At 44.6% G+C, this 71,898-nt stretch overlaps 3 protein-coding genes across 3 annotated transcripts; all 3 read left to right on the plus strand.

Annotated features, from left to right (window-relative positions):
• Positions 1-3,503: 3,503 nt before the first annotated feature.
• LOC311181606 (transmembrane epididymal protein 1-like) lies at positions 3,504-4,403 on the plus strand (the record flags this gene model as incomplete). Its single annotated transcript, XM_084250052.1, has 1 exon — positions 3,504-4,403. The coding sequence occupies one exon, from the start codon at positions 3,504-3,506 to the stop codon at positions 4,401-4,403; it is 900 nt and encodes a 299-aa protein (XP_084106178.1).
• Positions 4,404-16,316: 11,913 nt separating this feature from the next.
• Positions 16,317-17,222, plus strand: TEDDM1 (transmembrane epididymal protein 1; the record flags this gene model as incomplete). Its single annotated transcript, XM_084250053.1, has 1 exon — positions 16,317-17,222. The coding sequence occupies one exon, from the start codon at positions 16,317-16,319 to the stop codon at positions 17,220-17,222; it is 906 nt and encodes a 301-aa protein (XP_084106179.1).
• Positions 17,223-25,382: 8,160 nt separating this feature from the next.
• On the plus strand, positions 25,383-32,762 carry GLUL (glutamate-ammonia ligase; the record flags this gene model as incomplete). The annotated part of the gene is made up of 8 exons (XM_084250054.1): positions 25,383-25,430; positions 25,628-26,028; positions 27,421-27,599; positions 28,701-28,862; positions 30,357-30,503; positions 30,891-31,018; positions 31,242-31,441; positions 32,444-32,762. 8 exons carry the CDS (start codon positions 25,383-25,385, stop codon positions 32,760-32,762), a joined length of 1,584 nt encoding a protein of 527 aa, XP_084106180.1.
• Between the last annotated feature and the right edge of the window lie 39,136 nt (positions 32,763-71,898).

The following is a 71,898-nucleotide window of genomic DNA, read 5'->3' on the forward strand; positions in this document are numbered from 1 at the left end:
GAGGACCACTCCTTCCTCCAGCAGCCTGTCTTAGCATTAGCAACCGCCCGAGACACACATTCAATCGGCCCTGCCACTCTACAACCCACACAAAACAGCACTAGCCATCCAGATCTGTCCCACAACTCTAACAAATAAAGGATTCTTTAAAGTTGGTAGAAAAACTTTTGAAAGGCTCTGACCCTAAAACCTTCTCTGACTTCTTGGCAGAGTTTTAGAGCATGTACTAAGGATGATTCTCACTAACATTTCCCATGAATGACTCCTGTCATTGAAATCTTCTAAATGGCATTTTCCAATTTTAAATAATTCTGTAATTAATGGATAGTGTGTGTGTGTGTGTGTATATACTGCACTTTTAACTATATTGCAAGCTTTGCAAGGACATGGTTATCTCACCATAATCAGTAAACTCATGCTGACAGATTCTTGAAGACTTTCTTGAAAATTCACTTTGGCATTTTCTCCAGACAAGTGGCAGAAGCTGAGTCAGGGGCTCCCTAAGAATGTAGGGGTCTAGGGGTCTTCGTGGCAGCCATGCCATGAAGGGGTTCCATGGGCTCCCTTGGTCAAGCTCAGTTGCCTTCATGAAACATCTTTCCAGGTAATCAGGGTCCACAGACTCTGGTGCTGTCTGCCAGGTCAGCTAATCATTCACCACCTTTGGCTTCCTCCACAGCTACCTGTGGGCAGTGTCTGGTTTCTGATGGACATTTCCTCACAAATTCCTCTCAGATTTCAAAGTCCTGAGACAGGATGTTCATGTTTTAATGAACAACCTGTAGCCTTGGTGCCTGGCCAAGGTGGAGGTGTGAACATCCCAGGTGGGACTTAAGAGGGATTCCTTGTCCTCAGATAGCCCACTTCCAACCTCACAATTGCTGTTGGGTCAGAGCTGCTGTTTTTTCACTTCCTCTGACCACTGGCTCACAGCTGCAAAGAATGACCAAGAGGTGGAGATAAATGTGGAGTCAGGAGGTGAATGGTACTTGTTTGTCCATCAATGCCCACTATCTCCTTTAGACCCACAGCTCTGAGTGCTGGAAATAACCTTATTAATGAGTAAAAAGAAACTTTTCTGACACCTGCATTCCATCCTAGGTAGAAATGGGCTACTCAGAAACATGCACTGGCTCTTTGTTGATTAAACACTTACTGGAACAACAGACTCTGCTTCATCACAGGCTGCTTCCCTTTCGGGGCAGCTCAATGATTTCCAGAGCAAAGACAAGAACAAGGAGTGTCCCAGAAGTTTCTCCTGTCTGGTTCACTCTTACAGTGGCACATTCTCCACTTCACTTTGTACCTTTACCCCCTGAACATTCAGTTCTTTGAAGTTTTCTGGGTGCTTTAACTTGTAGCTAAAAAGGAAAAAATGTGAGGTAATAAAATCTCTTCCTTCTATGCAACAGCCCTCATGTTTTCCTCCTTGCCTTTTCCCTCCTTTCTCTCTACCCTCCCTTCCCTTCCCCTCTCTACTGTACCTCCTCTTCCCTCCTCACCTTTGTCCTTCTCTGACAGGAAATGTAAAGTCCTGCTAATCTAGGGGAAATTAAGATGAATCCTGGTCTTTCAATTTTCAGTTTTTTTTTTTTTCCATTTCACAAACGTACTAAAGCTGGGGTTTGCTAAAGCTGGAGTTTGCTAAAGCTGGGGTTCCACAGGGGCATGCTAGCAGCAATTATCACAGGTTTGTAATTGCAGGTGCTTATTTTTCTCTCACTTTTTGCTTATGGATTTTTTTCCAAGGTTTTCTATATACCTCAGTTTTAAATTAGCTTGTGTAAATTAGCTGCTATAAAAAACAAATGTGAACATTTCTATTGCTTATAAAAAGTTTATTCTTGCCCACAATAATGTGAAATGAGTGTTCTTGAACAGTGTGTAGGCTTCCTAGAAAGAGTAATCCACGAAATCTTTACCTTCCGTCATGGGGTTCCTCCATCTCAACAGCATGATTTTAATAACTTGTGATAGTGTGCACAAAACAAAAGGAAATAAAAAGTAATTTGGAAGCATATGTAAGGGAGGATATTGTGGGTGAGATTAGAAGGTAACATGTATCAATTCTATTCATATTCCATAGGCTACAACTCTGTTACGAAGACACATCTAACTGCAAGGCAAGATGGGAAATGTAGTTTATCAGCATACACGGGAAGAAACAAAAACACATATGGAGAATTTCTAGCCAGTCTATAACCCGCCTCCATCAAAAAATAAAGTTGAAGTTAAAAATGGTATAAGGAAGCTTAGTTGCCCTGTACAGCAACCTTAAGCGATCCCTCCTACATTTCCCACTCAGATCTCCGTCCTCCCACTGACAAGATATGGCCACCATCCTCAAGAGCATGAACAGTGTAGATTTTTCTGATGTTAACTAGGCATAGGAAACAGAGATACTTGAATAGAGTGAAGACTCAGAAGCAGTGCTGTGACACGGGTGTAAATTCTCCTCCTCTCCTCTGGGGGCACTAGCAGAAAACAGCTATTGTCTCTTTGCCCCCAAAAGATTACTTGTAACTGGAGGACGAATGATTATGCAGAAGACTGTGATGCAGAAGACAGCATAGTTTGTGTTGAGTGATAAGCTTCCACTCCCCTCAGGAACTCTGACACCCTCCACCCCCACCCTGAGAAATTGCTCTTCCATGGAGGATCTTCTGCAATGAGCCCAGGACTATCTGTGTGCTTGGGGCATGCCTCATATTCCCTATACCTTGCTTGCCACAATCCCCTCTAAACAAAGAATTTTGCCTGGATATTGTCCCTCATGAGCAGCTGACTCTCACCTACATGTGTTGGACTACATACTTAGGACTACATGTATTGGATATGTAGTCAGTGATAATTAAGGAGAGAACAAGTTAATTCACATTAAATATTATGGGCTCACTGAGCTTCTGTCTCAACATATCTTCATTTCAATAACAAATTACACCTCACATTCCAAAATTGATCTCAAAGGGTGATTTTCAAGGTTCATCAACCACCCAGTAGAGAGAATGTTTATATTCTTCCTGAACATAAAGTTGTATGTTCAGGAAAAATGTACTTGTCTTTGATACCTGACCAAAGATATGAGGAAGGAGTCTTAAAGGATGCACAGGTGTATGCGAGGAACCCCTGCCTTTTTTGGATAAACGCCATGCTCTAGCCCCTCTCTACTGCTCCCCTGAGTAATGGCCGGAAGCAGGAGAAAGTTCACGAGGGCACACATTCTCACAGGTGCGTGGTTGAAAATATGCATCCTCTTTCTTTGGCAGTCATCTGCTAGTTCCCCATGTACTAGAAAGGAATGGAACAATGAGACTTGCCATACCCAAAGCGTAGGCTCCTGTCTAGAACTTTCCATTCTGTCAGAATGCAGTGGGCAGAGGTGGGTGATAAAAGTAGGTAGAAGATACCCCTCTTGGTGTACCCAAGAACTGAGAAGCCCTCAAGGGAGAAGAGAGCAGACTGAGCTTTGTTCTTCACTTCTTGGTCAGACAGAACTGCATTTCATGAAAAAATTCAATGGTCACTTCTACCCGGGGCTCTATCTTTTCTGCTATGGACTCTGTCAGGCAATGGTGGTCTTTCATGGCATGATGGTCAGGGACTCTCTCCTGTATCCTTCATGCCCTCCCAAGAATAAGGGAAGATGGGCCTGGCTGTGGAAAATATCCCATAGAGGTTTATTGAAGGTGGTGACTGGCTCCGTCTTAGCGGTGTATGTGGTCTTCTGCATTGATGATGGGATGGTGCTACTGAGCAAGGAGACACCACCAAGATTTATGTACCCCCAAGAGTGGCAGCACCTCACCATGTTCCTCCTCCTCACTCTCAATGGCTGTGCAGACATCGTAAGCAAGAACCTACTGCGTCAGAGGTGTGTGGTCCTAGAAAAAGCGAGTCAGGTCCTGAACTTCTACATGCTCCTGCTCCTGCTGGTGTCCCATAGCCAAGGCTCTGCGGAGGTGGAGCTGCAGGTGCACACGCTGCTCATCCTGGTGGTGTTCCTACTGATGCTCGTGCTGACTGCAGGGCTGTGGGCTCCCGAGACCTTTCACCTCTCACTCATCGAGAACTTTCTATTCCTGATGATGGGCTCCTGGCTGATGCAAGCCGGCTTCATTCTGTTTCGGCCGGTCTCTGGCTACCCGTGGCAGGATGATGACATCAGGGATGTCATGTTTGTCACCACCTTCTTCTGCTGGCATGTGGTGATCAACGCCCTGTGCCTGCTGGGCATCTATGGTGCCTCTTCCTTTTGGCATCATTGCTATAGACCCAGCTCGAAGCTGACAAGATCCCGAGATGCCCCATGTTCCATGAGTGCTGGAGGATCCCTCTATACGTTGCTGCAGCAGGTGGAGCTGCCAGAGAAGGATGAGCATGTGCCCATTCTTTCAAAGAGCTAGTGCTGAGACAGGGCCTAGGGTTCTTGGGGCATGGTCCACCCCGCCTTCCTCCCTGGGGGTTCTCTCCCACTAGGGCTTTGCACCCTCTTTGGTCCCGAGTGAAATTTATGGACAGGACGGTGCCTGTAGTTGCTGAGGAGAAAGGGAGTGAAGGACCTGGAAACCAGGCACTGACAGGTCTCTGTGGATAAGCAAGTGGGACAGTGACATGAATAATGGAAGAAAGAACCATGTTGGGAAGAGAAGCACAGAGGGAGACCATCGCAGGAATGAAGGCCATGCTGTCACCAGCTGCTTCTCTGGGCTTTTATGGAGAAATAAAGACTCCTCACAAATCAAAACTGCAGTGGTGGGTATTTCTGGGTGCCCAGAAAAATGACACTACCATGTTGAAAATAGCATAAGCAGATGTGGCACAATTCACTTATCCAATAACCAAGTTGAAATGCTAAGAATCTCATCTATTTTTTAATTAGGGTAGATTAGCACTGTTTCAAATTTTTCACAAAGAGCGAAAATTAGTGCTTTCATATCACAGATTTTTTTCAAGTCTCCTTAAATCAAATTTTCATTAACGTCACCATATTTCTCATTCCTGACCTCTAATTCAGACAAAACAAAGTACTTAGCTGCTTCTTTATTTACCACCAGCCCCACCACCAATTTACTAGCTCCTCTTGTGCCGCTGCCAAATAATACTCTGTAACTTAGAAAAAGTCTTCACCTGCACATTTTTACTCCAGAGAGTCAATTTATACCCAGTTTTAAATCTTCTGCATGACAGCATCCCCCAAGAACTTTTCCAGAAAATTCTCATTGTTTTCCTTTTATTTGAGACTCTTCAGTGACTGATGTGAATCTGCTGTTATGTTGCCAGTGCTGCTGCTTCATCAACCTCTGTCCTGTTCCCATGTTGTTTCCTGTGAGAGATTTTGCTCCACCAGCTAAAAGCAGGTTCCTTAAGAGTGGGAATTTTCCATATCCTAGATCCCTAGTTACCTAATTGGTTCTGCATATTCCAGAAGAATATAACATTGTTGTCTGCACAGCTGATGTTTAAGAAAGTCTTGGTTTGCTTCCAGAGTTTGCCTTTCCTCTCTCTTCTAAATGCAAAGTCCAGCTGCTCAGTGGACTCTCCTGGAGGCAGCGCTGTCCAAAATCTGAGCCATGTAAGCAGCAGGTCCACTCTCTTCCTGCTTCACCTGCAACATAAACTCCACTGTCCTATTTAAAATGGTCTCTCTGTGCATCATTTTTACTCTACCTATAAGGTATGCCCTGATGGCTTTCCAGAAGTTGCCATAATTAAGACCCCAGTGGGTTCATTTGCCCAAAGACTCAGGGCTGGTCAGCATGGGACAGGGACTTCAGTTGGTCCCTGTCTGAAGTCAGGCCTCTGCTTCTGTCATGTGGGCTCACTGGCTTTTCCGCAGAAATCCAGACAAGGAAATGAATAGACGGCAGGCACAAGGAGACCCTGTTGGTATAAGTATAACCGTGCTATTGTCCTCAGTCTTCCCAAGGGGTGTGGGCATGTATTACCGCTGTCTCTACCCCAGGCTTCCCTGGGTGGGGAGAGGCCGATGGGTCTGCACACCCCTGGCTGGGGCTTACCTGTCAGGGTGCAGGCCAGAGTGGAACTTAAGAAAAATTTCCCAAGCATGCCTAAGTGTTTCTAATCCTTCTTGTGCCTCTCATTTCTGGACTCTTTCCTATTATTTTTCTTCTACCTTTCTATTTTTTACTATCACCGTTTTTGAATATAATTGTGGTAAATGATGAAGAAATCCAGAAAACTCTGTCTCACTGCTCCTTCAAGTCCTATTTGCCCCATTCTGAACTGTTTCGTAAATCTCTGATAATAAATGAAATTCTCCCAGTATAATAACTCCTTCAACATATCTTCTGGATAACTTATCTGCCTTTACAGAATCCTATTTAAATTGAAGACACTCTGGATCAAAAAATTCTTAACATGATTTTAATGGAATTCAGCAAACCCATTTTAAATCATATCTGGAAAAAAATATAGAGAGAAGAACCTAAGTCAATTTTTCTAGAAGAAAAAAATGAGAACTATATTGCTCTACCAGTTTTTCATACACATTATAAATACTCAATAATTAGAATTGTGATGTAAGAAAAAGTCAGGACCAGAGGTCCCTAAATCCATAGTGTAATGTAATAAAGACTCTAGAAACAGGAATATGTAGTGTGAGTGTCAAATACAGCAGGTCCTTGAACAATGTTTGGTTAATCTTTGCCTATCATGTTGCTGAAAGAAAATCCCAACCAAAACGGAGCTAAACAATGTTGTTCAAAGACTGCTCTCCTTATGTCATTTCGTGTGAAATATTATTACTAATGTTATGTGAGGACTTACTGCCCATGTAAAGTTCGGCTCTTCAGTTAATATGAGAAATAAGTGGATCTCCATTTCTGCGGGGGGGGGGGGGGGGTGCGGGGAGAGGGCTGGGAAGAAACCCACACAACACAGAAACAAAGAATTATAGCCGGATTGAAAAATTAGACATGAATAATAAGACCATAAAAGTTGCTTGACGGGAATAAAGGGAGATATTTTATAACAGGAGACACAAAAAGCTTTCTTGAGGAAGGAAAACAACACTGAAAAATTAGACTTTCGATTTAGACTTCCTATAACTAAAAGACACAAGGAAAAAAGAAAGGGACACTATGAAGAATATTTTAAACATATGTAACAGACCAAAAAAATGCTGCTGAGAATCTATAGACATGTTTAAATATGAACAGACAACCAAATAAAAAGGAAGTCAACGACAAAAAATTGGCAGAGAATAAAAATGGCTGTCTCAGAGATGAACAAATTATGCTAAAAAGCATAAGAAAAATGTGCTAATCTAACCAAATTCAAGAAAAAACTAATTTAAATAAATAAATTTAAATAAAGTAGGACTTTTTTAAAATCACCATCAGGTTGTCAAAAATTGTCAAATATATAAAGAAATTATATTATCCATTGCCAGTAAAGATTTAGGGAATTATAAGCTGTAGGCAGCTCTGCAAACTGGTCTATGTTGAAGTGAGTTTGGTAGTGTGTGAAAATATAAAGGTATATATATATTTTAAAAGATTTATTTATGCTATGCATACAAGAGCTGGGGTACAGGCCAGAGGTGTGGGGGGTTAAAGGATTCACCGGAGACAGTGGGGAACAGAATAGGCAGACTGAATGAAATGCACTGCTGGGGGGAGCAGAGGGCGAGTCAGGAGAGGTCTGCTGTGCCATGCGGGTAGCTCCCTGGCCGGGGATCGAACTTGTGCTGCAGTGGCTGTGGATAGCTTCAAAGGTTGTGTCTTAACCCTTTTTGCCATCAGGGAAGCCCATTAGTACATATATTCTTCAAGCAAACAGTCCCCACTGCTTGCAGTGGACTTTTGTTATGTGAACTTAACCACATCTGTACCCCTTTCCAATATGTTGATCAGTTTCCATATTGTTTGGCCTGCCTTCTCTGGTCTGCCTTGGAGCTAGGTAGAATATAGGCATGTAACCAATTAGACTTCAATTCAGGCGTGAGCAATGTCAGGAAACTGACTGTGCATGCAGTTTCTATTCTGTGGCACAATCTGTGGCAAAGATGACAACCTCACCTCTGTTCTTCACTGTCCAGCCACTTTGCCCTCATGGTCTGGGCCCGCAGAGGTCTCAACCTTATAAGCCCATTTCAGCTGTGAAGTTCTGGGAATTGTTTTTTCATACTTAACCTGGAACCCCTTTCCCTAGCCTGCCTTCTGATTCTGTGAGCTGACAGACAAGACTCCATTGTGACTAGAAAGGGAATTTATTAAAATACTCTTTATAAAATAAATAGTATTAGTGGGCCTCCCCTGGTGGTGCAGCGGTTGAGCGCTGGGCTGCGAAGCTGCCTGCAGCCTCTGCAGTGACGGTTTGATCCCCGGCCGCCAGCGAGGGTTCCATGGCATGCAGACCTCTCCTGCGGCACCCGCTGCTCCCCTCAGCAGTGTATTTCGTCAGTCTGCCTGTTCTGTTCCCCTCTCTGGCTCTGGTGAATCCTCTCACCCTCCCATGCTTCTGACTGTACCCAGTGCTTGTATAAATAAATAAAATAAATCTTAAAAATAAATAAATAAATAAATAAATAAATAAATAGTATTAGTAACAAGATGCTATTAAACAAGATGCTAGAATTACTCACACATCCACACAAAGAGCATGTACAAAAATAGTTACAGACACATTGTTTCCATAGGAAACTAAAAAATCAATATTCACCTGATAGAGGAGTAATTATTGAATTATAGAATACTATGCAGGAGTTAAAACAAGCAAACGAAAATTATCTGTATGTCTTGACAAGAATGATCTCCAGGATGAACTGAAAAAAGCTAAATGTAAAACATACAGGATGAATGACCTAGGTTTTGGAGACAGGTGTGTTCTTGTTAACTTCAGGAGCTCCTATGTTTCCTCCTCACACCTGTTAAGACTGGTCAGGCCTACAGAGCAATTAGAAGAGAGTGTGATGAATCACCTCACTCAACACACCCTAAAGCAAATTCTATTTCCGTGTAAATAATGATTCATTTGAATTTTAACCTATAACTAATGCGGCCATATAATTTATCATTCAAACATGGGCACCTGAGAGTGAAAATGGCAAAATTAATTCTTGCACTTGGACAACAGGTGAAAATCAAACTCCTCCAGGGGCCTCCCTGGTGGCACAGCGGTTGAGCGCCGCGCTGCGAAGCTGTCTGCAGCAGCCTCTGCAGCGCCGGTTCAATTCCCCACCGGCCAGGGAGAACCCCACATGGTGCAGCAGACCTCTCCTGCCTCGCCTGCTGCTCCCCCCAGCAGTGTCCTTGGTCTGTCTGCCTGTTCTGCTCCCAGCTCTGGCTCTGGTGAATTCTCTCACCCTCCCGCACTTGTGACCTGTACCCCAGTTCTTATATAAAATAAATAAAATATTTAAAAAAAAAATCAAACTCCTCCAGACAATCAGGATTTAGGGGTACCCTACAAAGAGGTGTGCCGTCTATATTCAGTTTGCCCCTCCAAATCCGTCATTTGCCTCCTCCCTATTCTCTCCCCCAGGAGACAGAGGTGGTCTGCTGAACACCACTGAATTCTCTTATCCTCTGGCTTGTAGAGGGCTTGGTCAATGAGGAGCCCCAGCAGAAGAATGAACAAAATGCGCTTAGCACTTTTGCTCTCTTACCTCTGGGCTTAGCTCAAGCTGATAGTACCGTGGCACCACCCATATTGTTTTCCCAGGCTGCCATATAAATGACCACAACTTTGTTGTCTTGAACACAATGGAAATTTACTCTCACAGTTCTGGGTGCCAAAAGTCAAAAATCAACATGTGGGCAATACTGCTGCATCCTTCTTGAGGTTCTCCAGGACAATCTATCCCATGCTCTCCTGGTTTCTGATGACTACTGGCCATCTTTGGCTTTCTTGGCTTATAGATACATCATTATAAGTGAAAAAAGATCCAGAGCCTGAGATGAGAATCACAGCCTGGGCCAGTATCTCTAGAAGACTAAAACAGGTGGCTTTTTGGAGAAGGTTTACCCAGTCGTGGTCAGTGACCAGAAACAATGTACTCATTAAGATGTGGCCCTGTTTCTGGAAGCCTGCTTCCAAAAAGAAGAGAATCTGAGGATAACAGGAAGCTTCAGGACTTTCAAGTCCTTGTGCTCTCTGTGTGTCATCATCAGTCGCCTTTGTGAACTAAGTTTCTTGGGCCCCAGAAACAGTGACCTTGGACTTTGTTTCTGACTGTTCTAGACTTTGAGATGCTGAAGGCAGAGGAGGGGTTGGATAGAAGTTATAAACTTCATCCTTCAGGTAACTTGTAACAGCAAAGTTGACAGATGGGTTGAATTTACTTGAGTTCCCACTGGCTTTTTGGGGGGCTTGGTAGACTGTATATTATTCAATGTGTATTAATTAATTAAAACAGATAAATGCTAGGGACTCCCTGGTGGTGCAGCGGTTGAGTACTGGGTTGCGAAGCTGCCCGCAGCCTCTGCAGCGCTGGTTCCATCCCCGGCCGCCAGGCGAGGGTCCCACATGGCGCGCAGACCTCTCCTGCCGCCTGCTGCTCCCCTCAGCAGTGTACTTCGTCAGTCTGCCTGTTCTGTTCCCCGCTCTGGCTCTGGTGAGTTCTCTCACCCTCCCGCACTTCTGACTGTACCCAGTGCTTGTATAAATAAATAAATAAATCTTTTTAAAAAACAATATGTTAAGACAGATAAATGCTGAATCTTATTGACTTAACTTGACAAGAGGTTATTCCTCCACACACATCAAGTCAACAGCCAGCACTCCTAGCTACTAGGCCTTATCCCTGGTCTCTCAGAAGCCAGACTCCTCCCATCTTGTCTGTTTTCCTCCTCTGGGGCCTCTCAGTCCTCTGTATTCAACCATCAGTTATGGAAAAAACAGAGGGTGGGGAATAGGAGGGAGGTTGCTATGAACCATGCCTTGAGGCATTGTAACTTCTACACTTTCCACTGCCCAAGTGTGGTCACTGAAAGGCTAGGCAGTGTGGTGCTGGGCATCCTGGCAATACCCAGCACCACTCTCCATTGTAGGAGAGAAGCGAGAGACTTTAGTGGTCAAAGATCTGTGGCTACGCAGAGAATTTTGAAATACAGAGTCCCCAAATTGCAGAATTCAGAATCCTGAACAAAAGGGAGCAAAGGTTAACTTCTAGTTAGTGGATAGAGATTCTGATTGAGAAGATAAATGATCTATGGAAAAGCAGACCTGGGGTACTTGAGCCCCTCCATCATGGCTATGAGTTCAGAGTGTAGTCATAAGGCAAAAATGAGTATGACAGGTGAGCCTATGTTTTCTCTTGCCAAAGCTTTCAGAAGAAAAGGAAATTTGCAGGGCCTCCCTGGTAGCCTAGAGGTTAAGTCTCAGTGTGGTCACCTCTGCAGCCTGTGTTCAATCCCAGCCAGGGAGCTAATCCACATGGTACAGCAGACCTCTCCTGTCTAGCTCGCTGCTCCCCTCAGCAGTATATTTCAGTCAATTCACCTGTTCTACCCTCTACCCTGTCTCTGGTGAATCCTCTCATCTCCCCCACCTCTGATCTACACCCCAGTTCCTGTATGCATAAATAAATAAAAACAAATCTTAAAAAAAAAGGAAATTTGCAATTGGAAATTTGATAGTTGAAAAGTACTACAAATCAATTCTATAAACTGTGAAGCCTAAGTTATCATTATAGAATGAGGTATAAAGCTCAGAGAAAATTTTGAAGAGAAAAATTATGAGCTGATATGCCAGGAAAAATAAAATACATATGTCCTTTAAATTAAGAAATTAGAGTGCTATTTTCTATCTCTTTCGAGCCTTGTTTTGTAAGTCAGTGACAATCCCCAAGGCTTAGTTCCCCTTGCTTGAAATAAGATTAAAGTTAGGTACCAGAACAGATGGGCCATCTTTGGCCTGTAACAATTTTCATGGTCCACTCTGTATGTCTTGCCCAATCCCCAGTTTTCTTCCTGTGGTCTATTTCTCCCATACACCCAGGTGAGTTGCAATCCATTTTTTTAAAAGATTTATTTTTATTTATTTATGCATACAAGAACTGGGGTATAGGCCAAAAGTGTGGGGGTGAGAGGATTCATCAGAGACAGAGTGGGGTGTAGAACAGGTGAATCTACTGAAATATACTGCTGAGGGGAGCAGCAGGCTGCGCCATATGGGTCAGCTCCCTGGCCAGGGATCAAACTCATGCCACAGTGGCTGGTGATAGCTTGATAGCTTGAGACTTTAACTCCTGAACCACCAGGGAAGCCCATACAATCCATTTTTGATGATGATGGTCATGATGATGATTATAATGATGATGTTGATACTGACTGTCCCAAGCAGAAAGGAGATCAATTAAAAGATCCTTTAAGAAAGCACCACACTAAAACCCCTTAGCCATTAAGAGTTTAGAGTCTGGCTCTCTAAATGCCTTTTCTAATCAAACTTCTACTTCCTCCATGAACTGCTATTTTCTCTAAAACGTTAAAACCCATATTTCACGCAACATGTTACCCTACACTGTAAATCTCTCCATCCAAAATGGGCGCCCCTGACAAGAGGCCACTGAGTGCTTGTCATTTGGCATGTTTGAATTGAGATGTGCTGCAGGTGTATAATATGTGCTGGAGTTTGAAGACTTAGTATAACATAAGGGACCTAAAATATTTCATTTATTATTTTTATAATCATTACAAGTTGAAATAGTATTTTCAGTTTACTGGATTGAATATAGTATCATGATGAATTTCACTGTTTATGCTTTTTAAAGTTGCAGTTAAAAAATTTTAAATTACATATGTATTGTTTGATTTCAATGGATAGAAAACTTGAATGTGTGTGTGCAGGTGTGAGTGTGTATATAGTGGCACATGCCTTCAACTCAAACGCAAGCTCTTTGAGAGTAAGAATTAACACATACTTCTCTATGAGTTCTGTTATACTTAGTAGAATTCACAGCAGTGTGTAAATTCATGTTGACTAAATTCTTGAAGGCTTTTTCGAAGACTCACTTTGGCATTTTTTCCAGACAAGTTGCAGCGGATGAGCCGGGGGCTCCTTTTGAATGTGGGCTATATTTTGGGGGTGCAGGTCTGAGAGGAGTGTCATCATGGAGCAGCCATGCTATGAAGGGGTTCCATAGACTCCCATGTTCAAGCTCAGTTGCTTTCATGAAACATCTTTCCAGGTACTCGGGGTCCACAGACTCTGGCGCTGTCCGCCAGGTCGGCTAATCATTCACCACCTTTGGCTTCCTCCGCAGCTACCTGTGGGCGGTGTCTGGTTTCTGAAGGACATTTCCTCTCTTCAAAGTCCTGAGACCAGGATGTTCATGTTTTAATGAACAACATACGGCTTTGGTGCCTGGTCCAATGGGGTCCTGAAGATTGCAGGTGGGGCCCTAAGAGGAGCTACTTGACCTCACATGTCCTATTTCCGACCTCATCACTGCGGTTGGTCCGCTCTGCTGTTCTTTCTCCTGCTCTGACCACTTGCTCAGAGCTGCCAGGAACAGCCCAGGAGAGGAGCATAGAGGTTAGGAAAGCTCTGCTGCCCCCCTCGTTACTTGGACCCACCCTCAGAGAATGAGGGGAATATTAGCATGACCAAAGCAGCTCCCTTTGAGGCCTGTGGATACTTAGAGCACAAATGGACCTCATGTTTCTCCCAGAGCAGAGCCAAAAACCAAGAAAAGTCCCTCAGCTCCTCTCCGCTCTGATCCATGTCACAAGTATCACTCCAATTTCCCCTTTGAATCCCTTCCCTCTGAGCACGAAGCTCCATGGTGCTCTCCAAGTGTTCCAATATCACACACACACGCACAAGAGCTAAACATGCTCACTTCTGTGCAATAATATTCATGCTTTTAATTTTCATTTTCACAGAAAATTAAGTGTTCCACTCACGTTTTTTCAGACAAGTAGTATGACTTCCAGAAAATCAAAGGAGAACTGGAACGAGAATCCAGATTTCTGACTTCCAGCCAAAGCATTTTTCACCTCTTTATGCTGGTTTGTTTATGTTTTAATGAACAACATGTAGCTTTGGTGCCTGGTCTTTCTATAACTCAGTGATGATGATGTCACTTCCAGATTATGGGATTGCCAATGACGTCTAATTTTTTTTTGTGCTTATCTATTTTAGCTTATTTCCTACAATGATTATGTGTGGAAAAATCTAAAATTAAAATTTTAATTAAGCAAAGCAGATGGCTTTCAGAAAGCAGAATTAAGCTTTGTTTTTCTAACTTACATCCACATAAAATCTCCACCCCATCAGATCTCTCAGTTGCAAGAAGCAATGTGAGTTATTGTCATCCACAAGGCCAGAGAGATTTGATTTTTCTGGTGTTACAGTGAACTTGAGAAAGGAGTTATTTTTGCGGAGCAGCGCTGTCACCTGGTGTAACGCCTTCTCCCCACTGGGGGCGCTATCAGCAAGCATTTACTGCCACTGCGCACAGAATTGCTTTACTGGGGAACAGATGATATGCGGAAGACCTCCTCACAACAGCATGCTTCATGATGAGGAATGAACCGCCTCTCCCCTCAGTACACCCAGAAAAACTCCTATTCCAAATACCCCCCTGCAATGAACCCAGGACCATGCTCAGGCCGTGCCTTGCAGTTTTTGCATTTTGCTCCTTGCCAGGCCTGTGTTATACAGTCGGCTATTACCTGATACTTGGAGCTCTGTCCTCTGAGTTGCATTAGACTAGCCAAGTGTCAGATAAATGAGGCTGATGCACTACTCCACATTAAACTACAAGTGGCCAAAACCAGCTCACAAAAGTCACTCCCCTCAGCTGTATCTGTGTTTTAAGGCCTACACCTTCATCCCTTGTATCAGGGGTGGCTCATGAAATTCATTTTTAAATAAAATTGTTAAATAAAAATGATTTTTAAATAAAAAATTAGACCTTATACATGTGTAGTAATGAAGTCTGTGAAGGCTGCTGCCTCCTAGCTTTGCTCAGGGGCAAGGCAACTTCTGGTCAATATGGCAGCACTGAGGACTAATTGTTAAGGCCGGTGCCCTTCACACTGAGTGAATCTCAGGGATCTGTCAGGCTGTTGGCTGTTCAAGGCTGAGGAAGTGATCCAGTGGGCCAGTCACAGAGTGCAGGAGGTGCAGTGCACCTGGCACCCCACACTTTGAGAGTGTGCTTAGGATGCTGCTTCATTTTCCCCTTCAGATTCTCATGCAAATTTCCTTGTAACCAACCCAGCCTGGAACAAACAGGTGAGGGGATTCTGGAAAAATGGCTCAAGCTTAGGTAGGTTGACACACTACAAAACCAGAGGCCCTAAAATCAAAAGGTAGCTTTTTGGATCTATGTATCACCCAGCAGAGATGCTAAAGTGGGTGGAGTGGCTGGTGGCAACATGGGGGTCAGAAGGGCAGATAAAGGGAGACTTCTTGGTGATTTCCAGAATGTGTCTATAGAACAAAAAATCTGGCAGACTGACTGAAGTACCCTGTTCTTATATAAATAAATAAATCTTTAAAACAACAACAATGAATAGAAAATCTGTATCAGTGCTAAGCACATAGTATATAGTAATATAGTCAAAAGTTTGTAAATATGTGTCCATATAGAAAATGTTACAATTAATTCAAAGTTATTATTGAGCAGTACTGAAGGGCACCAAGGGTCTCTGAGTGCCAGGATTTCTCTGGATACCAAGGCAGCTCTTTTTTTTTTTTTAAGATTTATTTATTTATTTATACAAGCACTGGGTACAGTCAGAAGCACGGGAGGGTGAGAGAATTCACCAGAGCCGGAGCGGAGAGCAGAGCAGGCAGACTGATGAAGTACACTGCTGAAGGGAGCAGCGGGCTGCAGGAGAGGTCTGCGCGCCATGTGGGACCCTCGCCCGGCTGCCGGGAATCGAAAGGGCACTGCAGAGGCTGCAGACAGCTTCGCAACCCAGCGCTCACCGGGGAGGCCCCCAAGGCAGCTCTTCGCCCCATCCCAGGTTGCTTTCCTCCTTCTCTGAGCACTCTTGAGGACAAAGGAAAGGAAGCCATGAGAGAAAGGGACAAATATGACCAGAAGCACCTCAAGGGCCCTACAGGAGAACCCCTAAAAGCATATTCACTAGCTTCCTTCTTTGGCAGAACCAGTGAGTTCCCGCTGTACCAGGATGGAGTGGAACAATGAGGCTTTACTCCCTCAAAGGTGTAGGCTTGTTTGAAGAAATATTTCCTCTCTGTGGGAGAGCAGTGGGTGGGGTGAGACAATAAAACCAGTGGAAGGCAGTTCTTTCTAAGGTCCAGATCTTGAGTGGACCTCAGAGTGGACGTGGCTGAGTTTCCCTCTTCCACCCTCCATTGGCCAGATCTGTGGTTCAATGGGAACTTTCATTGGTCATGTGTACCCAGGGTTGTTCCTAGTGACCTATGGACTCTATCAGGCCGTGGTGGTCTCCAGAGCTGTGATATTCAATGACTCCCTCCTGTATCCATCATGCCCCCCCAGGAACAAGGGAAGATGGAGCTGGCTGTGGAAAACATCCTACAGAGGTTTGCTGAAGGTGGTGACTGGCTCCATCTTGATAGCTTACGAGATCAGCTGTGTTAAAGGAGGACTGGTGCTGATGAACAGAGATCTGCCACCAAGATTTATGTACCCCAAGCAGTGGCAGCACCTCACCATGTTCCTCCTCCTCACCCTCAATGGCTGTGCAGATGTTGTAAGCAAGAACCTGCTGTCTCAGAGGTGTGTGGTCCTAGAAAAAGCGACTCAGGCCCTGGGCTTCTACGTGCTTCTGCTCCTGCTGGTGACGCACAGCCAGGGCTCTGCCGGGGTAGAGCTGCAGGTGCACGCGCTGCTCATCCTGGTGGTGTTCCTGCTGATGCTCGTGCTGACTGCAGGGCTGTGGGCTCCCGAGACCTCTCTCCTCTCATTCATCGAGACCTTTCTGTTCCTGATGATGGGCTCCTGGCTGATGCAGGCTGGCTTCATTCTGTTTCGGCCGGTCTCCGGCTACCCATGGCAGGACGATGACATCAGTGACATCATGTTTGTCACCACCTTCTTCTGCTGGCACGTGGTGATCAATGCCCTGTGCCTGCTGGGCATTTATGGTGGCTCTTCCTTTTGGCATCGTTGCTACAGACCCAGCTTGAAGCTGACAAGATCCCGAGACGCCCCATATTCCATGAGAGACGGAGGACCTCTCTATAAGTTGCTGCAGCAGGTGGAGCCACCAGAGAAGGATGAGCAGACACCCATCCTTTCAAAGAGCTCGCGCTGAGACAGGGCCTAGGGTGCTTGGGGCACGGTCCACCCCGCCTTCCTCCCTGGGGGTTCTCTCCCACCAGGGCTTTGCACCCTCTTTGGTCCTGAGTGAAGGCAATGGCCGTGATGGAGAGCAGTTGGTCTTCATCAGCTGATGCATGTCCTGTCCCTGTACCTGAGGTGATGAGAGAGGGGCATAAAAGGGGGGGGGGGTCTGATGGGCTCGACAGGGGGAGTAGGAAAGTGTGGGAGAATGCAGTGGAATGCAGGCCTTTGATGGGGAAGAGAGCAGGGCCCACTGGTCGTGCTGTCACCAGTTGCTTCCTCCAGCCATGCCTCCTGGTCGTCATTTCCCTGAAGGAATAAAGATTTTTCACAATTCTATAGGAATCATTCAAGTCTCATCCTGATAAAGAAAAGTGAGTATACTTCTCTTTGCTTTCCAAAGTGGCATCACCATACAGAGTGGCATAAACAGAATATATAATTCATTCACACAGGTTAAAAGAATGTTCTTTTTTGCCTCCTTTCCTCCCCTCAATTTTTTTTTTTTAAAGATTTACTTATTTATTTATACAAGCACTGGGTACAGTCAGAAGCGCAGGAGGGTGAGAAAATTCACCAGAGCCAGAGCGGGGAGCACAACAGGCAGAAGGACCGAAGTACACTGCTGAGGGGAGCAGCGGGCGGCAGGAGAGGTCTGCGCGCCATGTGGGACCCTCCTCTGGTGGCCGGGGAGCAGCCGGGGATCGAACTGGCTCCGCAGAGGCCACGGGCAGCTTCGCAACCCAGTGCTCAAACGCTGCGCCACCGGGGAGGCCCCTCCCCTCAATTTTTAAGGATTGGCTGGCTTCACTTCAAATTCAAATTAATAAAGTAAGACCCTATTAATGCTTAATACAGTCACATTTCAAATTTGCATAATTCAAATTTTCATAGAATTCAAATGCTTAACTGTATTTTTTACTCCTATTCTAGCCAATGCTTACCAATTTCACCATTATCACGCATAGTCTTATAATTTACTGGATAATCTCCTTGGAGCTTTGCAAATTTTACTGCCCAGAAACCCACAGAAAGCTGTCCGACAATCACATTTTTACATTACTTGGTACCAGCCTAAAAAACTGGCTTTACTCCTCACCCGACTGAGCAGCCCCTAGAGAGTTAGCCTCTGACTAATTCCTTTGTTCTGGAACTCGTAGGCACTTATACTGAACTGGTCTGGTTAATTTGCCCCTACAGCAGCTACACTTTGCTTTGCCTGTTTCTGAAATAGTTTCTCTTGGGAAGATTTGCCCTCAGCACCTAAGGTGTAGACTCCTGAAGGATAAGGACATAATTTTAGGACAAATTACATCATTTCCTATGTATCCTCCAACTATGGCGCATAGGTGAGACTTAATAAAGGTTTATTTGCTTCCAGAATCTCTCCTTACCCCATCTCTGCTAAGAGTGTTGCCAGATAGGAACAAGGGTCTGTAAAGTACTGGAAGACACCCAGAGCCCCAAGCCTGATCACCAGCTTGGTTATAAGCCCTCTCTCTCTTCCTCATTCTTGGGATAACAAAATCCACTACCTGTTTCTGAATTGCTTGTGGTGTTATTTTATTTTAATCCTCACAAGCATTTCTAGAAGAAACTTTCAGAAAACCGAGACTCAGCCAGTTGACATGCCTAGGTCTTACAGCTTGAAAGAGACAAGACAGAAATTCAAGTACAGGTGGGTTGACTCAAGCCAGCACTGGGTCCCCTGGCAAGGACTGTGCTCTGGCAATGGAAAAGGGAGTGGTCCTCAAAATAAAAGTGTGCACACAATTAAAAAGAAAAAAAAAGGTCAGCCGGGACATTCAGCTGAAGCAAGCAGCACTGGGTAAATACTCCAGACCCCTCAAGGGTATGTTTAGGTCACGCATTCTGTCCACCACCCCCTCCCAGCCTCCACTTGGAGGGGGCTACACTCTGGTAAATGTTCAGTTTCTGACTGTCTTAAATTTCTGGGCTCAGATCCAAGTGAGAGCTAAGGAAAAGACCTTTTTGTGACCAAGTCTCCCAACTTTGCCATATCCACTTAACTCTTGGTTCCTAGGCTCTTCGCAAGTACAAGGGGGGTAGCCAGGGGTAAGGGGGGAATCCTTTTCTCTTTACCTCTCTTACACATTGATGGGGCATGATGCTAAAGGACAAACACTCTTACCTGCCCATTTCTAGTCATTTGAGGTTGAATTTTATAATGGTTAAAAAAAAAACCTGGTAATCAGTTGATTTCCTGAACATAATATCACCAAAACATCCAAGGAAACAAACTTGTCAGTAACTACTATAGATATAGAGGGCCTCAACCACGTTGATGACTCCCTTTGAACAGCAGTCAAGAAAAAAAAAAATTAAGCGTTGGGGAAGAAGCTTGTAATTCTCCCAAAATTCCACCAGAGGGCAATAGGTTCCCACCACCCCAGCCAAACCTCGCACTAATCCGGTAAACAAGTCTCCTGAGAATGGTTTAAAAGAAGTGGGGGAAGGGAAAGGAGGCCCGGAAAAATACAGAACCAGCCTAAGTATTGCCCAAGCATCCAGAAAATACCCCAGGGCTGTTTGTTTCCCGTTAAAATTTGGCAAGTGACAGTGATATAAACAGGGATCCAAATCAGCTAATGGGATGGGGTGAGGGAGGAGGAACTAAGGATTCACTTGAAGATTTCTGTGGGAAAAGGACCAACTGAAAGACACACTCTGACCCCAATAATTTGTTTCACCACAATGGTAAATATCCTAAATGTTGTAATAAGCTTCAGCAATTTTCTAATCAATCTAAAGAACAAAGATAGGGCCATACCTAGAGAATAAAAAAACAGAATGTACATATGGAAATCTCAGACTCACGAAACAATGGAAGTAAGAACAGATTATTCCATGCACGCTGTGATCTCCAAAGATCCCTTTAAAGGAAAGCTGCCTTAAAGCATGTTTTCCTGGTAAGCTGTTGACAAAGAATATATGGAATGTTTGCTCTATGTGAGGCCCTGGGGAAGCCACAGTGCAGCATTCAGGGCAACTGGTGGGTCTCTGCACTCTGGGAGGACAGAGGGATTCAGGTTTGAGAGGGGTGGCCCACGAATGCAGCGTCCATATTCTGGGGAGACAAGAAAGGGAAACAGATTAAGGCTCTCAGGGAGTTAGCTTTGAAAGCACTATGTGATTGCAGCCGGCAGCTACAAGTTGTCCAGGCTGCAGCTTCCTCCTCTCCTGGAATGATTTGAAGATCTAATTCTAGAATAATTCTCCCTGTTGTTAGCTAAGAAGAATTTAATTCTTCCCAACTCATCAAGCAATTTCCTGTAAGAGACAAGATTTGCAGTAGGGCTCAAACAGACCGAAGCCTTCAGTCATAAGGGAGAGTTGGGGAAATGGCTTCTCCCTATATAGTCTCATGGTTTTAAGGGGATTCAAAAATTCAAGTCAGGCTAAAGCATCAGCGCTGACACTTAAACTTCTCATTTCCTAATCTGAGTTTGCGAGTATCAAACAACCAGAAAGGATATGAAGAGTAATTCCTCTCTGCTAAGATAGGTGCTGAATTAATGCAAAACTTGGTTTTTCCTTCTTTAATGGTATAGATTGAAATCTGAAAGCCTGGCCAACTGCAGCTTGTCTCCAAAATTTGGTTTAAGAATAATGACACCAACCTCCAGGGCTTTTTCTTTTCTTACTTTTACTTTTTGCTTTTTTTTTTTTTTTTTTGCATGTATTTGTTTGTTTGTTTGTTTATTTATACAAGCACTGGGCACAGTCAGAAGCTCTGGAGGGTGAGAGAATTCACCAGAGCCAGAGCGGGGAGCAGAGCAGGCAGAAGGACCTGAGTACACTGCTGAGGGGAGCAGCGGGCGGCAGGAGAGGTCCGGGCGCCATGCAGGGACCCTCCTCCCGTGGCCGGGGAGCAGCCGGGGATCGAACCTGCGCTGCAAAGGCCGCGGGCAGCCTCGCAACTCAGCGCTCAACCGTTGCGCCACCGGGGAGGCCCTTCTTACTTTTACTTTTAAGAACTATATTATGGTCTATTCTTTTGAAAAGAACTGGTGCTGTTTTTAAAATAATAGTTTACAATTCGGGTTGGGTTTAACAGGGTGTTCTTCAAGACTAGGTCTCAGTGATGTTCCTTTGACCGCATGTAAGATTTTTAAGAATCACTCAAATACAGATAAAATTCCATTTCCCAATCTGCATGTTGAGGCTGAAGATTTGGGACTGTCGGGGTGGGGGTGGAGGGTCATCTTCTCCCAAATCCTGGTCTTGCAAGCAGCCTCACTGCTCTGAGAAGTCACTCTCAGATCACTAGATTAAGGGCTTCCGACCCACACAGTGAGAATGGGTCCTTGAAAAGAGAGAGAAAGCAACTGAGAGGCTCACAGGTAAAGCTTGCCCAGGACCAGCCCTTAATTTTAGGCAGCCACACTCAAGAAATGCTTTTAGACCTCGTCATTTCTACAGATTTGGCAGCAAATCTTTACCTGTAGCATTGCTATCCCACTCCACCCACCCCTTGGACATAGCTACTCCACGCTGGGAGAGAAAAGCCTGACTTCAAAGTGCACTTAGTAGAACCCCCTGTGGGCTTTGATACTGCATGTACCCAGAGACAGAAGAGTTCATGGGTTCAAGCATTCTGATGCTCTTTTTATGGAGGGGGTGGAAAATGAGGTGGGTGGCAATTTAGAGAAGAGGGAGAAAGATAACAAAGGGCAGCAAACACAGCAAAGTCAAACTGGATCAAACAGGCCATTCTACTTTCAACTTCTCTGAAAGCACACTCTGGTTTCTGGGGGCAAACCAGTTAGTTACGCGATTTTTTTTTTTTTTTCTACTTTTTCTTTCCTCATATTCTATGTTTTCCTGATCAGTCCTCACTGGGTCTCTGGTTCGGGGGGTTTTCAGTAAGTGTGGAGCCGACTCAGGACAAGGCCTTTTGCTCTTAAGTCTTAGAGGTCATGAATTTCAGTGCTAACTCTCACAAGGTGTGCGCCTGGTCACAGGGACGGATCAAAGCAACCCATCCCCATTCTTGGAACAGCAGCTCAAAGCACAGTCTCTCTTGATGGTGCCGCTGTCATTTGTGTGGTCAACAAACACCATTTACTGAACATTCACCCTGGACCCTATGGGAGGGACAAAGTAGAATAAGCTGTCCAAGGAACTTGAGATGCCTAGCAAGGGAGGCAGGCACTCGCATGGCAAAGTCTAGTGCCATAAGTTTTAAGAACTGCCTTTGTGACTCCCTTGTCTATTTACTGTTATGGCTACCCTCTGCCCTCAGCTAGTGATGACTGCAGAAGGCTCTGGTTTAATTTAGGCAGTTTGGCATATGGAAATTAACATCTTTTAAAAGAAGAGCATCACCCTTCCCCTCCTCATTTAAATGAACCATTTAAATTCAAGACTTGACAGAAAGACATGGAATAAACTAACACCAGGTTTGAGCCTGCTTTCATAATGAACTACCAGTGATGCATTATACTCAATTAGAAAGTTGTACTTAATGGGTTGTTAGGGGGAAGGAAATAATCCAGCCTCTTCTGATTATCTTGGCCCATAATTAGTCACTGTTTGTAGACCTTTATTACGTTCCAGGTACTATCCTAATCTTCTTCGCATATGCATCATAATTGACCTCTGCAAATACAAAGTAGCTGTTACCCCAACTTTGTGGCAAAGAAGCTGAGGTTTCATATTGTTATACGGCAGCCCCAATATAAAACGGGTTGCCTGGCTGTGGGTCCTCACCTGGCTGCTTAACTCCACCCTCAGGTTCCAGCAACCTTCCCTTTGGTGGTGACAGGATTTGTCTTTCCCAATGTCCTGATGGCTTTGGTCTGGAGTGGGGGTGGAGTCCACAAAGCCTGCATGAAATTAGCTCAGGACATCCTTTCCCCCTAACAACATGGTTAAGGAACTAAGCCAACACAAAGCTGGTAAGAGGTGAAGCTCAAATTTGAACCTCTGTCTGACGTGATGCCCAGTCTTTAACCATCACATCAGAATGCCTTAAAGCACGGCACCAAACTTCCATGGAATCCCTTATATTTGCAAGGTTCCTTACCCAATCTAAAATGTCACCTTGTCTGAAACCTATCTAAAACCAACTCAAATGCTGCCTCTGTCATTTGACAGCACCACAAGTGCTACACACTCTTAAAGGGAAGAGAGGTTGACCAAAGTAGTCAAGTTGTGTGTATGTGGCCACAGAACATTGTTTTTCCATATTTGTGGTACAAGAAATAACCAGAAGAACAAACTTCTTACTTTCTCTTCCAGAAGCACTGGAAGCATGACTTTTTGGTCTTCCAACAGAAAAAAACCTTAGGCTCAAATACTAGGGCTCCTGAAAAATGCCATAAATTTTAGGCAATAAAAACAGAATGATTGAGTAACAGCTCTGGGAATAATGAAAATACCCTTTGTGTGGTGCGTGTGTGTATATACACATAATTACTGGACACCTGTTGACAAGCATCCATTTCAAGATTGCATTCACACGCACATTTTCTCAACCACAGCAATGCTGGGCGTAGCAAGGGGTATATATTCTCATTATCCAGATTAAAAAGGCGCAAATGAAATCCTTGATAAGCAAAAACAGGGAAATTTGCTTAAGGAATTGTTTTTTGTTTTTTTTTTAACCTACCCTGGTCTTCAGAGGGGGCTTTCAAAGGCCTGCTTTTCTTTCAGCTGCCCTTGGCGAACAGTGTGCACAAAGAATTTCAAATCTAGTAGGTACTCAAGGTTCTCCATTTGCAGAAGAGGAAAGCGCCCAGAGCGTCTGAGAGACTTGTCTCAGGTATGGAATCAGATAGGTCCCCGGGCTGTGTTTTCCACCAAGACCTCCCTGTGGAAAGCTCGAACACTGCGCGTGGACGCCAAATGTGAACTCTCGGACTTCAGTTCACTTCCCCAAAACACTGAGCCAGTAAGGGCTCCTCCAAGTCTCCCTGGGGCAAGCCCGCGCGGCCCGGCCAGTGCTTCCCTCTCAAACTCGGAGCGGGAGCCGGGAAGAGGGGTGGGGGACCGGGGTTCTCCAACAAGAAAAGGCAAAATGATGTCGCAGTGGGCGCTGGTGGGTCTACCGCACGGCCTCGCCAAGATGCCTCTCCCGCAAACCTACCCAGCCCCAAAGCAGGAGGGCGTTTTGCCGGGGCCTAGGGTCAGGGCTAGGGGCTGCGGAGACCGCCCCAGGCGGCAGGCGGCCCGGGCAGGCGGGGTCCTTCGCAGCCCAGCGCGCCCTCCGCCCGCCGCCCCGCGGCCCTTCCTCCCAGCCCTTCCCCCACACGCCCCCTCCCCCACGGCCCTTTCCTTTTCTTTCTTTCCCTCCCCAGCCCGCTCGCCCCCACCCCGGCGCCCGCCCGGCTGCTCGCCCAATGGCCGCGGTGCCCCGGCGCGCATCAGCTGATCCTCCCGGCTCTCCGGCCTCCGGGAGCCAATCAGGGCGCCGGGGGCGGCCCGGGCCGCCGATAAAGGGCGCGGGGCGGCGGGCAGCCCTGCAGAGCCTAGAATGGGAGAAGGGTGGGTCGCCTGAGTAGTGCCGCCGGCCCCTCTCCGCTCCTCTCGGCGCCTCGCCCTCCGGCCTGCCTGCCCAGCCGCTCGCTCGCCGCCCAGGTAAGCGCCCACCAGCTCGCTGGGCGCGGGCGCGGCTCCTGGGTGACGGGGCCTGCAGCGCGGCCCGGCCCTGGCCCGCCTCTCTCCTCACTCTCCGCCGGGCCTCCGCGCGCATCGCCGCGGGTGGCTCCCGGCGCTCGCGCCTGGGGACTTGGGGCGCGCGCGTCACTCGACTGCTGGAGGGCGGGGAGTTGTTTTGATCTTCCCGGGGCTCCGGGCGGCCCAGAGCGCCGCCCCTTGGAGGCCGCTCGGCCGGTGGGGCAGTGCTGCGGCTGCCCGGGCTCCGCGCGTCTTTGCGCGCGGTGGATGGAGCAGTTGGATCCCGGGCAGGAGTCTGGAGCCCTGCTCCTCCTCGACCGTGGCTCTTGTCGGCTTCGGGGGCGCGCGCGCGTGTGTGTGTTGCGGGGGCGGGGGGGTTCTTAGTGATCATGAAGAGCGGCAGATCCTAGGCTGGAGCCAGTGGCCGTGAGCTTTGATGGCGCGCTGTCCCCTGTTGCGGGACCCGGGGTCCTTCTTCTGTGATTAAACAATGGGGCGCCCCGGCTGCGGCGTGGCCGGCAGGCGCGGCTGCGGAGAGGCCTGACCGCAACAGGCAGAGGGAGCAACAACGCGGGTCCATCAGGCAGACGCCTCGGCTTCCTCCCCTGCCCCCCAGCTTCGGCCCTCAGCGGAGGGGTATGCACCCCTGGGGCAAAGTCCTGAGATCCGGACGGGGGCCCGAGGGGCGGGGCGTCGACTTTGGGGACATTTCCGGGCGAAAGGGCTGCTCTCAAGGTGGATTATTCCAACTCGCCCGGGGGCGGGAAGCGGGGGTCCCACCCCAGCCGCAAGTATGCGCACACCACAAACGACGATGAAGATGACCAGGAGTCGCAGTCCTCGGGGACCCCCGCCAACTGCTTCGGCTTCGTCGCCTACTCAGTGAAATCCGGAGAGAAATCGCGATTCAAGTTCAGGACTTTAAACCCCCATCCTGAGTACTGCGGCACATCGTGGCCCGAAGATCGCTCCCTAACCCCGTCACCATCTCCATCTTCATCTCCTTCGCCCAGAAAACTCCGCTGTGTGGACCAGCGAGAGCCGGGGAAGCAGGAGAAGCACCACGAACACCACTCCAAACGGAGAAGGGCCAGAGAGGGCCCCGCCAACGGTGCGCTCGACCTGCTGTGGCTGGGGTGAGTGAGGGAGCAGACAGGAGGACCCCCCAGAACCGGCTGCAGCAGCAGAAACAGCTGAAAACTCAGCAGATCTCTTTTCCTCCATCGGCTGCGCCAGTTGATTAGTGGACCAGACTGTGCGCGTTCAAGGCGGCCGCCCCAAGACAGCAGATCCCATATCGAGCCTTAAGGCAGAAAGTGGTTAGATGTTGGACTTAACAGGTTGGGGCGAAAGGCTGGAGATGGTTGTTGTAGGTTTTGGGCGGAATCAAAGGGTCGCGGATTTTCCTTGCTGACCTTTAGAGGTGAGGGTGGGCAGCGAGTTTGATCCTTCTTCTAGGCTCAGTAGACAAAGATATTTGTCTCCTCTAATTTGCCTTGACAGACGAAGTTCTCCTCTTCCCCAAGGGGAAGGGTGAGGCTGTTGGAGAGAGAAGCAGTTATGTTTTCAGCTGGGCAAACATGGACGGTTGCCCATAGAAACTTTGCCACTGTGCTTCGCAAAGTTGCCCAAGTCTTTGGAGGAGAACAATGTGTTCCCTTTCCAGACACCCTGGGCTGGGGGTGGGGAATGGGGAGGGATAGGGATGGGTAGGAAGTTTCCTCCTGTGTTGAGGCTGGTTTTGTGGCTTGGGGTTTGTCTTTCAGAGGTTTGGTTGGTGGTGGTGGCTGGGAGTTTAAGTTTTTGGTATGCGTTCTGAAACCCCAGGTCTTTTTTCTTTAGAAGTGGGAATGTCTTAATTACTTGAAATTACTTGAAAAGTGTTTTAATGGGATTTCAGCATTCATTCTCAAACCTTCAGTTTACCTTCGGGAGTATTGCGTCAGACTCAGGGAAATTAATGGCAGTGTGGTTCTCAGAATGCTTCTCCGATGTCTGTTTTTAAATCTTGGGGATAGCCAAGCTGCAGTTCTTACATTTCTTTTAGGAAGTTGCCAGCCTTTTAAATCGTCTAGGTAATCCCCTGTTTCATCCCACCGTCTAAATTTTATCTGTTGTTTTTTGGAGGGGTAAAGGAATTTTCACTAGGATCCAAGGCAAAGGGAAGCCTGGCCAGAAACCATAGTAGCCAAGCCTTTTGCTGACAGGACTGTGCTTTTGTATTACATATGTTGTGGAAACTGTGAATTTTTGTACTTTGTTTTCTTCTAATATCTTAGTAGAAGAAATAAAGCAACTTCTTTATCTCGACTGTACTGAGAAATTAAAGCTTAGTCTTTGAAATTTTTTGTCATGGAACTTTTATCTTCCTGAAAGCAGAGTAAATAAATATACCATGGGGTGTGTGACTTCCAAAGGGAGGGCCTCCACTCCCACTGTGACTTCTTGATTTAATTTGTTGCTTTTGCGCCACTCCTTCAGAGGATCAATTTTGAGTTGGTGATCTTAATTTTTTCTCCCCTTTCCAGAACACCTTCCACCATGGCCACTTCAGCGAGCGCCCAGTTAAACAAAGGCATCAAGCAGGTGTATATGTCCCTGCCTCAGGGTGAGAAGGTCCAAGCTATGTACATCTGGATCGATGGTACTGGAGAAGGCCTGCGCTGCAAGACCCGGACTCTGGACAGTGAGCCCAAGTGTATAGAAGGTGAGATGGGGCTGGGATTACTAGCTGGCTGGGAGCAGTGTGCCAGTGGGCAGCAGTCTGAGAGCAAGCCACTAGATTTGGCCGGTTACACTAAAGCTTTTCTAAGGTAGAATTTCAGACTTCCTGCACTGCCTGAAAGCTTAGCAACAATGAATCCCTTTATTTAAACCAATCTCACACATAAGCCAGCCAGACCTTGAAGAAAAAAAAAAGTCTGGTAGGGTTGGGGGGCTTTAGAGACTTTGCTCGCTTGGGTGTCAATCCTTACTTAGCTGACTCCATGACACCCCCAGGAACCCAGTTTTAAAAGCACTGCTCTAACCTATGACATGTATTTTACATGTAGTTTACAAACTCATTAAATACTGTCTCATACTCCTGGTGCTGGAGTTTCAGATGCAAAGCAAACTCTCCCACAAGTGGGTTTCTAAATAGAACTAGTAGACTAGTATTTCATTTGTTTTTAGTTTATAATATTTTTGGAAATTCTGCAACTGTCAACTTGCATATCCCACTAAGAGCTAGAGTTGTGACCTTCATTTCTTGGTCTAGAACAAGCCATAGTCCTCCTGGGGGACCAGAGGAGAAAAACTCACCTCTTACCTACTTTTAGGCTAGCTTCATGTTAACACTAGAGTGAACGGATGACCTTAATACAAAGAGTGTATTGTACTACCCACTGTGTGGCAAGTAGTCGACAGGCACTAGGAACTCAGAGTCTGGGTGTAGCTGTCAGATAACTCATAGTCAGAAAAGAAATCAGCCTTTAAAACATGGTGGGGAAAGTGAGTAAGTGATAGGGGAGCAGCGGCGTGAATTACAGGTGCCTTAGTGGGGGAATCAGAGAACCTGTGTCATTGTCTTATTTCAATATTTTCAGTGATGACTGACTTCCTGGAGATGTCAGAATATTTGACTATATTTAGTGGGGGGATCACACTTAGACTGTGTTTACAATTATTATTTCTTTTAAGGAAGTGGGGCACTGGGAGCTCAGATAGGAGGGACTTCAGAGCGCAAGCAGATGGCAGGGTCTTCTGCATAGCAATGGTGACATCCATAAAGCACTGTTTATTTTTTCCCTCCTCTTTTTTACTTAAGAATTGCCCGAGTGGAATTTTGATGGCTCTAGTACTTTCCAGTCTGAAGGTTCCAACAGTGACATGTATCTTGTTCCTGCTGCCATGTTTCGGGACCCTTTCCGCAAGGACCCCAACAAACTGGTGTTTTGTGAAGTCTTCAAGTACAACCGGAAGCCAGCAGGTAGCCTGGTGTGGATGCCTCCCTCCCTGTCCGTGAATGCTGAAAGGGGAAGGGGAACATTTCATTGTCGACGTTGGGACACTAGATGGCCAGAGCTGTTTTAAGAGGGTGGGGCATTGGACAAGCATCTGTACCGTACAGAAGGAGTATGGCCCATTCTCATGGTTTCCACTCCTGGTTGCACAACATTGGATTTTTCAAAATCTGCTTGCCAGTGGAGCTCTCCTGAGACAGCGCTGTTGTCAGCGAGTAAATGTTAATTAAGAGCCCAGGATCTGCAGTTACCATGTAGGCCAGGTGTAGCTGGTGTGTCTGCTGGCTCTGAACTCAGGCACATTATTTATCCCCTATACCCATTACCTGATTTTAAATTAGGGAATACAGCAAAGTCATCACACATTTGTTTGGAAGATTAAATGAGCTAATATGTGCAAATAATCAATGATGTGAGTACATCAACTATCCACTCACTGGTTAAAATATGAGCATTTTGGTTCACTGAGAGCATACGTTTGCCTTGTGGTTTTATCACTGCACCTTTGGTTTCTGTCTGGCTCATCTCAAATTTTCAGCTAGTCATTTGCTTTACACTCTATTTAGTTTCACTTCTGTGGAGACTTTCTACACTGTCAATGAAACTTTTTGACAAGTCACTTAGTGACTCTGGGCCTTGATTGCCCTTGTTTTGAGAGGCAACATCATATTGTGACGGCAGAGCTCTGAAACCTGGTTCCCCAGTATCCGGTATCTCAGTTTCTCATTTGTAAAATTGGAGGCTTAGAATGCCCACCTTGGGGTTGTTAAGAGTTGTGGGGTTTTATTAAATACAGAGGCTTTAAAGTGGTTCCTGCATGAAGCAGTCAATCTGTACCTATTTTAAAGTTCCCTTCTCCCTTGGAAATTGTTTCCTGTTGTACCTGTGTCACTTTGATGCTTTCTTTTCATGCAAGCTAGTACCATACAGCTTGAGTCCTATATATTCTACAGTTTTTAAGGTTGGGCTAGCACTTCCATCTTCTCACCAGGAATGTGAGGCTCCTAATCCACAAATGATTTTCTCAGTAAGGACTGTAGATTTGGCGCTAAATGCCTGTGAAATTAGGAAATAATTTTGACAGCTTGAAGCAGCTGTCTTATGAATAGAGGGGTTAGAAGCCTGACATTTGGTACTTGGGGTTTAAGGGCCTGACATTTGGTACTTGGGCTGGCATGCAGAGAAGGTGAGAGCGTGGTCTGTTCTGGCTCCTCTCCCATGTGACTTGGTTGCAGCCCACTTCAGCCCTGGGTTGTCTTGTGTGAATCTCTGTACAGAAGCTACTATGGCTTATCCCATCTTCCACTCCTAAACTGATGGGCACAAAAAGGTTTACAGTGGGAAATTTCAACTTATAATCAACTCATCTGCATAGAATCTAAACGCCATTTTCCTATCATTACTGGGATTCTGTGTACACTTTCGCATTATCTCTAATGGCACATTGGCTTTTTATCTAGAGACCAATTTAAGGCACACCTGTAAACGGATAATGGACATGGTGAGCAACCAGCACCCCTGGTTTGGAATGGAGCAGGAATATACTCTCATGGGCACAGATGGGCACCCATTTGGTTGGCCTTCCAACGGCTTCCCTGGGCCACAAGGTAAGTCTCTTAGTAAGAGATAAGCCTATTCCTCACATGCTTAATTGGCAAGTAAAGTCTCCCCAGAGATAGGAGTAATGCCTTAGAGATCAGAAAGCTGTGGAGCTTTGAGACTGTCTGAAATCATTTTGTAAAGAGCCTTGTGTTAACCACATCCAGATGTGGATGTTTATGCATTAACTTTGAGGGGAAGTCTTTGGTCCTACTGAGGATATGGCCAGAGGAGCCCCCATCCCTCCACCCCCACCTCTGGTTGATGGCAGGGTTAGTGGTTCCAGAGAACACGTATTGAGGGCTTTCTGATTCCTGGCTTGGGGCCACGCATCTTCGGTGGACGGGGGTTTCCTGGGTTTCGTCCATTTGATGTTTGTTTCCATGTCCCTGCAGGTCCCTACTACTGCGGTGTGGGCTCGGACAGAGCCTACGGCAGGGATATCGTTGAGGCTCACTACCGGGCTTGCTTATATGCTGGCATCAAGATTGGGGGTACAAATGCTGAGGTCATGCCGTCCCAGGTAAATGGCTATGGTCTGTTACCCTCCTGGCCTCTGAAGACTTCGGGGTGGGCCGTGGGAACTTTTGGCTAGCAAGAGCTGTCGAACCACTCCTTAACCCCAAACTTGGCAGGGGAGTAAAGGGGAGTGAGCTGGAGTAGAGATGAGAAAAGACCGGGTTTGAAGCTTCTAAGTGGGGCTAAACAGTCAGCTTCATTTTAAACACTAACCTCTTTCTCTCCAGTGGGAGTTCCAGATAGGGCCCTGTGAAGGTATCGAAATGGGAGATCATCTCTGGGTGGCCCGTTTCATCTTGCATCGTGTATGTGAAGATTTCGGGGTGATCGCAACCTTTGACCCTAAGCCCATTCCCGGGAACTGGAATGGTGCCGGCTGCCACACCAACTTCAGCACCAAGGCCATGCGGGAGGAGAACGGCTTGAAGTGAGTGCCTGGCCGAGGCCATTTTACTCTCTCTGCAGGAATTCTTGTCGTGGACCTGGTATCTTGGGGGTGAAACTTAGCTTGGTGCTTGTAGAAGACAGTGTGGAAGACACTGTCTTCTAATGTTACCACTTTGTTCCCATTTGGAAAGTATCCAGTGATCTCTCATGAGAGAGGGATAGTGACAGGGAAAAGGTGTCAAAGATTTACTGTTGAAAATATTTATTTTTTATTTTATTATTTATTTTTTTAAAGATTTATTTATGTATTCAAGAACTGGAGTACAGGCCAGAAGTGTGGGGGAGGGGGTGAGAGGATTCACCAGAGACAGAATGGGGAACAGAACAGGCAGACTGAAATACACTGCTGAGGGAAGCAGTGGGCGAGACAGGAGAGGTCTGCTGCGCCATGTGGGTAGCTCCCTGGCTGCCCGGAGATCAAACTTGTACTTCAGTGGCTACGGATAGCTTCATTGGTTGTGTCTTAACCCCTGGTGGTGCAGGCGGTTGAGCACAGTGCTATGAGGCTGTCCGCAGCCTCTGCAGCGCCAGTTCGATCCCGGCCAGCCGGCGAGGGTCCCACATGGTGCTGCGGACCTCTCCTGTCGTGCCCGCTGCTCCCATCAGCAGTGTATTTCGTCAGTCTGCCTGTTCTGTTTCCCGCTCCGTCTCTGAATCCTCTCACCCTCCCATGAATCTGGCCTGTGCCCTGGTTCTTGTATAAATAAATCTTTAAAAAAAAAAAAAAAACTGAATCAGTAATGGTACGGACCTGTGAACGAAAATTGAGGGTGTGAGATTCTGGTTCTCTGCCCTGAGCACAGGGCACATGGAGCAAGTTCAGGTCATTCTGCTCCTGGGTTGGTTCCACTTGGGCCAGTAGAAAGCAGAGTTTGGTAGAGGAGTCACTCCCTTCTCACTCCCACACCTGCTGTCTCCGCTACCCTTGAGGGGGGCAGGTTTCAGGGACACAGGTGGATCTCACCTTCTCTGTCTCCTGTAGGTTCATCGAGGAGGCCATCGACAGACTGAGCAAGCGGCACCAGTACCACATCCGAGCCTACGACCCCAAGGGGGGCCTGGACAACGCCCGGCGGCTGACTGGATTCCACGAAACCTCCAACATCAACGACTTTTCTGCCGGTGTGGCCAACCGAGGCGCCAGCATCCGCATCCCCCGGACTGTCGGCCAAGAGAAGAAGGGCTACTTTGAAGACCGTCGCCCCTCTGCCAACTGTGACCCCTTCTCGGTGACAGAAGCCCTCATCCGTACGTGTCTCCTCAACGAAACTGGCGACGAGCCCTTCCAATACAAAAACTAAGTGGACTAGATATGCAGCCGTGAAAGCCCTCTAATTCTGCACCTCCTCCCTCTGCCACCCCTCTCTGAATTGTCCTAATAGCTGTAACTCAAAGGGTGGAATATCAAGGTGGTCTTTTCATTCCTCACGCCTAGTTAATCTCTCTTGCTTTCTTTGGCCAGGATAGAGGGGTCAAGTTCTTAATCTCTTCACACCCACTCAACCCTCCCTGCCCCTTGTTTCCCTATCACTGAAGCTTTAGTTAGTGGGGAGGGGGGTGGGAAACATAACCACTGCTTCCATTTAATCAGGTGTGTGTGTCCAGTAGGCGTAGCTGTGCAGACAGAGGACATAGTATTTGTGAAGGGAGGGGGAAGACTTTTTTCTTCGAGGTAGCTAAGTGTGAGGGGAGAGGGTCACTGACTGAATCTGTTCAAGTTAGGTTCACCCCTCTCGGGAGGAGCTTGGGAAGTTACAAGGTTATAACCAACTTGCTATTAAAACCAAGAATAAGGAAAGGAGCGAATAGGTGGGAGTCTGGTGGAAAAGGACCCCTGCCTCATGCTCCCAGGTGGCGCCTCCAGGCCTGAAGACAGTCGAGCATAGACTGATGGATAGACCTACCTTTGAGGGAAAAGTTCTTACTGCTTGGTCCTCCATTTATAACACAAAGCAGAGTAGTATTTTTATATTTAAATGTAAAAAGAAAAAAAATTATATATATGGGTGTGTGGATATGTGTGTTTTTTTTCTAAAGGAGAAAATCAATCCGGTCACCAAGGGCCAAATGTGAGGGGGAGTGGTCTCGTTGGGCAGGAGGATCTCCTGGTTGGGATTGTGGGGGGTAACGCTGGATAAGTAGGGCTGTTAGTCCTCCACTGCCACTTCCAGGGTTTCTGTGGCCATGCCCGCTGTCAGAGAGAGGTGGACACGGGTCAGGTAACTGCAGGAAGGAGGTCCCTGGCGAAAGGAGTCACTTGGGCCCATGACATTGGTCTCAAACACACATGGACTTGAACACACGAGCTTAATGATCTGAGTTGGCTGGTCAACTTGTGCATGTTGCTGACAAAGGGTTTTGGGGTTATTTTTCTGGCGGGACTAGCATGTCACTAAAGCAGGCCTTTTGATATATTAAAAATTTTTTAAAAGCAAAACAAGGTTAGATTTTAATCATATTTGTAGGGTTTCTAAGTCTTTGTTTTACAGAATTGCTTCTTTGCTTTACAGAATTGCTTCTTTGCTTAACTCGGTTATCCCTGCTCTTAGCGGGATGGACTAAAGTCAAAACACTTGTAATTTTGTATCTTGGTGTGTCTTCTCTGAGTGTGAACTACTCTTTGTTAAGATTCCTGAGGAGTTATTTTTTCCTTTTATAATAAAAAGGCCCCACCTCATCCCTACCTTTCCCTGCTGTTCCTGGCTGTCTTTCTGTTGTCTATGGCAGGCCAGTTGCAGTTTCTCTTGCCAGGATTCCTGATGCCTTGTGCAGTATGTTCAGAGTTAACTCCTCGGTATAAACAAGATGTGTTAACTACCCAGAGCTGCTCATATAAATCAACCTAACATTTATAAGATCTCTTCTGACTTGATTCTTTGTGATTCTTTGAAATCTCTAAGTGCCATTATTCAAAAAGGGGTATTTTTTTTTTTTTTGATCAGCAAAGCTTTACTTGTCAATGGGATTTTGTAATACATATTTGCAATATGTAAAGCCATATTGCCTACCAGCTCTTCAATGGATGGGGTTTTTTTGTATTTCTAGATTAAGGCATGAGACAGCTGTATTAGGCTATAGATAAAAACTCCAAGCTTCTCATCCCCATGCTCCTGATCTTGGTGGTGGATTACCCTTACTGTAACACCACTGGCTTAATTTTATAGTGTCTAAAGTAATACCTAGCAGGTTTCACTATCCCTACTGGTCTTGATTTCATCCTCTGCCAGTGATTCATCTAAACAGCAAATAAGCAAATATTGACTTGCTGCTGTGGGTGGATAGCCTGGGGCTGGTGTGGGCTGAGGCAGTCAGGTCCAACTTACCTTTCCTTGCACTGCACCAGTGAGCTACCTAGGATTCCCCCGAAGCCCATGTGGACACCTCTGAGCCTTTGCTCCTGATCCCTTTACCTGCAAGTTCTACCATGTTCAGTTCTACCCTTTACCTGACTCATTTCCACACCAGGCTGGCAGGATCCCTGCTGCTCTGGTACTGTGCACATACCTAATGGCACTTAGCCTAATGTGCCAGGTTTTGCGGGCAAGAGTAATTCCTGCCTTTGGGAAGTGGTGTCCTCAGTTTGGAGGTAACTGGGACCTGCTGAAGCAGCTTGGAGGTGACACTGCTTCAGGCAAGTGTGTGTTTTGCCTTAGTCATAGGGAGTCCTAGGTGGAGGGGAGGGGGGTTCTTTAGGAAGGTTGACCTCTGACATACTTTTCAGAATAGGATGATCTTAGATATTGGATAGAACTATTTTCATTGGACTAATCTATATTTAGGTCTGAGACACTGATTTTAGGAAATGATTGAACAATTTGACTTCTGAATTGTTGCAACTTGAAAAGTTCCACAGGTGGCCTGTAGGGAAGCAAAAATATGCCACCCCAAGGCATGTCTTTGGAATAGGTTTATTTCATAGAAAGGGCTGAAGGCTGCCTGGAAATTGTGTATGGTATTGACATCTAAACTCCTCAATGGCTTTTTCTCATAAAAATGGGGTGATATTACCTGTTGATTTGCTGAGTATGGTCCTGGCTTGCACCTTTTTGCAGCCTGATGACTGAGTGTCCTCTTGCACTCCACCTTTTCCTGGTTTTGTTGATAACTCATGAGGTCACTCTTCAATTGAAGCTCTGCTTCCATCTCCCCAGCCAAGCTGGCTTCTTGGGGTAACCCCTACAGGTCTTGGTGGGGTATATTCTGCACAGCGCAGCACTAGATTGAAGAGGCAATAATAACCTCAGCACTTTTCTCATCACAACCAAGTCACCAACGGAAAGTACGAAAGTACATTGAAACAAACTCTTAATACAATCAGAATGTAGGTGGAAACCAGGGTATTTCCTTCTCCACCCTCCTGGAGTTAGCTTTGACCTACAGGTCACAGTGCAATCCTTTGTATTTCTAAGGGTTATTTTTATAGCTCATTGACAAAACAGACACTGGGTTACTATCAGTGATAGATGAGACTGACACCCAAGCCTTCAACCTTAAAGAGACAGGCCATTATTCACAAGAGTTCTCCGTTTTAAGCAATTTCAGTTGGCTTAATTTCATCCTGCCACTTAGTTGAATAAACGCTAAATGACTACACAAGCTTACAAGGTTCCAAGTTCCCTGGGTGGGTACTGCTAGGAGCAGGTACAAAACCAGATACATGCTGTTGGATGCAATGGGACACAAATGAAGAAGGATTTCCTACACAACGCTCCTGGCTCCAGACAGCTCCCAAAGGTGCCATTTAGATAATCCCAGCTCCTGCTTGTGCTTATACCAATAAGGTGCAAAGTCTGAAAGTATCCCCAAAAAAGTGGGTGTCCGCATCAACAACATGAAGGCACGGATCCTGTTTTTCGTTCTGACCATTCTCTCCAGCCCTGTCACGGCTCCTGCAGTACTTGTCAAATTAATTATATCTAGGTAGCCATTTGGTGAGTCTTAAGCTTACAACATTTAAATTCAGCTTGCCCAGCTCCTCCACCATATATGGTAGAGTCAAAAGGAGGTCTTCGTTCTTTGGCTGTTTTAACTGGCTTTGGCACTAAGGTCAAGTTCTCTTTTACTAAGTTTAAGGCTCATTTTGTTTAATTCTGGCTGGAATCAGGCTGCCAAGAACCTCGAGTTGCTTACAGTGTTAGGACTAATATAAAGTGACAATTTATCATGTAATTCCAAAGACTTCAGGTAGGCTGCTCTGTAAACAATGTGAGCTGATTAATGCCTTACATTTTGCAGCTTTTAGCTCAATCCCAGCCTCATTATAAAGTCGTTGTTGATTTTACAATATGCGGGTACATACATACACAAACATGCATAATACAGACATACACCACATTTGTGAGCATATACAAGTACAGACGCATTAGAAACACAATGCAGGTGTATTACATGGATCTTTTGCCCAAGATAAGGTATCACTAAGGAGACAGAAATCTATAACTCTCTCTTCCAGAAGCAGTACTCAAGATAATCACTGGACCCAGAATCTATCACTAGGAAAGGGAAGGCAGGACATGAAAGCTATGGTTCTTAAAACATGATTCTACTGCCAGCTCTGCCTCGCAAGTTTCATGGACAGATGTTTCCAGTGCAATGTCAACTATGTGTCTCATTCACTGCCGAGAACCCCTCTGATGGATGGGGGTAGTGCCCTAGCCCCATACAAAGAAGTGTCTATGCAGTGTGTATTGTCACTTGTTGAGTTTGTTTTGTGGGGCCTCGGATCTCAGCAAGTTGTCTTTTTCCTCATGGATTTCAGATCAGGTGCTTGCATTGTCTGAAGACTGCAATGAGGATCAACTTATTCAGCTCCCCCACTGTGTGGACAGCCAATAAATGTGTGACTTGAACTCCAGTGGACATGCAGGCTCACCCCAAATCTAACGTCTGCATTGAGACCTTCTGCATTTGCCTCTCAATCAAGGTGTAGAATAAGGCATCCCTGTGACTGTGCGCTGCTCTGCTAACAGTAAATGAAGGGGGCATTCAGGATACCTCCAAAATTTAATAAAATTTTGGGCCAGATAGGTACTATTTTTGGTGTTTGGGTGCAAACATATGAATGATGGAGTCAAGTGAAAGGAAATTCTGCTCTTTTCATATCTCACTTCCTTTTGCAACTAAAAGAGAGCCATTGACATCACCTGTCTGTGCACAGTTTCTCCTCAAGCAATTTTGTGAACTGTTTTGGCAACTGTACTCAGCTCATGCCTATATGAAATACAACATTGTGCTGGTAGAGGGCAAGGAGAGGATTTTTTTATTTTTGAAAAAGTGAACAATTTTCTGGTCTCTGGGGAGGAATCTATGCTATATTAGGGGCTCAATTTAGAAAGATAGGAAAGTAGAAGAATCCAGTTCTCCAGTGTTTCCTTTACAAGAGAAGGTCATAAAATGAATGTGCTGGGATTCTCCTCCCAAACAGTCTACTACCACATTCATTTCAAGGTGGGTTTAGGAGCCAAAAAGGGACAACCCACAGACATTTTATATAAATGCATTCTGGCCTAGCTCACATAAGACACTTAACCAAGTAAGCCTTCAGTAAATGTTGAATTAAGTTATCAGAGGAAGCTCACTATTAGTGTCATGGGCTAAAGGGAGTGAATTCAAATCAGGGTGGGGGCCGGGGCAGTATATTCACATGCATTAATCTCAGAGGCTAAGTGGTTTGTGTACATGAGCTGCCCCACTCTTGCAGTTAATCCCAAATTACCAGGTCCAGAAATCTCTGAGATGGCGAATGCAGGGACTTTGGGCATGATCATCGAAGTGGGTACATCCTGGAAGTAGCTTGAGTTTTTGAGGTTCCTCCCTTCCCATAGGAGAGGATGGAATTCCTTCCAGATTTCAATTCTGCACTGTGAACCATCGCAACACTGAAATGAAGCAGTTCTGGGTTGAACTTGCCTTCCTAGAGGATGAGAATGTTCTTCTCAGTGATGATTACTTATTGATCAAGGTTCACAGCTGCGTTTAGAAAGTTAGGTGTGTAGGAGAAGTATGAAAGAAATGAACAAGCCAGAACTTCATGCAGCATTTCTTTTGAGGAAAGCAATATAGAGTGACATTTTAGTAGAAGAGTGATCACAGCATTTAACCATAAAGGGATTGAAACCTCATTTCTTCCAGGTTCCAGAGAACCAGGTGTCGTGGTTGGCAGACTCCAAACTTCAGGCGCAGGGTTGCAAAGCCTCATAATAATCTTCCTCCTGGAGCTAAGCCTGGAGCTCTCTGTCCCTGAGGGATAGCTCTAATTGAAAATATCCAGAGTGTATTATCTATTGCAAGTCAAGTGCATGATGAATTACATAACAAATCACCCCAAGATGTAGCTGCTTTAAATGACAAATAAGTATTATTTCATGTAGTTTTCTAGGATTAGGAGTCCCGTGGTTCTGCTCCTACGTTTCTTTAGAATTGCAAAGGGGTGCAGTCTATAAAGATATTTTTTTGAGGGGAGGGGGTAGGGGGTTCTGTTATTTTTTTCCTTTTATAAACTTTTTAATTTTCTTACATTGCTGTTCATTTTTTTTTTATAGTATTTGATTTCTCCCCTTAGGTGTAGTCCCTGTAAATATTCCACCACCACATCACCTGTGAACCATCACCATGGTCCCTTGTGCTCTTCCTAACCCTGTTTTGATCCCTTTTCCTCCCCCTCCTCTGCTTTAAGCCTCAGATCTATAGTTATCTTCAAGTTTTGCTAAGATATGGAAACAATCTAAATGCCCAAAAAACAGATGACTGGATCAAGAAGATATGGTATCTATACACAATGAAATACTACTCAGCAATCAAAAAAAGATAAACTCATGCCATCCACAGCATGAATGGAGCTGGAAGGGATTATGCTCAGTGAAATAAGTCAGACAGAAAAAGAAAATGATCAGATGATATCACTTATGTGAGGAATATAGGGAAATTGAACAAAGGGTCAAAAAAGAAAAAAGACAAAATTTAAAAAGATTTGCCTAGGACTGCAGGTACTCTTTCCAGCCACATTTACTTGCCTGCTGTCAGGATGCTCCAGTTCCTCGTACATGGGTCCCTCCATAGTGTTACTCACCCCATATCTTCCCAGAGTGAGTGGGAAGTAGGAGGAAGAGACAGAGACAGACAGACAGACAGACTTTTAAAGGAAAGGAGGTCCTCCCCGGTGGCGCAGCGGTTGAGCGCTGGGTTGCGAAGCTGCCCGCAGCCTCTGCACTGCCGGTTCAATCCCCGGCTGCTCCCCGGACACCAGAGGAGGGTCCCACATGGCGCGCAGTCCTCTCCTGCCGCCCGCTGCTCCCCTCAGCAGTGTACTTCGGTCCTTCTGCCTGCTCTGCTCCCCGCTCTGGCTCTGGTGAATTCTCTCACCCTCCTGCGCATCTGACTGTACCCAGTGCTTGTATGTATAAATAAATAAATAAATCTTTTAAAAAATAAATAAATAAAGGAAAGGAGACCACAGTCTTTTTAAATCCTGGAAGTGGGGCCTCCCCGGTGGCGCAGCCATTGAGCGCTGGGCTGTGAAGCTGCCCATAGCCTCTGCAGTGCCAGTTAGATCCCCGGCCGCTGGTGAGGGTCCCACATGGTGCGACAGACCTCTCCTGCCATGCCTGCTGCTCCCCTCAGCAGTGTACTTCGTCAGTCTGCCTGTTCTGCTCCCTGCTCTGGCTCTGGTGAATTCTCTCACCTTCCGATGCTTCTGACTGTACCCAGTGCTTGTATAAATAAATAAATAAATAAATAAATAAATAAATAAATAAATAAATAAATATTTACAAAAAAATAAAATAAAATCCTGGAAGTGATATCCCATTGCTTTGGCAATGTCTATGTGCTAGATGTATCACTAGGTTCAACACAACTTAGCAGAAGGAAACACTCTACCTCTTGAGCAAAGGAGTATCAAAGAATTTGTGGGCAAATCTTTTAAATTCACCGCAATGGGCAGCTTTGGCCCTGAGATCATAGTAAAGATTAAAGTATTATCCCAGGGAGAAAGTCTTTTATTTAAGGTTTCTGGTTTTCTCCCTTTGATTCCTGTTCTTAATTATGCCCACTTGTCCATCAGAGGTGCAATTACACATTTCCAGTTCAAGTCTGCATTTAATTGGGTGTGAGGGATAATGTCAGTGACTTCATTCCCTTTCTCTATTCCCAGATGGCAACAGGGGCCATTGGCAATCATTCAGAGAGCCTAGAACAGGCAAGAAGAAAGAAACAAAGTTTCCAGGGACAAAAACAACAATCCCAAAGTGTGTGTTTGTGTATAAAGTATATTCCCAGACTGGTTGCTTATTGGCCTTCCATTCCAGTGGCAGCCTCCACATTCACATGAGCCTCACCACATCCCCAAGCCTGCTGGCTCCAATCAAAGATGGCCCTGATAGTCATTATTACCATGGCATCTGCATTAAAATGTTTGGAGAAGACACACCCACACACTGTGAGTGATTCCCTCCTTATTCTGGGTTAAGCTGCTTCTGATCCTAAAAGAAAATGACTTGATGGGTGTTTGCCCTTTGGAAAGAAAGAAAGGAAGGTACTCAGCCGAAAGACTACAAACCAAGAAACCTCAAAAGACTTCTATGTTCTTGCCACAGAGTTCCCAGGAGAGGCCCTCAGGGAACGGCTTTAATATTTCTACCTGAATAATCAGGACACCTCTGGGGGATAAGTCACTTTTAGGAGCTTGAAATTATTGTTAATGGCCTTGATGTTTTGTCTGTACAGCTATTGAAAACCCAAGAAACACTTCTGGGGCTACTAAGCTGCTGTGGCTTGTGCAATCTTTTTAGGAGAATCCCTGAGTCAGTGACAAAAGGTGGAAAGAATGGAAGATTCTGGTCCTAGTCCTCACATTATTTAACCATTAAGTCTCTCCCACTCCACACCCACCCTCCTTTGTCTCTGACATGTTCTTTCTCTACCTTTGAACAGATTGGAAGGCTCTAAAATCTGACCCAATTTGTTCAGACTTAGATTTTGTCTGGGCACTTGGCACATGCGAACCTCCTCTTGCTGATCCGCCTTGCAAACAGTCTAAAAAAGCCAGGAATTGCCAAGTCCCAGGTGTTTTCTTTTCATCCTGGGCTTCACCCAGCCTGGCGTGGCAGGCAGCAGGGTTGTTTTGCTTTCATAAGCCGTATTATATAACTCAGATCTCAAACATGGGTGCCGAGCCAACTAGGCGGTCACAACGAAGGGGAGGGGAAGATCAATCAAAGAAATGGAGAGAGAAGAAGGAAGGAGAGGGGAAAAATGGAGAAGAGTACAGGCAGAGAGAGACCACTGAATTTCCATGGCCTGTTCATATGTTCTTGGGCTCTAGGGATAGGATATGCTCTTTGAAAAGTTCTCCTGCCCCCAGTTTTGTTGTGCAGGAGGCCTCATTCGGTTCACAGTCTTGGAGGAACTCACTGGGTGCCAGCCAGCTGCCTGCAGGCCTCACCCAGAGAGGCACTGATATCCTTGCTGGAGGCTGCTGCCACCTGGCATCATGTGGCACTGAATGTTCTTGGGGGAAAACAAACAGGTGTGACGCTGTCTGTTTCCCCAAACTTTATCCCAGTTCCACACTGACCACCAGAGTCAGTAGACTGGTGAGTGGGGAACGCCCAAAGGGACCTGGAATCCTGAGACCATTTTCCTCTTCTGTATTTCAAAAGACTGTAGTCTTTTGAAGACAATAGTGCACTTTGCAGGACCTTAGATGTCAGGAAACAGTGCCTGAATCTGGTAGGCATTGGGTAGGGGTTCTGAATTTACACCCACAAAACTCACATTGTTTCATTTGCTTTAATCAAATTAAATTTGAAACCAATACTACCAGGCTATATGCAACTTGCATCTATGACCCAAGCAGTTAAGGAATCTTTACTCATGGGTGATGCTCAATGGAAATTTCATTTACCTTTGTGGCACTAAGATGTTGGTACAATTCTTGAGCAATTTTAAGCCAGGACTCGAGTTTCTATTGAGCCAATTTCTTTCTCAGATTAAATATTCCCAGATACTTCTGTTCTTTTATGGCTTTAAGAGCCATCACCAGCCTGTTTGTATTCCTCTGAGAGTCTCTGATTGTCCATGCAGTCTAGAAGGCTGTTCTTCCCTGGCTGGTCTGATGGGTGTGACTGCAGAATGAGGACTTCTTCCTTCCTACAGACACCAAATTTCTAATTGGTCAAAGAAAACTTTCACTAACTTTTTGGAAGTTTTATAACATCTGTTGCTTTGTAGTCCACTAACATCCTTGAGAGAATGGACAAATTGCTCTTAAGCCAACATAAACTTATGCTCTTGATTTTCAGGGCTTAATAAGGATATCAATTTTTACCCTTGTTACATTTCGTTTCCTAACTATGGTGCAACCTTTTCAGGTCATTGTGATCTTTGGTATTTTGTCTCGTTTTTCCTTTTTTGAGTTATTGATGATTCATTTGACTGTATTACTGTAAATTCTTCATTCAAGTAAATGACAAAAGTTGAGCAGAGGTAGAAAGAAGTAGAATATTCTGCTGCAAGACGCAGAGACTTCCTGCAGGCTGCAATTATCCATCCTCAGCACTCTAGCAGTATTGGCTACAGAGAGAATCCAGCTGACTTTTCTTTATCCGGGTAACTTTTTTTCAGCTTTTAAAATCATCTTCTAAGAGATTTTCTCAAATGGTTTACTGAAAGTTAGACCATGCCCTTCCTTATCTACAATCTGGTGGACACCATCAAAAAGAAAATAGGAAATCTAGATTGTCATGACTTTCTCTTCATTGACCTATTTCTTTGCATTTTGCCTTTTACCTCTGTTGACTACTTGGTAATATTCTCTAATGATTTTCAGTACAATTTTGTTGGTATTAAAAAACCTACCAATCTTGTTGAGACTGGCTTTATCTCACCACTTGAGCTACGAGTGACGCTGGCTTTGTTGCTGCTGCCAGCCCCAGTGCCTACAACCTGTGGGTCCACCAGCGCAGGTTGCTCTGAAAGCAGCAGAAGCGGCAGGTTTTTCACCACCCAGTACAAGGAGCCCCACTGGTGCTCTGGCAGCCGGGCTCAGCAGCAGCCTCAACCATTGCCTGTGGGCAGCACCCAGGCTGCTCCTAAGGCAGGAGCTGGCCCTTGGGCTCTGGCAGAGCAGGCCAAGGCTGCAGTGCAGCAGTCCCCAGGCTAGTCCTGGGATGCCAACCATGGAGGCGAGGCAACCCCCAAACTCCACAGCAACTGGTTCATATCTGCAGTGAGGAGCACTGGGCCCTGCTGGGGCAGCTACAGTGCTGTGCTCCCTAGAGCTACAGCAGACAGGCCTGCATCATGCTGGGCCAACATGGCAGGCTCCCAGCCTGTTGCAACAGGCTGGGAGCCTAGAGTCACTGGGACCTGTATACCAGCATTGCTGCATGGCACCCTGAATTATTAAATCCATGTGCCTTTGGTCCCACTGAAGCCTGCTCAGTGAACCTGCCCTAGCCTCAGTGCAGATGGAGTCTGGGCAGGCACCCCTGTTATCCCTTTTGTATCTGAAACCATTTCAAATGGACCAATCCCATTGGCACTCTCCAGCTGTCAATCAAGGACTTGAGCTCATTATGCAGACTGAAAATGGAGCAAGTTTGACTGATGCTTAACAGGCACCAAATAGGAGGCTAGTAGGGTAGGGACCCTGAAGAGGATTTAATTGCCCCTTGATTAGGAGCCTTCCTACTTCTCCAACCTCATCTCAGATAAGCGTGCCCTTACTCTCTGTGCTCCGTCTCACTGTCCTGCTTTCTGTGCTGTGAAAATACCAAGATGGTGACTTTGGAATCTACTGTTTCTTGAACCAGAAGAGGATCTTTCTCAAGTTCCAAGCAGAACTGTCTGATTCTCACAGGTCTCTGTGATCACTAACTTTCCCAAAAAGCCTTCTCTAAACACTGTCTAAGTAGTCTACTCTGCCTCTGCTATATTCCACCACATCAACCTTAGAGTTTCTTTCATCTCAAGTATCATACTTATTACCATGCTAATACATTTCTTTGTGTGTTTATTATCTATGTTCCTAATAATATTAATTTGCAACGTGATGTTTTAGAAAGAGCTTGGGATGTGGAATTAGATGGAAGACTTAAGTTAATTTTGGGTTCCACTACTCACCTATTATGTGCTCTTGGCAATTTACTTTTCCTCTCAGTGCCTTATTTTCTCATCAGTGGAAGATTTACATAGCACTATGAGGTTGCTATTAGACATTGGAATCATATACCACTATAAACTAGTATTATCTCAATTTTTTAAAAAGTGAGATTGCTGTTAAGAATAATGAGCTGACTTCCATAATGTACTAAGCAAAGTTTCTCATGTTACTACATATTGGGCATGGGATTTCTAAAGATGTTCACTTTCACCAAATGACATCCCAAGTAGAATCATCTTAAGAATTATTTAAGATGTCTTTATAGAAATTTTTTACTGTAGTTCCTCTCCCATTTTTATGGCATGAATCAAGGAAATGCTCTGGGTACCATCATCTTGCAAAATAGTAGAGTGGATGCAAGACCTTTCACTTGTCTTTGTCCTGTAGATGACCTCTAAATAGTTCACTGCAAGCACTTTTGCCTCATAACTCATTGGGCATAGGGCAATATTGCCATAAAAGAGAAAATGACTGGTTAACAGTTTGGTGTCAACTGACACAATACTCCCATTTTTTTATTATATAAATCTACACAGTAACAAGTAGACATTGGGTCTTAAAATAGTGGGTAACAACTCTGTATATTAACTTGATTGGAAAGCTTACTGGAAGGGTGAAATAAGAGGGTGTAAAACTAAATTGCATGCTAGAGAATGATCACATATCATTTTGCAATTCCTTCGATGAACATTCATCTCTCCTACCTGCCAACACCAGTTTACCAAGTTATGCAGAATGTAAAGAGGCAGCTAGTAATTCACTGTAGCCTTGGAGAGCATTAATGAGCAATTCTAATTGTTTTTCCCTTGGAAGCTGAAGCTGTCAGAAATGCTACAATCCAGTTGAACTCAATGGTTCATTAAATGTCATCTACTGAGAAGATGCTGAACATCTTGCAATCCCCCTGTGCTGTGAAGATGGTTGCATGTGTCGAGCAGTGTTTGGAGCACCCCAAAGTTCCCATGAGACATCTGGTTTTAATTGTGAGCGTCAGAGCCTGCCAGATGCTTGATAGGATGAGATTGTTAAGTTGCTCAACCTCTCATGTGCACCAGCTCTGGCATCTCCAGTGTTCCTATTGGTTCAATGACTCCTCCTCCTCCTCCCCTCTCCCCCTCTCCCTCCTCCTATTTTTCCTCCCATTTCCAAATCCTGCAGACCCTGGAGTGTGTTCACATCTTTTGAATGATCCTATGTGCAGACAAATCCATTAGCTCAATGGACACTTGTAGGTTTTTACCAGGTGCATTCTAGGGTATAGAGATCTCATCTCTCAACTCTGAGTGTTTCTTCCTATAGTCTCCAAAAGAAGACAATACAGGAGAGAAAAAGAAAACAGAGAGGAGTCATCTCTCTGCTAGATGGTCCCGGTTTTCTCTCCACTCCAGTTATTTGTTTGTTTGTTTATTTATTTATTTTTTAAAGATTTATTTATTTATGCATACAAGAGCTGGGGCATAGGCCAGAGATGCGGGGGGTGAAAGGATCCACCGTAGACAGAGCGGGGAACAGAACAGGCAGATTGACTGAAGTACACTGCTGAGGAGAGCAGTGGGCGAGTCAGGAGAGGTCTGCTGCACCATGCTTGTTGCTCCCTGGCTGGCTGGGGATCGAACTTGTGCTGCAGAGGCTGCAGATTGCTTCATAGCGCGGTGCTTAACCCCTGTGCCACCAGGGAAGCCCCCTCTACTCCATTTTAGTTAGTTTAGCAGGACTGAGTTGGTTCAATGGAAAAATATAAGATTTTAGCTGTTATAGATGCTAGTAAGCCAACTTCCTGTGCAATTAATGGCAGAACTCCACATTCTTCCCTCTTCCAGCAAGATCATTTCCTTCACCAAAAGCTTCCACTATTACATGGTCCCACCAAATTTTCCTGTAAATATATGATATAAATGGAGGGGCGGGAGCCCTGCCAGACTAGTTTCTGAGGGGGCAGTCAAGTCTCCAAGGGAAAGGCTCATGGGTAAAGAGGGAGAAATTCCACTATAAAGGGGGTGGGGGATGGAGACTGTGCGGAAGGCAAAGTCTGTCAGCTCCTGTGACAGCTGCAGGAGCTGGGTCTTGGCATGGCTGTGGAGAGGAAAATGTGCTAATTATGTTTATCTTTTAGATGTAATAGGCTTTGCTACAGATCAGAAAGCCTCTTGGTAGCATGCAGTTTTTCTCTAGTAGCATTTCTCTGTCCCTGAATTATGTTAGCACAGTAGGTCTATTAATAGTTTTGGGAATTCCTGAATCTACTCAGTCACCTACTTGTGACTATCGCTTTGAGAGGATCATTACCCATCTTTCTCCATCTAGGTTGACTGAAGAACTGGATGTGCCAGGCCTCACCTTGGGTCCTAGGTTGCATGTTAGTAGCGAGTACCCTGACCTGAAAGTTGCCCATGAGGTCAGGCCCTCATTAGACAGACACCCATATTGCCTCGCGTTTTCTGGTTTTTAGGTAGCCATGACACACACAGGCATTTTGAGTCTAAAGGCCAGAATAATCAATCCTTTAGCTACTTAAATACAAAAACTTATTCTCTCAGGCCATAGATTTTACCAAATTTATGCAATATTAGGAATTGGAGGCAAAAGAATCCAGCTCCTCCTATCTCCCCCCCAAACAAATGTGACAGTTTTGTGATTCCTGACGGCTGTAAGTTTCTTGAAAATAGTGAAAATTTTTGCTGTTTGATAGTGGAAAACATGATGTAGACAATTTTGATATAGAATCAGACTTAGATGATTAGGTAGAATGTAAGGAGTGGGCATGTGAGGAACATTTAAGTGCAGTCCAGAGATGTACTAGATTATATACGTTGCACGGAATGACTAGAGTTAGTGGTCTTCTGCATCTATTCACTTTACCTGCAAGAAAGTACAAAAAGACTTAAACAGAATATTTGTGTGTGCATATTAAGGAACTTATAATAATTTTAGTTTCAATTTTGTTAATTTTTCATTATGTCCTTTGAACTTAATGTCCTTCTTTTATTTCCCATGATTCTACCTTTAAAAAAAAAAAACAATTATACTTTATGGCCAATTAATTATCATGCTAAAGTGCTTCTGGAAATACTTGGGGTAGAGAATTAGGCTGAATATACTGCGACCTGCTGTCAGTCCTGGAGGGCAGATATTAGCATGGGAGGCATAGCTTCCCTAAACCATATAGTGAAACACCCTGTCAGTCAGAGCAGCCCAGGGAGGTCCAGCGAGGGCAGTGAGGAGATCCAGGGGAAAGAAGGTAGGATTTGAAAGCAGCTCCACGCAAGTTCTGCGCTTGTGAGCCTCAGAAATGGGGCTGGCATGGGAGCACGGGTTGTTTAGCGATTTGTTCCAAAATTTGATTGTTCTTTTCTTTTTTTGCTACTAGAAGACAAACTCCAAATATAGAAACACTCCCCCTTCTAATTCACTTAAATTTTAACTTTTGCCCACTTCCATAGACCATGTCTATGTGGAAGGTAGTTACACTTAAAAGGAAAAATAAATAAACACTAGACTTAAAAAACAGAAGTCCGCACACTGGTTCTGTCAGGTACAGTGGAGAAAGAAGTGATGGATCTTTCTGGTAAATTGGCATTACTGGCAGTCTCTCAGATATTCTTAGTGAACGTGTAAATTGGAACATCCTTTTGGAGGACAATCTAGCAATTTTAATTGTTATTTCCAATACACCTATCCTTTTCACCTAAGTTCCCTTCTGCGAATGGATGTACTTGCATAGGTGCACAAAGACAAAAAGTTCATTGCCCCATTGTTATAAGTGCAAACTATTGGTACCAATTCCCCAGATCAATTTGGCCCACCCATATATAAGGATTATACAGCTGTTAAAAGGAATGAAGGAGAACTTCATGTATCAATAGGGAAATTGGAGCTTTATGAAGTGAAAAGAGTGAAAAGAGCACATTGTAGTCTACCGTGTGTGTGTGTGTGTACACACTTATGCTATATTCATCCTAAAAAGATTTCCAAGTACTGATGTTAGTGATTTGCTCTGGACAGGGGCAGGAGAGAATTGTTTATGGTTGCTTTTCTCTCTAGTTTGGAGGTTTTTTTTTTAAAAATCATTTATTGAAGATCTTTTCAGAAAAAGCACCTATACTTTTTAGCACACCACGCTGAGTCTATAGAAGCAAGTCAGTGAAGGACAGATGTCTGAGCCTAATACTGTTGGCCAAGTCAATCTCGCTGAGATGTTTTCATCACCTATTACATGGTGATAATGATGTACAGCCTCAGGATTAAGTCAGGCCGCTGTGCGGACGTGCCAAAGCACACGAGGAGGGAACAAAGCAGAGGGCCAACAAATGCCTGTTGGTCTCCCTTCTGTCCCTTCCCAACCATAGGTAGAGCCATTGGCACGTTTTCCCTTATGACTTAGGTTTCCTTTCTTAGGCCAGGAAAGTTGCTGCAGATGCCACAGTTATTTAAATCCACTGACCTTTCCTGCTGAGGCTCCAGGACACCTCTATCTTAGGCTGTGATGACTAAGGTTATTGGTGATGGGAGGTTGCTGGGGGTGTGTTGGGAGGTGGGGCAGGGGTGGGGCCCTGCCTTCATGAGAGCCATATGACTTACTGGCTCCCATGCTCCGTGGATTTCTCTGGATAGAGAATGCTTGCCAACCTGACTGGTAATCTCTTAGGAGGTAGAAATAGCAGGGCTCATGGCTCCAAACCCCATCCTCTCCTTGGCCTGAAGTCTTTCAGCTGTCAGGATTTTAATTTCCTTTATTACCTGGGCTTCCTTAACCCCTCTCCTGAGCCTGGAGCTTTGTCAAGGCAGCAAGATTGGGCTGGCAGGCTTTCTAGAGGTCGTGATCTAGAGAAATAGATGCAAACAGGACATTATTTCCTCAATAAGCACTGTCTGGGGGGGATGCTGTCACTGACCGGCAGGGTTCCTTAGAAGCCAAGTGACCCCACTGAGGGAAGTCATGTGATTTAACCCCCACTGCAATCTCTGTCAGCATTACATGTACCCTTCCCATACCAACTTAAATCCTAAACATTTTGCAATGTAAAATCCGGTGTGCTTGTTAGCCCCAGAGAGTAAACCATTCATGTACTTTACTACAAACTGCTAGAACTCTTTTTGGAGGTAAGTTAAACTTGTTCAAGGTTGAAGGGCTGGCGTGGCTTCCACAAAGCTTTACATAAATAGTGTCAGGGTCTAAGAAGCAACTCACACAGAATGTCATGTCATCCTCATAGCCTTTATTTATGGAAAGTCTTTCAACATGTTAATTTTATGGATCAACCAGTATGGGCCACAGTGCCTACTATTCTGGATGTTTCTGTGAAGATATTTTTGAATAAGATTGATACTGAAATTGATGGACTTTGAACAAAGCAGTTTACTTTGAATAATGCCGTGAGCCCCATCCAATTTGTTGGAGGCCTTCATGGAATAAAGACTGACTTCCCCCAAGCTAGTGAAAATTGCAGATCTTCCTTGAATCTCCAGTCCCCTAACCTACCCATCATATTCTGGACCTTCCAAGAATCTGCAATGAGTGAGTCAATACCTTAAAAGCTATCTATCTATCTATCTATCTATCTATCTATCTATCTATCTATCTATCTATCTATCTATCTGTCTCTCTATCTATCATCTCCCTCCCTACCTATCTATATTTAAAGTTTTGTCATCCAAAACTTAATTACATAGCTTTAATCAACATCTTACCACAATCAAAGTCAAAACAAAGAAAATCTTGCTAGGGAAAAACTGGAAAATATTGTTAAATATTAAAATAAAATAGTTTATTTTATAATTGATTTTTCTATATTTTCTCAATAATTAATTTTGAGAAGGTATTGCTTGATAATGAAACCACTTAAAATCTATTTCTTAATAGTGAGATTTATGTTATAACAAAAACTACTTTTTAAATCAAAATAGATTTCAAAGTAAAACAAAACAACAACAGTGTGTTTCTAGTGACTACAGTTTCAAATCAAATGGCCCAGGTCTCCCTTTCAATCAGATGCTGTAAGACCCTCTCTTGAGGAGTCCTGCTGTTGCTCGGGTACCCCTGAGAGCTGGGGGGTGCATGTCTCCCAGATCGGCTGTGAACAGCAGTCTGTGGGCTGGCTGCCCACCAAGCTTGAGCTAGGTGCCCTTACTCACAGCTAGTTTTCATCTGATTTCCACATCTCCCCTATGTGAGAGGTGAAGTGGGCTCTTCTCCCTTGACAAATGAAGAAACCGAGACTCCAAGAAGTCATGCGATTTGCTTAAGCCCACACAACTGGATACACTGTAGAGCCTACATTTGAACTCATTCTCCTAACTTCAGTCTCAGCGCTCTTACCTTTATACCCTGGCTGTCTTTCCCAGGCTCCCAGAAGATGTGGAGGAGGGAAACACCCAGAGTCTGGTTCATTCCAGACCAACATGTACAGGGGTGAGGGGTGTGATGTGAAAAAATACACATGATCAAAATTTTGCAAACTATTTCCTCAAAATATCATCCTCAATTCTCCAAGTCTTCATGCATCCCACATTCCTGCTCCAGACTAAGAAAGGAAGCTGAGGCCATTTCACCCCTTGGATTCAGCAAGGCTCATGCTCAGCCTCATCCTGGCGTCCATGGTCATGGCCAGGAGGCAATGCCTGTCTTCCCTTTATTCTCCCTCTGTTGTTCTTTTCACATCAAAGAAAAGCAGGCCTCTCCTGCCTCCATCAGAGTGTGAGAACAAGGTGTCAGAGTCTCTGTTGACAAGAGAGGAGGTAGCAGTGAGGATGGTGGGGAAGTTGGGGTTGGTGAGTGGTAGTGGTAGCTCAGGACAGTGGAGAAAAAGCTGATGAGGAAAGAAAAATGAATAAAAAGTGGTTAAGAAACGCATAGGTTTCCTTGAGTCAGATTATATGTGTTCAAATTCCAGCTCTGCCGCTTGCTGGTGAGTTACTCAGGTGAGTTTTTTTTTAATCTATCAGAGTATCTACCATGTAGGGTTAGTGTAAAAATTAAATAAGTTAATGCATGTAAAGTGTAAAGTACCAGTTATATAGGTTCTGTGTTTGTTGTTATAACCCCCAAGCTAGTTATGTGACAATTTGCTTTCCTAAAATATTTGGTTTTCTCATTTATAAAATAAAAGAATTGGATCAGGTGATCCAAATTCCTTTCTCACTCTCAAATTCAAGGCTCTGGCCTCTGTGGCCATAAGGAAATTCTCTCCAGTTTCCAGAAACTATGAGGTGTTATTTATTTATTTATTTATTTATTTTAAAGGTTTATTTTTTATTTATACAAGAGCCTGGGTACAGTCCAGATGCGCAGGAGGGTGAGAGGATTCACCAGAGACTGAGCGGGGAACAGAACAGGCAGACTGACGAAATACACTGCTGAGGAGAGCAGAGGGCGAGACAGGAGAGGTCTGCTCGCCATTTGGGTTGTTCCGAGGCCAGTGGGGATCGAACAGCCACTACAGAGGCTGCGGACAGCTTCACAGTGCGGTGCTCAACCGCCTGCGCCACCAGGGAGGCCCCTATGTGGTGTTATTTAAATGATTAAAGCTCCCCTCAGCAGTGTATTTCAGTCAGTCTGGCTGTTCTGCTCCCTGCTCTGTCTCTGGTGAATCCTCTCACCCTCCCGCCTCTGACCTGTACCCCAGATCTTGTATAAAAATAAATAGATCTTTTAAAAAAGAATGATCAAAGTACCATTGTCACTCAGCATCTACCATTGTAACTATGACTTTGGTTCTTATGAATGTTTTGATTTTTTAAGACTGCCTAACTGAAGTTCATAGTCTCTGAGAGATCATTAAAGCAAAAAAGACAGAAGAACCCTAACAGCAAAAAAATAAATAAAAACGGAGGGAGGAGGAGAAGGGACAAAAGCTATATTGGGAGGTGGGGTGTCGAGGGGGTATGGCTGCAGCCTGCCACAATTTAAAATTTCCACTCATTTTGCTCCTTCAGTCTCACTGGCTACTTCTTTAGACTAGACCAGCCCTACCATAAACTACTACCATATTTGTGCCTTCCTTTCCCTGGCAGTCTTCAGGAAGGGTACTCCACCCCAGCTACCCACACTGTCCACCTACTTGGCCATACCCCCTACTCCCTGCCCGCAGAGTTCAGGTACCTCCTTCTCAAAATGTCCCTCCCCTTTAGAGTCAGTGACTAACACTCCTCTCTGTTCTGCTCTTCCGTCACCTTTTGACTTTTAAATGTCCTTCACTCTAATCTTTCTGACCTTTGGCTTGGGCTTGGCCCTTCACCCCTTACAGCCCCTCCCCTCACCAGCAAATTTCCCTTTCCCTTGATTGCTTTTGAAACAAATGTTCAGGGAGCTGCCCAGGCATGTTCAAGCAAACAGCTGTCTAAGCACCAGCCCTCCCAGCAGGCCCACTTGCTGCTGCTATAAGTGGAGTGGGATCTATAGCCCCTACATGGAGTCAAGTTGCAGACGCTCAGCTCTCTAGCTATCTTCTGCCCTGTTTTGCTGTAAGGGATCTGACTGCGGTGGCTCTCTGGCTCTCCTCCATGTTTCCCTGTGTTTTTGGAGGGCCCTGTGCTGGCTGATAGTGGGTGTGGCTGGTGCAAACTCTGGGCCTGCTCTCCCAGCAGCAATTCCTACACATTTTCACAGCCAAGTTAGCCTTTCAGGCATCTCTGTTCTTTCCCAGGGAGGAGAAGACTCTCCCTTGCGTTTGTTAGACTCATTTGTCATCATGGAACCTGACTGGGCTTCACCCAAAAGAGATTAATTTTTCTCACACAACAAATAGAAAGTAGCTGCCAGGGCTATGCAGCTGTGCCAGGATATAATGAATAGACCAGATTTTTTGTTTTTTTAAAGATTTATTTATTTATGCACACAAGAACTGGGGTACAGGCCAGAGTTGTAGGGGGTGAAAGGATTCACCAGAGACAAAGTGGGGAACAGAACAGGCAGATTGACTGAAGTACATTGCTGAGGGGAGCAGTGGGGAAGACAGGAGAGGTCTGCTGCGCCATGTGGATAGCTCCCTGGCCGGGGATGGACCTCATGCTGCAGAGGCTGCAGACAGCTTCGTAGGTTACATTTTAACCCCTTGTACTACCAGGGAGGACCCCAGACCAGTCTGGTTTAAGATGGTTTTTGCACCTCCTGGCATTATGCCTGTGTCTAGGCAAGAAAAAGGAATGAAGGAGGGCCTCCCCTGGTGGCGCAGCAGTTGAGTGCTGGGTTGCGAAGCTGCCCGCAACCTCTGCAGCACCGGTTCGATCCCCGGCTGCCAACGAGGGTCCCACATGGCGCGACAAACCTCTCCTGCTGAGCCTACTGCTCCCCTCAGCAGTGTGTTTTGTCAGTCTGCCTGTTCTGTTCCCCACTCTGGCTCTGGTAAATCCTCTCACCAACCCACGCTTCTGACTGTACCCAGTGCTTGTATTAAAAAAAAAAAAAAATTCATTTAAAAAAAAAAGGAATGAAGGAATGAACAAGGGTGAAAGGGATGAACAAAGCAAATGGATAGATAAAACAAAATAATATTAAACTAGTGACTGTGCACAACAGAACAGAGATTACTAGGGGGGAAGGGTGGGGGATGAGAGCAAGGGTGGAGGAGAGTCTAATGATGGTAGCATTTTTTTGTTGTTTGCTTAATAATTTTTTTTTGAAAGCTCTTGATGGAAAGAAAGAAAGGGGGTGGGAGAGAAGAAAAGGAGAAAAGAGCAAGGAGGAAGATGGGGAAAAGGCCCAAGTAGAAAGCCATAAGCTTTGGGCAAGCAACCTCTGCTACCAGACCACTTAGCTGCCTCTATCTGCAAAGAAATTGCAAGTTTTCACTGAGTGACTTTGACATGGAACCAATTCAAGTTTCTCCAATGAAAAAGAAAGAGGGCATGAGTATTTAGTAAGTGGGTAACCCTGTCTGCTATAACTCAGACTTCTCCGACAGCATCCTCAGCCAAGTTCACAACTATTTCTAAGCCCCAGCTTTCCCACTCCAGACCCTTATGCTCTGTCTATACTTAGGCTAGATGGCACAGTTGCTAAGAGTCTAGACTCCAGAGTCAAAAATCTAAGTGTAGAAATCCCTTTCTACATACACTGGCTTTATGAGCTTGGCCAAGTCACTCAAGGCCTAACACCTATAAAGTAAAGGTAGCAATTCTTCCCATTTATGAGGTTATGATTAGGAGTAAATGATTTTATGTCTCTATAGCCCATGGCACATAATAAGAACTCAACAAATGGTAGCATTTATTATTCAATCACTGTACAGGCCATACTGAATTTTATTTTAACACATCATTTAAAGGATGTGAGCCTTGACATTGGCCAATGCAAGGTTCTTGAGGAAAGGTACTACCCTCTCTACCAACTTTCAAAGCAACTGTTTTTTGAAACAAGTGGTTGATAAATTCTCTTGCCTTGTAAAAATTTAAAACATCACAGAAAAAGTTCAAGACCCCTTGGACAATCCTCCATCTTCTCTGGCCCTCCCTTTCTCAGTCCTGGAAGTGACCATTGTTTTCTCTCCAGACCTTTTCCTATATATTTTATATGTATATATATATATATATATATATATATATATAGTCCATGAAAAATATGTGTCCTATTGTATGGAACATCCTTCAACTTCCCTTTAAAAATATCATCTATATATCTTAACGGTCTGTTCTATTATTAAATGTGTCTTTCCCAGGTTTTCATTTTCCAAACTGCTTCCTGGTATTTCCCAGTAAAGACATATTTTGTCATAGTTTATTCAGCTAATCCCCTACCAATTGACCTAGATCATTTGCAATTTAGGCTATAGCAAACCAGTGCTGCAAAGATACCATAAGGGGAAATTTCTGGGTTTTAGGATGTGAGCATTAAAAATCTTCAAAGGTGCAAGGTGTTAAGCACCACACTATGAAGCAATCCACAGCCTCTGCAACACGAGTTCGATCCCCGGCCAGGGAGCTACCCACATGGTGCAGCAGACCTCTCCTGTCTCTCCTGCTGCTCCCCTCAGCAGTGTATTTCAGTCAGTCTGCCTGTTCTGTTGCCCATTCTGTCTCTGGTGGATCCTCTCACCCTCCTATCCCCGCATCTCTGGCCTGTACCCCAGCTTTTATATGCATAAATAAATAAATCTTTAAAAAAATTTACAAATCTTTAAAGATAGGGCCTCCCTGGTGGTGCAAGGGGGTAAGCCTCAGCACTATGAAGCTATCTGCAGCCACTGCAGCAGGAATTTGATCCCTGGCCAGGGAGCTACTACCCACAGGGCACAGCAGACCTCTCTTGTTTCACCCGCTCCTCCCCTCAGCAATATATTTCAGTAGATCTGCCTGTTCTGCTCCCCACTCTGTCTCTGATGAGTCCTCTCAATCCCTGCACCTCCGATCTATAACCCAGCTCTTATATGCATAAATAACTAAATCTTAAAAAAATATAAATAAATAAAAATCTTTAAAGATATTGCCGAGTAACCTGTCCTCACAGTCAGAGATACCTGTCTCTAAGAATATGGTTTAGTTATTTTTTAATCTTTAACTCAGGTCTCTCTTTGGTCCTAGCATAGTCTAAGCTCAATAAATGTTTGTTACATTACACACTCCATCAAGATTTTGTATGGAGATTATTAATAAGGAATTTGTCACAATCTGAGACCTCTTTAGACTGTTTTTTATGTTAGAAAATTCTTTTTGTTGCATCTCATGTTATCTCTCTTTCTCCCATTACACTTTTGTTCCCTTTTTAACCCCAAGATCCAGGGAGAAGGGAGAACAGCCTAATTCCCGTTTCATGTGATGTGCCCAGCCTGGGGCAGACTGAGAATCCTGCTGCCCTCACTGTGCCCGCTTTCAAAATTTTCAGGGTTTATGTGACGATAAGTGAGATAATCTTTGTGAAAGTAGTATGAGTTCTTTCCAAGGCTGGAATGTAAGTATTGCAACAATATGTCCCCAATTTTTTAGGACAGATTAGTTTCTATCTGATGAGTTCTTCAAGTTGTCTTTGAATATGTAATACATTCTGATGGCTCAGAACTCAAAAGTACAAAAAGATTCACATGGGAAAGTCTTGCCTCCGCCCTCCCCCTTTCAGGGCCTGACTTTGTCTTTGCCCGTAGATAATTAATTTCTTGGGTCTCATTCTCATTCCTTCTTTATTTTAGTACTTATGTATAAATAATTTTTTATGTTTTCCCATGGAGTTCTATCCCTCCCCCCCACACACTGCTTTTCATTCTCATTATAACTTGAAGATATTTACATGTGTAAACATATTGCTTTCCCGTGGTTACTTTTGACTTCTTTTTAAAATTATGTAACATCTAAAACTTATACATGTGGGGACCTCCCTGGTGGCTCAAGGGTTTAAGACACAGCACTATAAAGCAATTCGCACCTCTGGCCTGTTCCCCGGTTCTTGTATGCATCATTAAATAAATCTTTAAAAAAAATTATACATAGAAAGTTTAACCTTTCATATAATTTCCACAGTAATTGACAACTGGACAACTCTTAAATCTATCCTTGTGCTTTTAAACTTTTTGTGGTAGGATTTTGAGGTGAATCCCTGATAGCTCTCACATTTCCATTTTACTTTTTCTTTATTATTTTAGTGAATTTGCAGATATTCTATATAAAGAGAAATACCATTATTGATTTACCAGTCCATCACTGATGAAGATGTAGTTGTTCCTATAGTATGATCCTTTTTAATAAGAGGGGATTGTTATATATGTGTGTTTATATAGTTCTAGATATGAATTTAGCTATAGATACACACATACAGACATATTTATTTAAAGACTGCATGTACATATATCCTCTAGTCAAAAAAGGAAATCCTTTCTTAGATCTTGATTTCATTTTGGAGTTCATAAAATATAATCACTGTGGAACCCAAGAGGTGACCCCAGAGCCAGAGTGTGGCAGGCCAGGCAGCATCTTTCCTTTTGCTCTTCTCAAGTGGCTGCTGGAGCTTTGATTTTAAGTACCTGCCTTTGTTAATTTTCTTCTCACATTTTCGTGATTCAGAAAGCTCTAGCTTTCCTGAATCCTAGCTTCTCTTTTTTCATTGCAAGATCTTTCTCAACTTACTCAGACTTCCTCCAAGGTTTCTCAATCTCAGCACATATGAACATTTTGAGCTGGTTAATTTTCTGTTTTGGGGGCTTTCCCAGACATTATAAAGATGTTTGGTAGCTTCCTGGGTCTCCACCCACTGGATGCCAGTAGTACTGCCCTCTCCCGCCTCCATTTTGATTATCAAAAATGTCTCTAAGATGTTGCCAAATGTCCTAGATAACAATCTCTTCACTTTGAGAACGATTGCTTCAGGCTGCCAGCAAAAGGAGGGAAAATGGACAAGATGGCAAGTAACAGACACAGAAATACCTTCTGGTACCGACTACTGTCTAAATAAGAAGCACAGTTAGACTGGATTATGCTTCTGTTTTATTTTCCATCTCAGAGTTGGTTATTATTTGTTTATTTAACCAAGAATTTCTAACTTCCCAGCTTAAACTCGACTTGAGAATAGAATTAGGGGCAGAAAGGTAATGAGTAAATTTGTTCATCCCTCTTTCCAATCAATGGCATTGATTGTTAATTCTTCTTAGTGACAAAACTCAGCATTATTTACCTGAAATATCTTATTTTGTATATTAATTTTGAGATTCAATGCCTTGTTTTCCATTGAATGCCTCAAAGGAACTATATGAAGTCAAAATATTTTTTAGGGGGCCTCCCCTGGTGGTGCAGCGGTTGAGCGCTGGGCTGCTAAGCTGCCTGCAGCCTGTACAGTGCCGGTTCGATCCCCGGGCCACTGGCGAAGGTCCCACATGGCACGCAGACCTCTCCTGCTGCTCCTGCTTCTCCCCTCAGCAGTGTATTTTGTCAGTCTGCCTGTTCTGCTGCCTGCTCTGGCTCTGGTGAATTCTCTCACCCTTCCGTGCTTCTGACTGTACCCAGTGCTTGTATTAATAAATAAAATCTTTTTAAAAATATATATTTTGTTTTATTATTTTTTAATATTTTATTTTATAAAATACATCATTTTTCATCTTTGTACAATGTATGCATTTTCATTTTGGTTATATTCCCCACACAATTGCCCCCCCACACCTTATTTTGACTCTAGTTCTTCCTCTCCCACCTCTCCCTAATCCCCTCCCCGCCCCAGTGTGTCTCTGGTTTATAGTTGCTTGTTGATTTTGATTATTACTTTGCATTGATTAGTCTTTTTCCTGGTCTCTTATTTAGGTTTTCTAAATTCCTGCTATGAGTGAGAACATCCGGTATTTTTCTTTTTCTTTCTGACTTATTTCACTGAGCATGATCCCTTTGAGCTTCTGCACAGCAAAAGGGACTATAACACAAACAAAGAGAAACCCCACCGACTGGGAGAACATTTTTGCACACAACACTAATGATAAAGGACTGATCACAAAAATCTACAAAGAGCAGATGAGACTCAACAAAAACAAAGAAAATAATCCAGTCAAAAAATGGGCAGAAGAGCTAAAGAAACTTCTCCGAAGAGGAAATGCAAAGGGCCAACAAGCATATGAAAAAATGTTCAACATCACTTGTAATCAGGGAAATGCAAAAAAATATATATATATTTTATACGTGACTTGAATTTGTATGCAAATCTTGATTAATTTCTGCATCAAAAGTTTTGTGTGTTGGGTCTTGTGGCGCAGGGTTGAGTGCTGGGCTGCTAGCTGCCTGCAGCCTCTGCAGCGCTGGTTCAATCCCTGGCTGCCAGCGAGGGTCCCAAATGGTGCACAAACCTCTCCTGTGGTGCCTGCTGCTCCCCTCAGCAGTGTACTTTGTCAGTCTGCTTGTTCTGTTCCCCGCTCTGGCTCTGGTGAATTCTCTCACCCTCCCACACTTCTGACTGTACCAGTGCTTGTATAAATAAATAAATAAATCTTAAAACAAACAAACAAACAAAAAACCACAAAAGTTTTGTGTGTAGGTCTCAGAGTCTCAGAACATGTATTCAGTTTTTGAATTGGTCACTGTCTTCATATGAGAAAGTGGAAGTGAACTACGAAGGAGTCTCCTTTGCCCTTCTTTTTGAGAAACAGCTTCTTCTTTGTAGAAGGAAGAATGGAATAGAATTTTCTCAGCCGAGAATAGAAACATGCTGTGAGATGCTTAGAAATTCTCCCTAGCTATCACAGATCAGCAAACTTGCTTATTCTCCTATAGAGCTCCCACACCTGCCAGCAAAACTGGTCTGCATCATCCTATCTCCTCTGACTGCATTTTAAGCCTCTGCCATACATCATGGTGATGGGGGATGACACATATTCCCCTTTAGCTTGGTCCCTCCTTTTGTCTACAAGCACCTTAATGACATGAACCCATGTCTATGGGTTCTTTACTTATTCTAAAATTCAGTTTAGTTTGAAGTGATTAAATAATTGAACCCTTTCTATTCAAATTTTCTGACTGCTTGAGAAATATTTTTTTTTCTCCTTTTGGAGTTTATGCTTTTGGAATATTCCTTCTATAGCCAGTATATATATTCAGTAAAAGATACTTTCACCATCATTATCACCAATAAACACCTCTGATGTGCCAGACATTTTATACATAATATCATCTGATATTTTGCAATTACATTGCAAGTTCTTACCCAAGGTTACCCAACTAGCAAATGAGCAAGCTAGAATACAAACTCCAATCTCTTGTTTCTAAATATCTGTTCTTCTTTAGTGTCATTCCTTTGTATGAGAGAGGAGGAGTCTGTGGAAATTCTGACGTGGATTAAAAGCTTTGGCTGATGACATATTTATTTTCTTCCTTAATAGGACATTCAGGCCCTTGGTAATCTCCTATATTTCTCTTCCCCAGGAGAGAGGGTACCCTGTTAGGGTTAGCAAGACATGGGTCTCCTGCCTGGAATGAGCTGGCTCACAGTAATGCACTGATACACTGGAAGGGTCACCTGGAATAAGAACACTCTGGCATGTTCCAAACTTATTTCCTCATGTCCTGTAGGTCACAACTCTGTCACTGTGCAAGGAAAAGGATGAGCATTTTGGAAGGGTGCATCTAAAGCAAAGTAAGCAGGAGAATTTGGGGTGGGCCATGCCCCAAGGACATCAAAGCCCTAACCAAGCCTTTTTCATGCCTATTGTTCAGTGACCTCTTGAGCAATTCTTATTTGTAGTATTTCCACTCTTTTCTCCTAGTCTATCTTGGATAGGATGACTATATAACTTGTCCAGATTAAGATACTGAGATACCAGGACTCTGCTGGGGAAGCCAAGGTATGTGGTCTCCCTGTTTTGGAAGTCCTACTCATATAACATTTCAGAAATCTAGGGGGATGTACCTGACATCTTTGAACACAAAGCATCTGGTTGGGAAACCTCATAAAGTGGTTAGAATTGATGGGCCCTTTCCCAAGCTGCAAGCCTTTGGATAAACCAACTCAGCTTCCTCATCTATATGAGAGGCACAATGATATTTCTCTCAAGGGATTTACAGGGAATAAACAAGACACCATAGTAGTAGTCCCTTTCTCAGCTGGCTGTGCATCCTGGTGGCTGGTGGGGGCAGTGGAGACCAAGTTCAGGGAAACTCTGGAACCCTCGAGAGGGTTATTAGATTCCTGTGACTTTTGGATTCTTGGCTTACTCTTAGTTGAAGGAAGTGGAGCCCACTTGTTTTTACTGGCCAAAAAATATACAACCACCAGCTGGGAATGAGAGGGAAAAAAAGAGAAGAAAGGACCTCAAAATGTGTTTCTTCTATTGCATGGAGAGAGGATTATGAAGAGGTGGGGGCAGGGTGGAAGCACTCCCACCATCCTATCCATGACCACGTGGACAGAGCATGGGGGCTCATCTTGTTTGTCATGTTTTCAATTTCCACCAGAATGACAAAGAACTGAAGGGAAGAGCTGAGACCCCAAGCTTAGGATTGGGAAATGCTTCAATTTTCACCCTTCATCTCTTTTCCTTGGCTTGGCAATAGGCTTGCAATCTCCTGATTGGACAATGATCCTTCAGGCTTCTAAGCCCAGATAGCATTTTTCCAAGACTACTTAGAGTTTAAGAGAGAATATTTGGTTCAGGGATTTTCTATTGAAATGGCCTCCACCTTAGACTTCCTGGTCATGAAGGAAAGAGAAAGTAAAGCGTGTGCCCCTGAAACCTACTAGGTTTGATTAGAAAATAATGCTATTGAGCCTGATGCTTTCTTGGTCAGTCCTGACTTCATTAGCTAGAAGATGGGCAATGTGACATCTGTTCCCCTGACTAAACTGACAACACCGAGTAAATAATAGACACAAATCCATCCAAAGGGGTAGGCACAAGGCTGGCTCAGGCTACAGTTGGGCCTGGACTAGTGCCTGGAGGCAGGGAAATTGTCACATAGTCTTATCTTCTGCCCCACATTTGAGCCCCTTCTCAAGGCCTGGAGTTGTCTCTGTTTTCAGTCCTTTGGGGCCTCCTTGCTATTCCCATGGGATGAGGAGCAGGGGTGCTGGAATAATTGAAGGCACGTGTCTGGGGTACTGTTTCTGGCTTGGGTTGAATGCAGAAGTCCTAGGAAGAATGTTTATGACACTGCTTGTCTTTGAAAATCTGTGAGGGTCAACCACAGAAAGGGCTCTTGAACCCAATTGCAATGCGGATGGGTGTAGAGTCTTCCCTACACCAATAAGCAATTCTTAGACACCTATTGGTGGCCAAGAATTCCGCTCAGTTCTGATATCACCTATCTAGAGAGAACATTAGATTACAATCAGTCTCCCAATACTGCTTCCACATCAAATGCCAGTTCTAAACCTACGTGGTTACCTGGGTTTCTGACTGACTATGAGTCAGAGGGTACCACAATACCCAGATTAAGATACTGAGATACCAGGACTCTGCTGGGGAAGCCAAGGTATGTGGTCTCCCTGTTTTGTAAGTCCTACTCATATAACATTTCAGAAATCTAAGGGGATGTACCTGACATCCTTGAACACAAAGCATCTGGTTGGGAAACCTCATAAAGTGGTTAGAATTGATGGGCCCTTTCCCAAGCTGCAAGACTTTGGATAAACCAACTCAGGTTTGATTAATTTGCCTGAGTGGCTCCCAGAACTCAGGAAACCCATTTACTCTACTCACTAGATTAATGACTTAATACAAAAGGATTTGACTCAGGAACAGTCAGATGGAAGAGAGGTATAGGGTAAGGTACGGGGAAAGGACGCAAATGCCCACTCCAGGCTCCCAGCTCCCCAACTCACCACATGCTCCGCAGCCTGGAAGCTCTCCGAAGCCCCTCCTTTTGGGTCTTTTATGGAGGCTCCTTTAAATAGATGAAATTGATCAAATCACTGGCCACTGGCAATTAACTCAACCTGTAGCTCTTCTCTCCTCTCTGAGGTGGGGCTTAGGGAAGCGGGACTGAAGTTCCATCCCTCTAGTCACCTGGTTGGTTCTCCTGGCAACCAGTCTGGATCCTGAAGTGCTTTCAAAAGTCACCTTGTTGTAGAGCAACCCCGATACAAAACGGGGTGCCTGACTGTGGGTCCTCACCTGCGCGCTTAAAAGGACTTATCAATGCTCTACTGCAGGCACACACGAAAGGTTAATAAATGGTTTATTTACAAGGGAAGGGGAAATGAGGAAATGTACAGGTCAGGGAGAAAAGTGGGAGACAAAGTTTTAAATGCGTCCTACCCGATCCGCCGATCAGTAATCCCAAATGGCGCTCTGAGAGCTGGCCGCCAGCCAGGAGCCGTGAAGCCAGGAGGCGAGCGATAGCCAGCCCCCCCAAGGCCCACATTTTTGGTTTTTATACCCAACCTGGCTGCTTAACTCCACCCTCAGGTCCCAGCCACCCTCCTTTGGTGATGATGGGATTTGTCTTTCCCAATGTCTTGATGGCTTTGGTCTGGAGTGGGGGTGGGGTTCACAAAGCCTGTATGGGATTAGCTCAGGACATCCTTTCCCCCTAACAACCTCATTTACTTAACTAAAAAGAAAACCTTCATCACACTCAACACTTACAAATTCAAAGGGATTTAGGTAGTGCTCTTCCAAGAATCAGGAATTGTGGATCAAGACCAAATAAGAATAGTCTTATATTTTGTTTATTTGAATGTCCAGTAGTCCAGGAAAAAACCCTGTCTGTGGTCTGTACTCATTCAGCCCAACAGATTTGACTACCCTGGCACCCAGGGGCTTGATGGAAGCAGTGACCCAGCACCAGAGTCCTCCAGGGGCTGGCTCGCAGCAAACTGTGTCTCTGGCCGCTGTATTCATTTATTTATTTATCTGTTGTGCAGCTCTACTGTCAGACATTGTGCTGGCACTTGGCATACATAAGAGAACAAAACAGACTTAACTTTCTGTTCTCACGGGCTTTACTTTTATTAAAGATAAGAGAAAGAATAAATAGATAGCAAGTGTGATGTAAACAAAACGTAAATAAAATATTTAACCTTAGAAGATATTAAATGCTATGGAAGAGAGAAAGAACAGAGCAGAGTAAAGGGGGTTGGGAATGAGTTGGGGAAGGAGGTTGCAGATTTACACTGGGAAGCCAGACTAGACGTTACTGAGAATATTTCAAAGACATGGAGGAGGATGTGGTTAACTTAGCTCATATCTGAGGAGTGAGTGTTTAACGTAGAGGAACCTGCTAGAGCAAAGGCCCCCAAAGAGGAATATATCTGGAAGTCAGTGTGGAGGTGACAAATAAAAGAATAAAGGAGGAAGGTATCAGACAAGGGATGATGGGGGGGTCGACCAGATTAATCCTAGAGGGCCGATAAACCACTGTAATTTGGTTTAATTTGTAATTCACCCAAACTGCCTTGTAATTTGGGTGAAATAGGAAGTCCTTTCAAGCTTTTTAAGAAGCGGGATGAGCTGACATGTTTCACAAGGATCCCTCTGCATAGATGGCAATAGCAGGGGTGGCATAATTTGTTTGTTTTTGATATTTCTGAATTCCACACTGTAACAGAGAGAAACCAAAAAAAACCCTAGCACAACATTTGCTCAAAACTAGGTGACAAGGTACTCTCATGAACCATGAAAATAGAAGTAGACAGAAAAGAATGCCACCCAAAGTAGCAGCAGCATTGCAGAGGACCTGAGGACCAGAAAACCACAGACCAGTCAACAGTTGCCCACTGCCAGGTGTAGCAGGCCAGTTGGAGAAGAGTACCAGGCTGGTGGGGGAGGGCAGGGTCTGAGGTGAGGTGAGACCTATGGGGTGAGAGCACTCCAGTCCCTACCAAGCTGTTGGAATCCACCCTCAGTCTCCCCTCCTGGGCACAGTCCTACTTGAGGAGAAACTGCTAGGCGTGGATTTAAAAGGGAAGCAGAGAGACTCAGAAGGAGCAGTTCCAGAGCAAAGAGGCAGAGAACAAACCAGGAAATCTCAGAGAGCAATCTGCCATGGTTTGTTTTGTTTGCTTTTTAAATATTACACAAAACAACAGAGGCGGAAGCTCTGTGAAATTAGAGAAGCCACCTGAACCAAGATGCCTTCTAACAGCTGGAGAAAATTTAGTTCACTAAAAGTGGGTAACAGAAAAGTATGCAATTTAAATTCACATAAAATTTTGTTACTGAAGAGCAGATTAAGAATAAGATCCCTATAGGTAATGAAATTATGGCAGAAAGACATGCTTAAAAAAGAAAGACAAAACTACAGTACATTATTTCCCAATGAAATAAAAGATATTAAGAAAATGTCTTCAATAAGAATTAGAGAAACATAAATCAGAATTAGGAAGTTTAGAAATGATGAGACTCAAGAAATTAAAGAAAAAAGATCAAAATAATTATCAAATTGGAAGAACTATGAAACAATAAATAAAATAGAATAAATAAATCAAATAAAAAACCTAAAATAGAAAATAATAAAGAAAATAAGGATTTGAGAAAATGTGACAAATATTTCAGATTACTAAGAAGGTACATTGATAACATAATGAAAATGTTAAAAGGAAAATTTGAAAAGTAAAACCAAAACAAGGTAAGCTCATAAATTCAAAACACTATAACTCAAGAAAATGTTCCTAAAATTCAAAATAAAAAGAAAGAAAAATACTTAAAACTACATATTCAAAGAGCATATAATGTGCTGAGGAATAAACATACAAGTAAAATTCTTAGATTCTGAAGAAATGAAAAAAATCCCTTGAGACTCTCAGTGAAAACACCACGTGACTTATAAGGGAAAGATAATAAATTTATTATCAGACTTTTTGAACATCAGTGCTCTATGCTAGAAGCAAATGGAGTACCATATTGAACATACTCAAGGAAAGAATATGTGAACTAAATTCAGTTCAATTTACCTTAAGCGTAGAAAGGATATTGACAAAATTATCAAGGATCTTATTCTCTTGAGTCCTTCTTAAGGAATTTTTCTCAAAAATAGGCTTCACACAACTAAAATGAACTTGAGAATAATCAGTTTAAGGACTGTTGGTGAGTACGACCTATATATTTCATTGTAGAATTGGATTAAATAAGCATTAAAAAGCATAAGGCATAGTATATATAATAACTGTCTGCTTTGAAAATGCAAATTTGGTGTAACCATTAAATAACAGAGAGAAAAGGGATGGAAGAAGCAAAAATTTTTGATCATGATTAGTCATTGTAGCATTAATGTTGTTATTTTGAGACTGTCATAATGTACGACAAAGCAAACAAGTAATTGTAGGCTATCCTAATTCTGTTATTTATAGGTCCTCGAGAAATCTGATGCTCGAATGTGAATGGAAAATACCAGTTCTGAATTTGAATAGGAAATATCATCATGAATTTAGGAGACTCTTATCTTCAAATATATAATTTCCCCTTTGCTCTGTGGACAAAGATAGTCAAGAAACACTTCTGGTATGGGCCATAGAATGTTCAAGGTGAGTCTGGAGCCCCTTTCCATACTACAAAGTGAAAAAAGTTACCAAAGCCTGTGATTTCATTTCCCTGGTCTGCCGCCCCAAAGTGCCATTAACTGGGATGCTAAAAACATCACAAACTTACTCTCCTGATGGTTCTGGAGGCTGAAAGTCTGAAATCAAGCTGTCAGTAAGACTGATTCTTTCTGGAAGCTCAGGATACTGTTTTTGGTGGGAAAGATCAATTCCCTTCATTTATAGACAACCTTTCTGACACATCTTATGGGGCTATGTGAGTGGAGGGGTTTGGGGAGGGGTTGCTGGGAAGTTGCTTGTTCAGAAGCAATTGAAGGGCGTGGTGGGAAAATATTCTCACAAAGGAAAACATCCCCTTTCCACCATTTCTCAGGAATGTCTCCTACCATTGCCAGTCTCCCAATTTTCATCTGTAAAGTGTTGTGACTGAAAGGAGCTTTACAGCACAGTTCAAAAAGCCACCCACTCACATTTTTCCAGCCCACGGACTGTTTCCCTACCCAGGAAGCATCATCCTCTGTCACCATCCAGTGCTCTCCCTTGTGGCTCTAACAATACCCTGAAGACATAGCTTAGACAGTTCAGGAGTTCACATTTTTATTACGTTCCTCCTTTGCCACCTGTGTTCTTTTTGGACTGCCTTAACATTCCACAGGCCGTGGAGAATAGGCTGCCTGAGAATTGTGCCAGACAGATTTAAAGCTCAAGTTCCATGTCGCTGTTGTTCTCTTTAATCTGTATCTATAATCCCTAGCAATTCTGCCAAGTCATGTGCCCTCTCAGTTTCCTGCTACTACAGTGGAGTCCTGGCACCCCTAGTCTCAGGGTCCCCATGCCCTCCCGCTCCCCTCTTTCTTTCCTATCCCTGGAGCTTGAGCCCCATATACAAACACGCAGGATCTGTCCTGTTATGTAAGTTCCTGGTCCCTGAGTTTGGTGACTCAGCATGAGGTGGTGCCCCCGCTCCTTCCCAGCCTGGGGCAACATGTTGACCAGTGCCAGGTCAGCAGCAAATTAGAATGGAAAACAAGGCCTGCTAATGGAGTCCAGCTGAGTAGGCTTCGCTTCCCAGTGGTGTCTGGCGAGCCCAGGAAGCCCATGGGAGGCATCTGAGGGCTGTTGTGAGCTAACCCCTGGGTGGAATTCTCCATCTCCCTGCTCACTTCCTGTTTCCTCCTCATCTCACCTTTGGCTGAAGATCACAGAAAGCTCACATAGAGTTCTCCTTTGCCTTGGGACCACCACTTTCTGTTACCCTACCCCACAATTCATATGTTGAAACTTCAACCTTCCCAATGTGGTGGTGGTATAAGGTGGGGGAATTGGGCTTACATGAGGTCATGAAGGTAGGTTCCCCACGAAGGGATCCACTTCTTGTAAGAAGAGCAAGAAATCAGAGCCCACCTCCCTCCACTCTGTCATGTGAGGATACAGCCGGAAGGTGGCCATCGGCAAGCTTGGAAGAGAACCCTCATCAGACCCCAATCACCCTGGCACCCTCATCTCAGACTTCCAGCCTCCAGAACTGTCATAAATTGAAGTTCTGGGGTTTAAGTCGCAAAGACTGTGGTATCAGTCTTTTTACTATCACTGCCTCTAATAGTCTCACCGATCTGAGTCCTCAGCTCTGAGCTCTCACAGGAAAGTGATGCTGGTGCGGAAGGATGTGTCCTTGGATACAGCCCATCCTGGACCCCAAATCTGTCCCTCCACTCTGGGTCCCAAGCACAGAACAGAAAATCTCGTGGGCATACTGATCACAGAGGACAGCATTCAGCAGATTTTCTCTTGTGTCTGGTTCTCCCTCACTTTATTCCTTGCTCACATTTCTTTGTGTTTTCTTTCCTTTCCATGACAGGGATGGGTGCTGCCCTGCTACCTATTGAACTCAGAGACCTCAGATTCTAGCCAAGGTTTTGCTACTAGCCAAGTGTGTCAAGTAAGCCAACTTACCTTTACTCTGTGTTCTGGGACCTCAGTGAGGGACACTGGCCATAGAGTGCTGTCTGTTCATTAATAAAATGATTACTCATTAATAAAAATGAAACCATAATCCCAGTGTGAGGTTGTGGTGCAAAATAGGACATCATCAGCCCTGACCTCAGGGGGGCTTGCCTTCCTAGAGACAACTAGTAAGAAACCAGGTAAACAAGATGATTATTGATTGCGCCAAGTGCTCAGAGTCAGAGACACAGAATGTGAAATAGAGATTAACATGGAGGGTGGAGTAGAGTGACTTGGGGGAGATGATATTTATTTCAAAGTTTCCATCTGCAGGCTGAAGAGCCAACCCTGTCAATCAGAGAAGAACTGATGAGGCACTGCTTTAAAAAGTATGCAGTGCAACACAGACGTCAGGTTTCATATGAGTTAAGCTACCTGCATCCTCTGAGGCTTTGCCCCACATTCCTTCATCGAGCAAGCATTCGTGGCCGGAAATCAGTGTTAGGACCATTTAAGTGTCACACGGGACCCAACACGTGGGCTTCTGGTGGGAGGTGTGGGAAAATGAATGGGCTGAGCTCTGCTCGCATTGAGGATACGATGACCCAGTCTGTACAGAGAGACCCCGTTCCTTCCACAGCTTCTGTCCCCAAATGCTCTGATTCTCTGTCATCCTTTCAGCATTCATCTGGCGTTTATGGATCACCTGCTTGGAGATAGGGATGCTTCCCTCCTCAGAGCAGGAACTCAGGAAGTCACACCCACTTCTCCCTATGCTAGGCTTTGCGGAGGCCTGTCCATATTTGGGCCCATGTTTGGCTTAAGTCCATTTTGTTGGTTATTTTTCCTCTCCAGCTAGATTCTTTTAGGGAGCCAGTGGGGCTCCAAGCATGCTGTGTTTATAAATGGATGCCGCTTACCACCTGGAGGGGCCCACTAACTGGAATGTTCCAGTAGGTGTGTTCTTTCTCTGGACAAGGCCTGGAGGCACATGGGGCCCCCCGTGCAGTGCATCTCCCTGAGGAAATAACAGTAGTGAGGTTCACCAACAGACAGCTGGGACTTCAGATCAGTGGGCACAATGGGGCTTCACATTCTCTCCAGGCACATTTCCTCAGAGCTGAGAACACCTGACCTGCAGCCTCAAGGTCGGGTTTCCACCTCCTCAGCATGAGGGCTGGTCTGCAGCTTGACACCACTTGGCCTTTAACATTCTACAGTGTGACTTTAAGGGGCCACTGGTTTTCAAACTACAGCAGGCATCTGAATTTTCTAAGAGTTTGTGAAGATGCAGTTACTTGGACCTGCTGACCCAGTCACTCCTCATGCAGGATGCAGGAATTTGCATTTTGAATAGGCACAGAAGGGTGACTCTCAATTCAGGTAAATGGCAGTTGGAGAAACATGGCTGTCAAGTGGTTACCACCAGAGGGTGATTAGAGCAAGTCCTCAAGGGATTAACGGTGAGCCAGGAAGCCAGGCTGCCACAGTTGGGGGCTGGGGACGGCACATATGCTCAGTAATGTTGAATGAAAGAAGGATCCAGCTACTTGGAGAGATGTGAAGGGGGATCTGGGTGGATTATTCTCTTTTTAAAAATTTTATTGTTATTAAAGTACCAATGTTTTATAGCTTTGCAGGTGTTTTGACAATATTGGATTCCCCCCACCCATGTGGTCACTCCCACCGCCAAAGCACCCATAGTCCTCCACCACAGTCCATCGTGCTCCCCCCGCCACTCCCATCATGCTTCTCCTTTTCTCTTCCCCTCTGAAAGCTGCAAATGGTCAATTCTAATATGTGCCATCAGTGTTATAGGGCAGGAGGAGATTCACCCTAGGAGTCCCAAACCTGGCTGCTCTAAATAGGTCCTGCTGTCTACCACATGAAGACAAAACATACTCTAACGTGTAAGACCTTCATGGAAAGGAACTTTAATACAACTAGCGTGCAATAGAGAGAAGAGAAAGAATATAGTGTAAAAGTTTTCCCATGAAGGGCCTCCCCTGGTGGCACAGGCAGTTGAGCGCTGTGCTGTGATGCTTTCCACAGCCTCTGCAGAACTGATTCAATGCCTGCCGGCCGGTGAGAATCCCATATGGTGGGGCTGACCTCTCCTGTCTTGCCCGCTGCTCCCCTCTGCAGTGTACTTCGTCAGTCTGCCTGTTCTGTTCCCCGCTCTGTCTCTGGTGAATCCTTTCACTCTCCCGCACATCTGGTCTGTACCCCAGTTCTTGTATAAAATAAATAAATAAATCTTTAAAAAAAAAAGTTTTCCCATGAAACATCCAAAGTTACCCATCCCCTCATGGGTAAATGCCCAGCCAAACAGGGTTGGCCCGAGCAGGACTGCTGGGGCCCAAAATCTTGCCACAATTCTAAGGCACCTGTTGAGGACCCGAAGGAAGAGGGCAGAGGGGTCCAGGCAAGTCTGGAGAGAAAAGAGAGGAAAATCAAAATACAAGTCAAGGTAAAGGCTGCCATTGTCTGCCTCCCCACACGTCTCTCACCCACATCTCACTTTCCATGTCCCCCAAGTTCCTGGTACAAGCCCAAGGCCAAGAAGCAGGCACAGCTTTGTCACATGTCTCTGCTCCACTTGCCTCCTCCATGTCTCCTTAATCTCCTTCCTTCTCTCCTCTCAGTCTTCTCTAGCTTCTCCTCTCTGCCCAGCTCCATCCTTCTTTAGGGTAGGGCAGGGAACCTGGAACCTCCCCTTTCCCTGGAAATTACCCTGTTATACTGGAATGCAAATAACAGGAAAGCAGCAGTCATATTCTAAAGTATTCACTGGGTCTGGTATATACAGATCCTGAAAATGCTGAATGAGTTGAAGCCACCACCACCAGAGGACCCGCTAGGGCTACTCTGACTGAAGGATTCCCCTATTGCCCCAAACATCTGATTCCAACTCACTCCTGTAGGATCAGCATTGTGTGATTAAAAACTAAACTTAGGTTAGGGCATCAAGGAAATTTTGATACCCAGTGACATGACATCCACTGGGCATAATAAAGTGAGTCATGTAATTTCTGTGGTAGTGAGAAAGGATGGGATCATTTATTTCCTTTTCTTCCCCTTAAACACCAGGGTAGGGCAAACTGCCATTAGAAAAGTTTGACAAAGACATCTTTACAGACACATCACCCAAAGCAGTGATAGTGAAGGCAAAGATCAACAGCTGGGACTACATCAAATTAAAGAGCTTCTGCACAGCAAAAGAGACAATAACAAAAACAAAGAGAAACCCCACCAACTGGGAGAAAATTTTTGCACACAACACTAATGATAAAGGACTGATCACAAAAATCTGCAAAGAGCTGATGAGACTCAACAACAACAAAGAAAATAATCCAGTCAAAAAATGGACAGAGGAGCTAAAAAGAAACTTCTCTGAAGAGGAAATGCGAATGGCCAACAGGCATATGAAAAAATGTTCAACATCACTTGCAATCAGGGAAAT

This window comes from Talpa europaea, assembly GCF_964194135.1.
Source record: "Talpa europaea genome assembly, chromosome: 12".
In the NCBI taxonomy this organism is placed as follows: domain Eukaryota; kingdom Metazoa; phylum Chordata; class Mammalia; order Eulipotyphla; family Talpidae; genus Talpa; species Talpa europaea.